The following is a 65804-nucleotide window of genomic DNA, read 5'->3' as shown; positions in this document are numbered from 1 at the left end:
GGTTAATCTAATCTTTATGGCTTGCCTGTGTGTGAGAGGGAGGTGAACACCGAGTCTACAGTTACCCAAGGCCTCCTAATCACCTGCTACAATAGTAAATCTAATTTTTAAGATTTCCTTCTGTGTGAGGGAAGTGCATGGAGAAGCAATAGGAGCATCACTAGTTCTTGGAAAGATGAAGTGTCAAGTTGCTAGAAGGTTACAGGAGATAGCTTACGGTAGAAAAGTGTTCTTTCTGAGATTAGAGCCTGCCCTCTGCTAGGATCAGCCAGCCTGTGGTTGTAGTAGAGGGCAGGCTGTATTCTCAGGGATGAACAGGCTACCGCCACCTCTGTCCTCTGCTTGGACTTCTCTGCCTGCCTGCTCTTCTGTCCTCTGTCACCTAGGTATACACGTGTTGCTGTCTTAACAATGTGCTTTATATCTTTCTATAAAAAGGTATTCCATAATCAAATACTCATTATCAAACGTTAGATACATAGAAGAAAACAGCACTGTTAACATTTTAAAGTTTTCTCTTGAGGGTCACTTTTTCCATAATTTGTTTTGAGTATATCATACCTGTTTCTTTAAATGTCCTGTATACGTGCAGTCATTTTGTCTCCTGTGTAGTGGAGTGAGAAAACTTATTTTTGTTAGAATAATTCCTCAGAGGACAGCGTGGTTGCTTAAAAGACTGCATGAGAAAGATGTCTTCTCAAGGGCACGATCTGGAGTGAGACCAAGATAGAAAAGGATCAGCATGCGTAGGATACCATGATGATTCATCAGTGAAATAAGTCTGCAGAAGCAACTCAGTCCAAGATAAGGGGAAAATACATGCACATCCCTCCATGCCACTTCACTACTCTCCCCTGCAGAGTAATCCTGGAAAGACTGAGACCCTGATGGATCTCCCACAATCTATGGGAAGGATATTGAGTAAGGTTTATTTGAGTCTCAGAAGACAGGGTGATTCCTTTGGACATCTAGGTTACATCAGATAGCATACCCTTGGCAGTAAAATGTAATCCTTCCCCTCAGTTTATTAATAATTATATCACACTGAAAGATAATAGCAAAAGTAACAAAATGGTCATTAGGTATGGATGACTCATTTGTTAAAATTGTATTAGGATTTTTTCAGAAAAAGAATGGTTATCTAGATTCAGCAATTACCAATTTGTGGTCAGTATTGTTTCCTCTAGACCTCCTGCCCTCTGCGTTTATTTGGGAACAAGTTGCAGACATCATAGCGTTTCTTTCTTAAATATTTAATTTTGTAATTCTGCAAGTGAAAGTGTTGATCACTCAGTCGTGTCTGACTCTTTGTGACCCCGTGGGCTATAGCCCACCAGGCTCCTCTGTCCATGGGATCGCCCAGGCAGAATACTGGAGTGAGTTGCCATTTAACTTTCCAGGGGATCTTCCTGACCAGGGATTGAACCAGGTCTCCTGCATTGTAGGCAGATTCTTTACTGTCTGAGCCACCAGGGAAGCCCCTTATCTACAAGATAAGGACTTAAATAGCAATGCCATTGTACCTAAGCTGTCCCTGATCCCAAAGTTATCAAATATCCAGTCTACCAATTTCCAATTGTTTCATAATTTCCCCCCTCTGGATTAAGATCTAAGTAAAGTTCTTACTTTATGTACACCTACTTTTGAAATGTCTTTTATGACTCCTAATCCGTGGGCCCTCCTATTTCTTTCACTTTGTTTTTAAGCTGTGCTATGTGGCTTGTGGGATCTTAGTTCCTCAAAAAGGAGTCAAACCTGACTGCCAGCAGCGGAAGTGAGGAATCCTGACCACTGGACCAGCAGGGAATATCCTCTTTTTTCCTTCCCCTTGCACATCATCTGTTGAAGAAACTGAGTTTTTTGTCCTATACATGTTTTCACAGTCTAGATTTTTTGATTATATTCCCAAGGTGTAGTTAATATTTGTCTGTTTACTGTAAATTGGTAGTTAGACTTGAGGCTTCATCAGACTGAGGTTTGATTAGTTTGGACAAGACTGATTCATAGCTGATGTTTGTATTAATTATCTATTGTTGTATAACAAATTGCCCCTAAAATGTAGCAGTTTAAAACAAACCTTTATAACTGCACAGTGTCTGTTGGTTGGGTATTTGGGAATGACTCAGCTGAGTGGGTATGGCTCAGGTTCTCTCATGGGGTTGCAGTGAAGATATGAGCTGATGCTCCTGTCATCTGAAGGAACTGCTTCCAAGGTGGCTTACATATGTGACTGACGCATTTTTTTGTTGTTTAGTTGCTCAGTCTTGTCCGACTCTTTTTGACCCCATGAAGGGCAGCACACCAGGTTTCCCTGTCCTTCACTATCTCCTGGAGTTTGCTCAAACTCATGTCCACTGAGTCAATAATGCCATCCAACCATCTCATCCTCTGTCGCCCCTTCTCCTCCTACCCTCAGTCTTTCCTAGCATTAGGGTCTTTTCCAATGAGTCCGCTCTTTGCATCAGGTGGGCAAAGTATTGGAACTTCAGCTTCAGCATCAGCCCTTCCAGTGAATTTTCAGGGTTGATTTCCTTTAGGATTGACTAGTTGGATTTCCTTGTTGTCTCCAGCACTACAATTCGAAAGCACCAATTCTTTGGCACTCAGCCTTCTTTATGGTTCAACTCTCACATCTATACGTGGTGCTGGCCTTTTGGGAGGAGGTCTTTGTTTCCTACTGCATGGATCTCTCTTTAGAGCTACTGTTTGCCCCAGAGTAATTGATCCAGGAGAACAAGGTAGAGGCTTTTGTGATTTGTTTTGGAAGCTGCACTTTATCATTGTGCAATATTTTCTTAGTTACTCAGTCACCCTTATTCATTGTTGGAGGGGACTACACAAGAATTTGCATACCAAGAAGTAAGGATAATTGGGGGCTGTCTTAGAGATTGGCTACCACCCTGTTTATCCATTGAGAGGTATACGATGTCTTCTTATCTATCTTTGTGATATTAGCAACCTCTGATGTTGTGTTGTCTAAGTTCACTAATTCATTAGATATTGTAAAATGGTTCTATTCTATCATTCCTTTTTCATGTACTAGCTCTAATACTTCTAAAAGAGAAAAGAGCATGAGAAGGCAAGGGAAATGCGCCTCTCTGTACTACTTGGTTACCAGTAGTTCAGTCTCCATAGAAAGGTCAGGATAAATGCTTGATTCTTTCCCTTTATCAGTTTTCAAAGTACAATTAGTTTCCTAGTATCACTGGCTGATTAGACTTTAAACAAGTATTATGAGCTCATGAATTTGAATATATTTGATGTATACACTGAAGTTACTGTCTTATTAATGATCATACAGTCTACAGGCAGTCTGAATGTTTAAGTCTGGAAGCTATGGATGTTACATTAAATGCCAAAAGGGATTTTATAGGTGGATCTTGTGTTGGGAAGATTATCCTGTATTGTCCAAATGGTTGCAGTAAAATCACACGGTCCTTGTAAGAGGGAGACAGGAGATCAGAGGAGAAGGTGATGTGATGATGGAAGCAGAGATGATGCAGTGCTGAATTTTGAAGATGGAGGAACGAAAGGATTGCAGCTCACAAGCTGAAAAAGGCAAGTTAATGAATTGTTCCCCTGGAGAGCCCAGAAGAACTAGGTATGTTGACTCCTTGCTTTTAGTCCATTGAAACTGATTTGGGAGGGTAGCGTTGAAACGTGTATATTATCATATGTGAAACAGAATGCTGGTCTGTCGCCCCTTCTCCTCCTACCCTCAGTCTTTCCTAGCATTAGGGTCTTTTCCAATGAGTCAGCTCTTTGCATCAGGTGGGCAAAGTATTGGAGCTTCAGCTTCAGCATCAACCCTTCCAAATGAGACAGGGTACTCAGGGATGGTGCACTGGGATGACCCTGGGGGATGGGATGGGGACAGAGGTGGGAGGGGGGTTCTGGATGGGGAACACATGTGTGCCCATGGCTGATTCATGTTGATGTATGGCAAAACCCACTACAATATTGTAATTAGCCTCCAATTAAAATAAATAAATTAATTAAAAACTTATTTGGACTCCAACCTTCAGAGTTGTAAGAGATTTTTTTTTTTTTTCTGGCTGTTCCAGGCAGCTTTAGGATCTTAGTTCTCCAACTGGGGTTCAAACCTGGGCCCTCAGCAGTGAAAGTACAGAATCCTAACCACTGAACCACCATGGAATCTCCTATTTGTATTTTTTTTGGAGGGGTTTTCCTCTAGTTGCAGGGACATGGGGTTGCTCTTGTTGCAGAACACCGGCTCTGGAGCACATGGGCTGATAGCTGCGGCTCCCCGGCTCTGGAGCACAGGCTCAGCAGTTGTGGCACACCAGCTTAGTCACCCTGGTATGTGGGATCTTTCCAGATCAGGGATCAAACCCACGTCTTCTGCACTAGCAGGCAGATCCTTCACCAGTAATCCACCACAAAAGCCCCCGTTTGTATTGTTTTTAAGGCATTAAATTTGTGGCTATTTGTTACAACAGCAATAGGAAACCATTCTTTGGTCAATGGGACTGTCATCAGATTGGTTATCTAATACAGTAAGACGTTCTAGGTATATGATCTTCTTATACCTTTTCTGCCTCAGACCTGAAACAGTGCTTTCTCTAGGTTCTTTATTCCTTTTAGTGGAACTAAGATCATACCTGGTGTGTCCAAAAAAAAAATTGGTTAAGATGGTAATTTTTATGTGCTTTTTCCATAATATAAAAATGTATTTTGAAAGTGGGGGGAAGAAAGAGGACACACCCATGCAGGCTTCTAGTCATCTCAAAACACACTAAAAGGAACAAAGACTCTAGTGTTAACTGTATTTGCCTTGTTGTGCAATAGAGCTCTAGAACTTTTCATCTTGCCAACTTGAAAGAATACCAACTGAGCAACTCCCCATTTCACTAGCCCAACCCCTACCCCATGAATTTTTGCCTTTAAAAAAACAAACGGTAAAGTAGGACCATTCTTCAGTAAAAAAAAACCTTTTACAAATATTATTATTTTCCTCTAAACTTGTAAATTTGAAGGCTCTGACTTTATGCTATTTTTGGCTACTAAGCCACATGCCATTGTCTTTTAAAGGATTTCAGGTAGCAAAGCATCTAAAGGGTTAGCTGTTTTTCTAGAGCAGAGTGAGAGTTTTGGAATGAAATACATTCCACACCCAAAATGATGACTATTTCAAGGTATTCCCTGTACCTGTAGTTGGCTAAAGTGAGGGCATTCTCAAGCATGGTGGGACCCATGCCCATAATGCAAGACTCTGGCTAGTGTCCTGTGTCTGAGGTCTCATCCAGCCAGTCTCTACCCTTTGGCTCAACCTGCTGCCGAGCAAAAACACTGTGCATGAACACTGTTCAGTTCAGAGCTGAAGGTCTTGCTCTCTGGGCCGTAAGAATTGATGTATAAAGATCTTGCGAGAGGGAATTCCCTGGCTGTCTAGGACTTCATGCTTCCAAGCCAAGCAGCACAGTCATAAAGAAAGAAAGAATAGGAGGGTGTGCTTAGGGTTTAAAGGAAAAAAGAAAAAGAACTTGTGGGAGAGAATAGCAATACAGAGGGATAAAGAGTGCTGGGCTTTTGAGTTTCTAAAGAAGACGGGTTTTGTTACTATTGACCAGGAAATACCTCGTTTTGTTTTTAAAGCTCTGTGCTCTCATTTGTATCGCACAGTCAAAGAGTACATTCTAAATAATTTTCCTCTCCTCTTGCAGGAAGTACTCAAATATTACACACACACATTTGCAAACACACATTCAAAAGAGGAAACAGTTGGATAGGAACTCAAAAATCATGTGACTGATGACTAAGTTACATTTTTTTCCCTTTACTAAAAATAAAGGGGAAGAGTCTGAAGATTAGTTACAGATTCTCCTTACATTTTTAAAGTTTTGGAGAGACTGAATCATGTTTCCATTTGTGCTTTTTTCCGCCTTGTTTTCTTCCATATTTACTGAACCTAGGGAGAAACGTTGGGTCTGCAACTCCTCTGACGCCGCCGTTTGGTACGACTACTGTGGTAAGTACGAAGGCAAAAACAGGTCAACCATTCCAAGGGTGTTTTCACAGGAACCTTCCTCTGCTGTCACCAGGACACAGGAAACGACCGTGTGTTCCAGCTCTCGGGGAGGCTGCTGGCAGCAAAAGGGATATCTGGTTCCTGCCCTCTGTGGATTTTCTCCATCCATCATAGACCTCATGAGTCTCTGAACTGTGTTTCTCTTGACTTCCAAGCACTTCTGTCCTTTCCTGTGGTCAGCTATCTTTACCTTGAACCCAGTTTCAGATTCTTCCCTGTTCTGGCAGAACATCTGCTTCTGAGATTTTTGTCTCAGCCCGAGACTGACTGGGGGCTTCCCTGGTGGCTCAGATGGTAAAGAATCTGCCTGCAATGCAGGATACTTGGGTTCCATCCCTGGGTTGGGAAGATCCCCTGGAGAAGGGAGTGGCTACCCACTCCAGTATTCTTGCCTGGAGAATTCCATGGGCAGAGGAGTCTGGCAGGCCATAGTCCATAAAATTGCAAAGAGTCAGACACGATTGAGTGACTAACATAAGATTGACTGGTTCGTCTTGAGAAGGTAGAACGTCCTAGCTGCTTCTTCGAATTGGTTCTGTCTCCAGGCTGTGATTTTTTTTTTCCTCCAGCACTGTGTCGGGTGTATAACAGGTGCTCTGTTCAAATGTTTCAGGCTGCTGTGTTAAAGGCTCTTGGTAAAAGCTGCCTAACTGGGTGTAAGGCTGATTCTGTCAGTTACTATCTGTGTGATCTTCAGCAAAGTCTCAGCCTCTCTGTGCTCCAGTTTTTTAATCTGTAAAGTGAAAGTGATTTTCAAACCCATTTTGCAAGGATTATTTTGAGGTAGAATTTTTAGCCCAGAGCCACATAGAAACAATAATATTAATTACTTAAAAAAAGAAATCAGCCACAGTCGAATGCTATTTACTGGTTGGATCACTGTTGTTTGCTTTGTTCTATCTTATTTTGCTTCCCCCCCTTTCTCTACAAATATCTGCTGGTCTGAAAGCACAGCTTTGGAGCTTGACTGCTGTTTTGGTTTGGTGCTTTGCACCAAAGCACCATGGGTTGGTTGGCCTTTTCTATCAACTAGCAATATCAGGAAGTTTTAAAGGGATGCTCCTGAAAATACTGGTTAGTTGAAATTCTCATGGGAAAAAAGGATTTATGGTCTAATCATTTGGGGGAGATTTACAAATGTACTTTGAGTTCTGAGAAGTTCTGCAATAAAGAAACCTATTTAATCTCCCAATGTTCAGTTTTATTTTCTCTAATTTTTTGAGTGTGCCAAATACACTCTGGCAAATATTAATATAAAGTTACTCCTGGGGATTGAGAAGTAACCCCAGATGTGGGAACAAAGCCTAAGTGTGTGACCGGTCTCAGACTGATGGCTTTTTTCCTGTTTGTGATTGTACTGAATTCCTGCTCAACTTATCCCTGAAAATTCCCCATCCCGGAAGGTCAGTTCAACTCCTGTGTCCCAGGACCTCCTCAGTGCACTCAGTCCTCTTCTCTCTGCTTTGGTGCTGAGAGAACCAAAGAGAGAACATTCTCTCTGCTCCACACACACTCATTATACCACCTTTTCTGTGCTGTGTTTCATACAGCCTTTATTTATGTAACACTTTATATTATCTATTTAGCTTTTTTAAAAAAATATTTTTTGATGTAGACCGTTTTTTAAAGCCTTTATTGAATTTATTACAATATTGCTTCTGTTTGTTATGTTTGGGTTTTTTGGCCTCAAGGCACATGGGATCTTAGCTTCCTGACCAGGGATTTAACCTGCACTCCCTGCATTGGAAGGTGAAGTCTTAACCACTGGACAGCCAGGAAAGTCCCAATTTATTTAACTTTTAATCTTCTAGTAACACCAACTCAATTTGTCTTTTAATTTGATTTTTTTGAGAAAGGATCTTCTTTTCTTAAAAAAAAATATTTTATTTGTTTGGCTGAGGCGGGTCTTAGTTGTGGCACTCAGGGTCTTTGATCTTTGTTGTAGCACGTAGGTTCTTTTCAGTTGCAGCATGTGGAATCTCGTTTCCTGATCAGGGATCAAACCCAGGTCCCATGCATTGGCAGCTTGGTGTCTTAGCCACTGAACCACCAGGGAAGTCCCTTGAGGAGGGATCTTACCTGCTTCTCTACAACGCTGAGAAATTTTGTGGTCTTTTTCTGCTGCCCCACGGATGTAGGGATCACCGGGAGCAGGTTGGGGTAAGAGCTACAGCAAGACTCCTGGCTGCTGGGCCTCTCTGACCCCCCTCCCCCGACATCAACTTTTCCTTGCGTTCGAGAATCCATCCTGGCCAAGATGGAAGCACATCATGTGTTGGGAGCATTGATCCCTCCAGTGTTATTGTCAGGGTGTTGGTGACAATAACTCAGTCCTTTCTGTGAGAGTGATTCCCTTTTGGCCGAACTACTGGGCATACATGTTATACCTGTTTGCCAGGGCTGCTGTAACTAAATAGCACAGACTGTGTGGCTTAAACAGCAGAAATCTATTTCTCACCGTTCTCGAGGCGGGAAATCCAAGTTCAAGGTTTAGTTTCATTCTGAGGACTCTCTCCTTGGCTTATAAATAACTGTCTTCTTACCATGTGTTCATATGACCTTTGGTCTGTGTGCACTCATTCCTGGGGACTCCCTGTATGTCTAAATCTCCTCTTCTTCTAAGGTTACTGATGATATTGGATTAGAGCCTACTCTAATGGCTTCATTTTAATTTAATCACCTCTTAAAGGCACTGTCTCCAAAGACAGTTGAAGAAGGAAATGGCAACCCACTCCAGTAATCTTGCCTGGGAAATTTCATGGACAGAGAAGCCTGGTGGGCTGCACTCCATGGAGTTGCAAAAGAGTCAGATTCAACTTAGCGATTAAACAACAACCAAAGACAGTCACATTCTGAGGTTCTAAGGATTAAAATGTCAACATATGAATTTAGGGAGAACACAGTTCAGCCCGTAACATACAGAAATGGCAATAATTGGCTGTTTTATTCTCCAACTCTGGAAAAGGCAGAAAACATGGCTGTGCGAGTCAGTCCACACAGTCCTGGACATGCACTGTCCTGTAGCCTAGAGTTGTCAGACTCAGTTGTAACGTGTTTTTGGCTGTAGGTCATCCTGAAATTTAAGGAATTCATGGATTATCTAATTTAGCCAGTACTCCCTGAGCATCTGGCATGTGCTTATTCTAGACATTGAGGATAATGTAGAAGTGAACAACAAAAGTCCCAGACCTCCTGGAGTTTTGACCAGTGAAATATTCAGCATGTCAGATGGTGGTGACTGCTATGAGAAAAGAGTAAGGTGAGGGAGGGGATAGAGAGTGCAAAGATGGGAGTAGGGGTTGCATTTTAAATTAGGATGGCCAAAGAGGGCCTCACTGAGAAGGTGACATGTAGCCAGGACAGGAATAGTAAAGGGAGCGAGCCACAACCATATCCAGGGGAAGGGGTGGGGGAAAGAGCAAGCCCAGTGGCCTAGAGGTGGTGAAGAAGGAATAGCAAGGAGTCCAGCGTGGCTGCCATGGAGTGAGTGCTGAGGAAGTAGTAGGAGATGATATCATAGAAGGAAATGGGAAAGGAATGATAGCTTTGTAAGTCAGGAGATGACTTTACCTTTTACTGTGAACAAAGCTTGGTCTGTCTCACGGATTGGTAATCTATAAAATGGCAAAGGTGGAAGCAGACAACCTGTGGGGAGACTTGCAATAGTCCAAGTGAATGAGAGATTGGTGACTCAGGCCAGAGCGGGAGCAGTGGAGGTGATGAGGTGGGGTTGGTGCTGGAAGTCCCCTACATTCGAACCTTCAAACTGCAAACTTTCAGAGATGTGAACATGTGTTCCATCAACATCAGGCATGAGTGAAATTGCAGCTTGCCCTCCATCTCCTGTTGCTGACATTCCTTCAGCTCTAGTGTCTCCCACCTCCTCTCCTTCCTCAGTAACTCTTCTTGCCTGTTCACTCAGTGCCAGCTCCTATATGCCAGCTGTTGTACTGTACTACTGTACTTTTCAAGGTACTATACTATAAGATTAAAAATGTTTCATTTTTGTTTGCTTTTTATGTATTATTTGTGTGAAAAGTATTACAAACCTACTACAGTACAGTACTATATCACCAATCATGTTAATTGGGTACCTAGGCTAACTTTGTTGGACCTAACAGCAAATTGGACTTATGAATGCACTCTTGGAACAGAACTTGTTCATATGTAGGGGATTACTGTGTTCTGAAGATGGAGCCACTGGACTTGCTGACTGATTGGATGTGCGGCTGCTGCATGGTCCTCCCAGCTAAGTGTGTGTATCTTGGCATCTGGTCTTCCCCCTCTTCCCCCCAGCTCCCAACTCCAAGCAGGCCAGCCTCTTGACTGACCTTTATTTATATTTCTACTATTCTCTAACCTGAAATATTCTTCTCTATCTTTCTGTTCTTTGGAAAACTTTGAGGTCCATTAAAATTCCTACCTACCTTACAGAGACTAGTCAAGTAAGTTGAATTTAATTGTTTATTAATGTCTTTAATAGGCATTATGTTTAGTTATTTTAGTTATTATGCTGAGGAATGCTGAGAGTGCATGTTAAGTTATAGCTGGTATGGAACTTCTCTGGTGATCCAGTGACTAAGACTCAGGGGGCCTGGGTTTCCTTGCTGGTCAGGGAAATAGATCCCACATGCCACAACTAAAGATCCCATATGCTGCTACTAAGACTTGGTGCAGGCAAATAAATATTAAAAAAACAAAAACAAAAACAATATAGCTGGCATCCTCAAGGAACTCCTGACTTTTGTGTTACTTACCGGTGTTAGTGTAATAGAGGGCTTCCCCTGTTGGCTCATCGGTAAAGAATCCGCCTGCATTGGAGGAGTCACAGAAGATTGTGGGTTCGGTCCCTGGGTTGGGAAGATCCCCTGGAGGAGGGCATGGCAACCCACTCCAGTATTCTTGCTTGGGGAATCCCATGGACAGTGGAGCCTAGTGGGCTACAGTCCACGGGGTCACAAAGAGTTGGACACGACTGAATTCACATACGCACACACACACACACACACACACACACACACACACACACAATAATAGAGCACTGTTGTGTGCAGCCCTTAGTATGTGGCCGGTTGGCCTTGGTGGTTACTTGCCTCACCCGCCTCTGAGCGGACCGTTAGTGGTCCTGCTCAGCCATTGGTCGGTGCTGCAGTGGCCCCGCCTCCAAGTGACCAACTATCGACCAGTGACCGTTAGTGGTCCATTCAGCCAACGGGCGGAGAAGGCAATGGCACCCCACTCTAGTACTCTTGCCTGGAAAATTCCATGGGCGGAGGAGCCTGGTAGGCTGCAGTCCCTGGGGTCGCTAGGAGTTGGACACGGCTGAGCGACTTCACTTTCACTTTTCCCTTTCATGCCTTGGAGAAGGAAATGGCAACCCACTCCAGTGTTCTTGCCTGGAGAATCCCAGGGACGGGGGAGCCTGGTGGGCTGCCGTCTATGGGGTCGCACAGAGTCGGACACGACTGAAGTGACTTAGCAGCAGTAGCAGCAGCCAACGAGCGGCAGAGTGGCGGTTGTCTGGCTGAGTCTGAGGTAAGAGACTGATCCCAGCCTTTTCCCCTCTCCCTTGGGGGCCCTCTAGCCCACGCAGCCTTGGGCCAGAGTGAGAGCTGGGACCCAGGAACAGGCTGGTGGCTGTGTCCTGCCAGGCTCCGGAGTCCTCACCAAGGCCGTGCACTGGCCAGGCCTAGGCCTTGAAGCAGCGATGAACCTCTCCTGCATCCCCATCTCTGTGACCTTGTGGCAGCAGCCGTCTGCCTGGGATGCAGTCTGGGGAACTTGCCCTCTATGTTTGGGCGGCCTGAGGGCAGATTGGATTTTGGGCGTTTGCCTCCCTCAGTGATGACGGCTGGGCAGCATCTGGGGACCTGGCCCTGAGGGAGCCTGCAGCTGAGATTTGCCTCCTCTCAGCCAGGACTGGACTTCAGTGGGGTAGAAGTTGTCTGGGGATCTGGCCTTTCTTGTCAGGACAGAGGATCACATTCATTTGATGGAAGTTTATAGGAACATGGTTACCTGACCTCAAGAGCAAAGGCTCTGCACCAAGACCTTTGCAACAACTACCCACAACCTTACTTCTCTTTTCTTAGAAAAGGGCTTTCCTGAGAGCTTTCAGGGAATTGGGGTTTTTAAAGGCATGAGCCACCTGTCTCCTTGCATAGTCCTGCAGTAAACTTTTTTCTGCCCCAGACTCCGTTTTTGTATTTAGTTCAGTTCAGTCCAGTCGCTCAGTCGTGTCTGCCTATTTGCGACCCCATGGACTGCAGCATACGAGGCCTCCCTGTCCATCATCAACTCCCAGAGTTTACTCAAACTCGTGTCCATTGAGTTGGTGATACCATCCAAACATCTCATCCTCTGTTGTCCCCTTCTCCTCCTGCCTTCAATCTTTCCCAGCAGCAGGGTCTTTTCAAATGAGTCAGCTCTTTGCATCAAGTGGCCAAAGTATTGGAGTTTCAGCTTCAACATCAGTCCTTCCAATGAACACTCAGGACTGTTTTTGTATTATTTGGCCTCATTGTGCATTGGGTGCATGGACTTGCATTTCAGTAACAGTAGGAAGGTTAACTATACATATCACCAGGATTCATCTATTATTCTACAGACTCAGCATTCCACTGGGAAGTCTAATAGCCATTTGGAGCTAGGACTTTTCATTTATACTCTTTTCCACATTTGTTTCTTCCAAAATCTTCCACATGACATTATCCACCTAATTCCTTAGCCCCCAAAGCAGGGGTATCCCTAATTAGCTCTTTCCCTTAACTTTCACATTTATCAATGATTCCATTTTCATTTTCCCCAGAACATATTTTAAAGCCAACTACTGTTTTTTTCTACTGTGCTGCTTGGCTTGTGGAATCTTAGTTCCTCAACCAGGGATTGAATCCTGGCCACAGTAGTAAAAATACTGAGTTCTAACCACTGGTGCGTGTATGTGTTTAGCCGCTGGCCTGTCAGGGAATTCCCCAACTACCTTTTTTATAAATTTAATTTTTACTTTATATTGGAATATAATTGATGTACAATGCTTTGCTAGGTACAGCAAAGTAGTTTGGTTATACATATACAAATATTGATTCCTTTTCAATTTCTTTTCCCATATAGGTTATCACAGAATATTAAGTAGAATCCCCTGTATACAGCAGGCCCTGTTGATTATCTGTTTTATTTATAGAGTGTGTATATGTTAATCCCAAACTCCTAATTTATCCTTCCTTCCTACCTTTCCCATTTGGTAATCATAAATTTGTTTTTGCAGTGTGTGAGTCTGTTTCTACTTTTTAAGTAAGTTCATTTGTATCGTTTTTTTAAATATTCCATATATAAGGGATATGGTATGATATTTGCCTTTCTCTGTCTGACTTACTTCACTTAGTGTAATAAATCTCTGAAGTCCATCCATGTTGCTGCAAATGGCATCGTCTCCTTCTTTCTTATGGCTGAGTCATAGTCCATTGTATTTATGTACCACATCTTCTTCATCCGTTCCTCTGTCAGTGGTCATTTAGGTTGCTTCCATGTCGTGGCCACTGTAAATGATTAAAGCCAACCGTTTTTCACTGTCCACTGCTCACCACTTATGCCATCCTCATCTCTTTTCTCTGGCCTCTGCAACATCCTCTTAAACCGGCCTCTCTCCATTTTAATTCCCTCCCCCATACAATCAGTTCTCACCATGGAGACCAGAGAGATCTTTTGAAAATATAAATAAGTTACATAAGACTATTTTGATTGCTTAAAACCCCCAGTGGCTTGTCACTACAGTTAGAAGAAATCCCAACTTTATACCAAGGCCTCTAAGACCCTTCAAGATGGCCCTGCCTACCTGTCTGATTCCTATGATTCCCACCCCCTATTATTTTCCATTTACATTGACCTATATTATTATTATGATCATTATTTGTATTACCAACATAAGCATAAAACTTACAATTAAATACATTCACATTGCTTTGCAACTATCACCAATTTTCAGAATTTTCATCATTCTAAAGAGAAACTCTGTACCCATTAAAAAGTAACTCCCCATTTCTTCCTCCCCTTAGTCCCTGATAACCTCTGCTCTACTTTCTGTCTCTGTGAATTTGCCTATTATATGTATCTCATGAAACATTATTTGTATATATATGCATGTATGTTTATTTTTGTGGTTTGAACATATCAAAGTCATTGCCACCTCTGAATCTGCATTCCTGATCACAACGTCCACAGAGTTGGTTGCTTCCTGTCACTCACTTAAAGGATACTGTAGTTGAGGTATCTCTCCCCACTGCCACTCCCCCAACTTCTCTGTCCCTGCTCAGTCTCTCTCAGGGCCCTGTTAGATTTCTTTACTAGAGTGTGCATTTATCATTTGTTCATTGTTTCTGTAGTGCCTAGAGCAATATTTGGTGCTAAGAAGTGAATAAGCACACATTTATTATTTACAGTGAGCTATGTGCCAGAGGCAAAATGAATAGAGCCTTCTCTCAAGGCTTGCACTATTTTTACAAAGAAGAATGATGTGTGAGCAAATAACTGTAGTAAACATTTTGAATGACCATTCAAGGATGATCAAGTACTGTGAATGACAGTGTGTTTGTGGCTGTTGGGCTGGGAAGATGTGGAGGAGTCAAGGAAGGTTTAACAGGATTGTTGATATTTGAGTACATACTGAAGGTATGTGGAGGAGTTTACAGACTGATGAGGACAAGGTCATGCCTGTCAGAAGGAACTGCATATTTATGTAATGGAAATCCTGTTAAAGGAGTAAAATGAACTGCTCTGATAGTTCAACTCCAACCAATGCTTTCTCTCGTGATCTCCAGTAGTACTTACTGCCGACACTCAGAGTGGCACTGATTTAATTTCCTGTGCTAACTGCAGTTGCCTGGAATGTTAAGAAGGGTTCTAAGGCAGAGCTCAGGGGAAAAGTGCTACAATGGATTAGCAATGCTGATACATTTGCAGGGGAACCTGGAGGCTCTTATTCTATGCTGGACCTGGTCATTACTTTCTATATTTATTAAACCAAATGTAGAATTCTACCATAAAGATGGTGACTTTAAAGTAATGAAACTATTTTACATTAGTTCCCAAACCTTTGCAAATAAATGAATCACTTATTATATACTGTTATGTGCTTTTTTTTTTGAGTCTTACATCTAATTTTTTTAAAATGTATGGTGGTCTTGTCGTTCTAGAAAAATCTTAGGCTTCCTGATGTAAAGATTAAGCTTACACTTCTATACTCCACCCTGCCTTGTTGTGCTGGCTCAATATTGAGCACCTATAGAGGTATTCTGACCATTTGTCTGATTGGATTGACTTGATGGTTTCATCATGATCAGACCAGCTTCAGACATTAGGAACCTTAACTGAAAGTGGAGAATTGCCCTTACGACAATTGGTCCTGGTGATTCACTGCTTTAACTTGTTCCCAGCTTTACTCCAGGGTCTTGATTGACTTGCTCTGATGGTTTTCTACAAGCTTATCACTGAGAAAGAAGAGACACATTGCACTGTGCTTGGCAATGCATGTGAAAGTGCCCATGTTTCAATACCATGTCAACCTTTTCAATGGTAAGAAAGTGAATAAGTATACTAATTATGCAAACCTTCAAAAATCTAGGTGGAAAAGAAGACAATAAGGCACATAAGTCAATCAGTTAAGAGTTAACCACTATGAACAATTTATTATTTTGATAAATATTCTTTTAGGTGTATAATAACATGTTAAAAACAGTAAAAATGGAATCATATTGGGTATATTGTTGGGTAACCAGCAGCTTTAAAACCTGATAGTATGCCACAAACATCTATATCATTAAATATCCTAAAAATTTATTTAAATGACTTTGAAAGTGAAAAGTGAAAGTGTTAGTCACTTAGTCTTGTCCGACTCTTTGTGACCCCATGGACTGTAGTCCACCAGGCTCTTCTGTCCATGGAATTCTCCAGTCAAGAATACTGGAGGGGGTGGCCATTTCCTTCTCCAGGGGATCTTCGCAACCCAGGGATCAAACCCGGGTCTTCTGTATTGCAGGTGGATTTTTTACCATTTGAGTCACCAGAGGTTTAATGACTTTACATTAATTCAATAAATAGATGGACAGTATTTATTCAGTTGGGTTTCTCTGGTAGCTCAACAGTAAAGAACCAGGCTGCCAAAGCAGGAGATGTGGGTTTGATCCCTGGATTGGCAAGATCCCCTGGAGAAGGAAATGGTAATCCATCCAGTATTCTTGCCTGGGAAATCCCATGGACAGAAGAGCCTGGTAGGCTACAGTCCATGGGGTCGCAAAAGAATCGGACATGACTTAGTGACTGAGAATTAATATTTATTCACTTGAGCATTTTTTAAAATGCTTTTTTAAAAACTTGAGATATAATTGATATATAACATATAATTGATATATAACATTATAACAGTTTCACGTATACGATGTGATTTGATATCTGTATATACTGTGACATGAGCACCATGATAAATTTAGTTAGCATCCGTCACTTCACATAGTTGGCCTTCCCAGTTGGTGCTAGTGGTAAAGAACCCATCTGCCAATTCAGGAGACATAAGAGACACATGGGTTGGGAAGATCCCCTGGAGGAGGGCATGGCAACCCACTCCAGTATTCTTGTCTGGAGAATCCCCTGGACAGAGGAGCCAGTGGGCTATAGTTCATAGGATCGCAAAGAGTTGGGCATGACCGAAGTGACTTAGCACGCACACCTCACATAGGTTACCAAATCTTTTTTCTTATGCTGAAAACTTTTAAGATCTACCTTTTTTTTGAAATTCCATGGCAGTCCAGTGTTCAGGACTCAGCACTTTCATTGTGGTGACCCAGGTTCATCCTCTGGTTGGGGCACCAAGAATCTGAAAGCCACAAGCATGTTCCTCCCACAAGCCCCCAAAAGATCTATTTTCTTAGTAACCTTTAAATATGCAAAATAGTATTATTAACTATAGTCACCATGCTGTACATTATATCCCCATTACTTACTTATTTTATTACTGAAGTTTGTACCTTTTGACCCCTTCCACTCATTTCTCCCACCTTCCACCCCCTGCTTCTGGCAACCACCAGTCTGTTTTCTGAGTTTGTTTTAGTGTGTTTTCTGTGTTTGTTTGTTTTTCAGATTCCACATAAAAGTGAAGTCATATAGTGTTTGTCTTTCTTTGTCTAATTTAGCATAATGCCCTCAAATTTCATCTATGTTGTTGCAGATTTGGGGTGTTTTTCTTTGGTCATAATTGTCCCAGGAATGAGCATCTTTCATCAAGTATTTGTCAACATCCATGATTTGGTGAAATGACTGTTAATATAGCTCATTCTGTGAGAATTTTATTGCAGGGAAAGTCAATTCATTGAATGAGAGATGTTAACATTAATTTTTAAGGGTTACATTTAGGGGCAAATTAAATAAAACTGGTTTAGTCTCTTTCTCCTCCTCCTCGGTGCTTTTATAAGCTCTTCTTGAAATTTCTTATTTAGGAAGATTTGTTTATTAACTCATTCACTCATTCATGTATTCAATCACTTAACATTTACTAGAACTCTACTTGATGTGTATTTTCTATTTTTAACCAGTGGAACATACAAAAAGAAGAGTAGAGAAAAGAAGAGCAATGTAGAAAAGAACAGGTTAAAAAGTGTGAAAATGGAACAAGTAATTTTATGAAAATACATTTTGAGGCGTTCACTCATTTCCACACAATTTAAAGTAATTCACTACCTTCAAACTACATCTTAACAATATAAGGGCAAATATAAGGGCTTCCCAGGTGGCTCAGAGGTTAAAGCGTTGACCCTGGGTCAGGAAGATCCCCTGGAGAAGGAAATGGCAACCCACTCCAGTACTCTTGCCTGGAGAATCCCATGGAGGGAGGAGCCTGGTAGGCTACAGTCCATGGGGTCCCAAAGAGTCGGACACGACTGAGTGATTTCACTTTCACTATAAGGGCACTAAAACACTAATCTATTTACATTATAGGGAGTTTTTTTTTTTTTGTATTTGTACAGAATTTTAAATTTTATTTTACTGTGGTAGGAACACTTTACCTGGGATCTACCCTCTTAAATTTTTGAGTGTACATTATTGTTGACTGTGGGCATGAAGTTGTAGAGCAGATCTCTAGAGCTTAGTCACTTGCTTGACTGAAACTCTATGCCTGTGATTAGTTACTCCCCATTTCTCCTTCCCCTCAGACCCTGGCAACTACTAGCCACTCTCTGATTCTATGAATTTGACTGTTTTAGAGACATGGAATTATGCAGTATTTGTCCTTATGTGACTGGCTTATTTCCTTTCGCATAATGTCCTCGACATTATGTCGAGGTTCATTCATATTGTAGCATATTGCAAAATTTCCTTTTTTTAAAAAGATTAAATAGTATCCCATTGTATGTATATACCACATTTTCTTTATGCATACATCTGTCGATGAACATTTAGGTTGTTACCATACCTTGGATATTGTGAATAGTGTTACAATGAATGTAGAAATGCTAATGTCTCTTCAAGATCCTGATTTCAGTTATTTTGGATAAGTACTCATTGGAAAAGACTCTGATGCTGGGAGGAATTGGGAGCAGGAGGAGATGGGGACAACAGAGGATGAGATGGCTGGATGGCATCACTGACTCGATGGACATGAGTTTGGGTAAACTCCGGGAGTTGGTGATGGACAGGGAGGTCTGGCGTGCTGCGATTCATGGGGTTGCAAAGAGTCAGACACGACTGAGTGACTGAACAGAGCTGAACTGACTCAGAAGTAGGTTTCCTGGATCACATGGTAGTAATATTTTTAATTTTTTCTGAGGAATCTCCATATTGTTTTTTATAGCAGTTGTATCATTTTGCATTCCTGCAAGCAATGTGCAGATATTCCAGTTTCTCCACATCCTTTTCAACTCTTGTCATCTTTCTTTTCTTTTATTGATAGTAGCCAATCTGACTACTATCAAAACAAGAAAAGAGGTGCGAGGTGACATCTCTTTCTGGTTTCATGATTTGCATTTTCCTGATGCTTAGTGACAAGCATTTTTTCATATACCTATTGGTCATTTGCATATTTTCTTTGAAGAAATGTACATTCAAGTCCTTAGCTCATTTTAAAATCAGATGTTAGTTTCAATACAATTGAATTTTTGGAATTCCTTGTATATTTTGGAGATCCACACTTTATCAGATATATGGTTTGCAAGTATTTTCTCCCACTCCATAGGGTGCCTTTTTACTCTGTTGATTGTTTCCTTTTCTGTACAGAAGATTTTTGGTTTGATATAGTCCCACTTGTTTATTTATATTTTTGCAGCCTTTGTTTTGGTGTCATATCCATTAAATCATTGTAAAATCCAATGTTATGAAGTTTTTCCCATTTTCTTCTAGGGTTTTTATAGTTTTGAATCTTATGTTTAAATCTTTAATCTCCTTTGAACTGGCTCTTGTTTGTGGTATAAGGTAAAGGTCCAGTTTCATTCTTTTGCATGTTTTCCCAGCACCATTTGTTGAAGAGACTTTCCTTTAAATATTGTACATTTTTGGCATCCTTGTCAAAGATTTGTTTGCAGAATACATGTGGATTTATTTCTGGGTTCTCTGATAAGTTCCACTGGTCTATATGGCCATATTTTTTACACTATCATACTATTTTGATTACTATAGCTTTGCTATATAGTTTGAAATCAGAAAATGTGATGCTTCCAGATTTGTTCCTCAAATTTAACATCCTTATGGTGCCATACATATGAATTTTAGAGTTGTTTTTTCTATTTCTGTAAAAAAATGTCATTGAGATTTTGATAGAAATGTATTGATTCTGTAGATTGCTTTGCATAAAATGGACATTCTAATAGCATTACTTCTTCTAAACAAGGAAGTGAAGTGAAAGTTGCTCAGTCATGCCTAACTCTTTGCCACCCCATGGACTGTAGCCGGTCAGCTCCTCTGCCATGGAATTCCCCAGGTCAAAATCCTGGAGTGGGTAGTCATTCCCTTCTCCAGGGGACCTTCCCAACCCAGGGACTGAACCCAGGTCTCTGCACTGCAGGCAGATTCTTTACCAGCTGAGCCACAAGGGAAGCTCAATGAACATAAGATTTTTTTAAATTTGTTTGTGCCTTGTTTAATTTCTTTCATCAATGTTTTGTAGTTTTCAACACACAAGTCTTTTACCTTCTTAAGTAAGTTTAATCCTAGATATTTTATAATCTTGGTGATAGTGTAAATGGGATTGTTTTCCTAATTTCCTTTTTGTATAGTTCATTATTAGTGTATAGAAATGCAACTGATATTTTGTATTTTGATATTGTATCCTGTAACTTTACTGAATTTTTTTCATTAGTGCTGACAATTTTTAATGGAATCTTTAGGATTTTCTATGTATAAAATTTGCCATCTGCAAACAGAAAATTTTACTTTTTCCTTTCTGGTGTGGATGCCTTTTATTTTTCTTATGTAATTCATCTGGCTAGGATTTGCAGTACTGTTGAGAGTGAATATCCCTGTCTTGTTCCTGATCTTAGAGGAAAAACTCTCAATTTTTCATTGTTGGGTATGATATTAGCTATGAACTTTCCATATATAGTCTTCATTATGTTGAGGCCATTTCCTCTAATTAAAGTTTGTTGGGAGTTTTTATCACGAAAAGGTGTTGAATTTTGTTGTCTATTGAGATGGTCATGTGGTTTTTATTCTTCAATCTATTAATGTGGCATATCGTTTAATTGATTTTTGTATGTTGGACTATCCTTTGCATCCCAGGTAAAAATGCCTTTTAGTCATGGTGTGTGATCCTCTTAATGTGCTATTGAATTCAATTTGCTAGTATTTTGTGAGGATTTTTGCACGTAAATTCATCAGGGATATTGGTTTAAAGTTTTCTTTTCTTGTGGTGTCTTTGTCTGGCTTTACAATGCTAACCTTATAAAATGAGTTTGGAAATGTGCCTTCTCCTTCATTTTTAGGGGGACAGTTTGAGAATTGGTGTTAATTCTGACCTAAATGTTTGGTAGAATTCTCCTGTGGAGACATCTGGCCCTGGACTTTTCTTTGGGAAATTTGCAGTTGCTGATTCAGTCTCCTTCCTAGTTCTAAGACTATTCAGACTTTCTTTATTTAGTCCTCTGGGGATCTCCTTGGGAAATTTGGGGCTCTAAATGCATAAACCATCTATTCCCTTCTGAGTGAAGTTGAGGGGTAGGGTATCTCTTCCTCATTATGCTAAGCCAGGAGCAGTGTCTCTGGTGAGAGATGTCTTGAACCTCACTACTGACTTGGTGAGTCTTGTTTTACATTCTCTGGGATGCAGGAAACTGTTGGTTGGTTTCTGATTTCTCACAAAGGGAAATTGTCTATAAATTGTTGCTGTATTGGTGTGTTTGTAGGGGGAAGGAAGACTTTATCTGCCACCTGGCTGACTTCACTCTTCTGGGGAGGATGATATTTTTAACTACTCTCAATTTTGCTCATTATAAAATTTTAATGGAAAAGGTAGTTTTGGGGGGGGACACTTATATTCAGAATACTTATTATAAATGACTTAAATTATTTTAATTTTATTGACATTTTCTTTATTTCATTTAGATAACTTGAAATTTCCTATTTCAATACGTTCTGAGCCCTGTATAACATTGAAGGGAAGCCGTGGAACACTCTATCTCTACTACATTCCAAGTAAGTCCAAAATTTTGTTCTTGTAGATCAATTAAAAGGGCTCCATAAATATCAGTGATAAATGATGAAGTTCTAAATGTATGTGCATTAGTTTTCTATTGCTATGTAACAAATTATCATAATCGTAATGGCTTAAAACAATACATATTCTTTATCTCACAGTCTTTGTGTGTCGGTAGTCTGGCCATGGCTTAGCTGTGTCAGCTTTAGAAGGTCTCCCCCAAGGCTGCAGTCACGATGTTGGCCAGGGTTTCTTCTGAAGGCTCAACTAGGAAAGAACCCACTTCTAAGCTCAGGTGGTTGTTGACAGTGTTCAGTTTCTGTCTGGCTGTTGGCCAGCTTTCAGTTCCTTGCTCTCTGGGCCTTTGCAACATAGCTTCTTGTGTCCTTGAAATTAACAAGGGGGACAGTTAGCTAACAAGATAGAAGTCACAGTCTTATACAGCCCAATGATGAAAGTGCCACCCTATTATCTTTGCTATTTTCTATTTTTTAGAATCAAGTCACTAGGCTTGCTCACACTCATGCAGAGGGATTATATATAATGGCATGGTAAAAATGGAAACAATTTGAAACTTCTAACCATCTACTACCTATATCCTTTGTCAGTTATTAGCTATTCAGCTGATAAGTAAAGTTGGGTTTTCATGAGTCAAAGATTTGTATATGAGCAATCCAGGACTTCTTTTTTCCCTAAACGTGAACTTTAAAAAAAAAATATGGTGATGATGATATGAAAAGAAGCAATGCTTTTTGCTTCGTTTTGTGTTATTTCTTCTTTTTCCTCTTTATGATTTTATTTGCTATCATCTTAGTAAAAGTTAATTGGATGATGGTGATAGCATTGGGCTGGATCTAAGGCTCCATGAAAATACACAAAACTTTCTTCCTGGGACTTCTCTGGTGGTCCAGAGGTTAAGAATCTGCCTGCCAACGCAGGAGACACGGGTGTGATCTCTGGTTGGTCAGGCAAGATCCCACAAGCCACCGTGAAACTAAGTCTGTGCACCACAACTACTGACTCTGTGCTCTAGAGCTTGTGAACCCATATGCCTCTAGGGCCCATACTCTGCCACAAGAGAAGCCACTGCAATGAGAAGCCACTGCAATGAGAAGCCCCTGCTTGCCACAACTAGAGGAAGACCACGTGCAGCAGTGAAGACACAGCATAGCCAAAAAATCCCCCCAAACCAACTTCATCCTTTCCTACCAGTCAGTTGTGGCCTGTAAAGATCCCAGGAAACTTCGGTTGTAATCATTGTCATTGTCATTATTGTTTTTCATCATCACCATTATCATTTACATCCCAGCTTATATTTGGAGTTTATACTTTATATAAATAAGCTTAAGAAACATTTATTCCTGAGTTTAGTTCTCCAGCTTATAGGAAAAAGGGTAGTTGAGAATCCAGAAATGATAGACAATAAACTTATGTCTTAATTTTCCTGCATCTAATCATTTAACCTGTATCCTGACACTTTGTTTCTGTATTATTCATTTAAAAATACTGAGTAATTGTGTAGTTTATTTCAAATATTATGGTATGTACTGTAAATTCATTGATAAATAAGACATTCTCTTGACCTTTAAGAATCTCTCAGTGCAATAGGAGAGACAGAGCTGTAGATAATATATTACCATAAATGAAATGATAGCAGTAAGGCTTAGTGGTAGCACAGAGGAAAGAATAATGAACTGTTTGCTCTACTTTCTTAGCCAAGGGTGAAAGCAATAATCTAAACTTATTTTTTTACTGAAGTGTAGTTGATTTACAATATTATAGTAATTTCAGGTGTACAACATAGTGTTTCAGTACTTTTATAAATTATAATTCATTTAAAGTTATTACAAAGTAATAGCTATATTTCCCTGTGCTGTATGGTATATCCTTGTTGCTTATTTTACACATGGTAGCATGTATCCCTTAATCCCCTAACATAATCTAAATTTTTGCCCAATGAAAGCCCTACAATTTCTTCCTCTTTTTCTCAGGTTTTGTTTTCTGGCCTTTGTGGTATTTGTGTGTGTTTGCAAAAGTGATTATTTACATAATGAATGACCTCATTTTCAAGTAAGCCCATTGCCCTTAGACACAGGAAACAGACCTTCCAGATCCAAGTAATAATAATACAACACAGTTTTACTTAGGGTTCTCTGAAACTCAGATACCAAGAAAGAGTTAGACATACAAGGGATTTTTTGCAGGGTGTCGGGGTTGGGGAGGGAAATTCTTATGAACAGTAAAGGAAAGAGGAAGCCAGAGCAGGCAAGGAGAAGATTCAGATTGAGGTATTGGGTTGGCCTAATAGTTTTGAAATGAGAGAGAAGAAAGGAGAATTTGGTAAGATGATCATCAGATTAAAATGAATCCCTGAGACACCCTCAGCAAGGTAAGTGGGGAGCCTTCTGTGTGTCACACGTTTCCCATGACAGGCAGGAGTGGACTGGTTCTAGTGTTACCGTCGTTACAGGAGCAGACTGTGAGCATCTGGTCTCTGAATGAAAGTGCGGTAGCTGGAGGCTCTCTGCCTGCTGCCCTCCTCCTCATAGATTCTTTGGAAGGGAGTTTTGAGCAGTACACCTCCAAGGCCACCACAAATACTTTAATCATTTAGTAGATATGACATTTATGTGTCATTATATTAATTCAGTAATTAAAGTATTATTTAGTCATATTTTTTATAATGCTTTCCTTTTATGACCCGGGTTTCCCTAGAATATACTAGAACATCTGTGTGAAATTGTGGGCCATATTAATAGAAATCAACCATATTTTTGTGGCCCTATCTCTGCTTAAATTCAGTAAGAGCTATAACTGTAATCTTGAACCAAAAATAGGTTAGGAATGGAAATCACTTATTTTAAGACTTCATAGCCTTGCTAATAGAATTGTGTGCCACTATTAACTAATTGACAAATACAGCTGGATCATACACCTTCCTCAAAGTTATTTCCAGAAGTTCCCAAAGTTGTCATAGGTGAGCTCAAAAACAGTCCTCTTTACCGAAGCCCCAAGAGCCACCATGTCCCAGTCTCCCACTCCAATATCCATATTGATATCCCTGACCTGCTGAGGCACGCAAGTGATACTTCACTTCAACCATTGTTCACAGTGACCACAGTGAACTCTAACATGACCACAGTGATGTCTAAGGGCAAGACACTTCTCAAGATGTAAAGTATTGAGATGTCAAAGTAACACTTCCTTTTTTGGAACGACTGAAGCCTAGAATCAGCGTGTTCCACACAGAAATGGAAGAAGGTTCTTTGTTCTGCATCATCATTGGATGCCATGCTACCATGTGCCTTTTTCTCAAGACATCCCCCATGAAAACAGGTCTTCAACTTCCATACACATTCCTGCTTTGAGAGAGGTTCAGGTCCAAGTCCACTGAGTGAACCATGAGGGCCACTATTTGAAACAGACTGTATGATGTTCTCCTTCTCTACATTTAACCCAGAAAGTAGAGAAATGGAGACAAACAAGGAAGTTTGCTGGTACTGTAGGCTCAGAGTAATGAGGACCTGCATTAAGATAGTGGTCCTGGGTTGGGAAGATCCCCTGGAGAAGGAAATGGCAATCCACTCCTGCACTCTTGCCTGGAAAATGCCATGGACGGAGGAGCCTGATAGGCTACAGTCTATGGGGTCGCAAAGAGTCGGACACAACTGAGCAATAATTAATTAATTAATTAATTAATGGGGATGAAAGGAGGCCAGTAGAATTTGCCAGGGAGGCCAGGAGAATTTACCAGAATTAAGAATTCTAGTGCTGATTTGGTAATGAAGATGAGGAAATCAATTTGAGATCTATTGGGGGTGGTAATAAGTGACATTTGAGTAGAGATACTGAATGAGGACAGAGGACAGGTGCTCAAAAGAAAAGTTGAAACCAAACACAGTGATTTAGAAGTTATTACCCTTTGTGGTATTTAAAGCTGGGGAGAGTGTGCAGTGTGAAATTAAGAAGCACTGAAGTTAGAACCCTAAGAAAAATGAGTCAATGGCAGCACCAACACCAAAGGAAGAACAGTGTTTTGAGAAAGGAGGTGACAGTTCTGTTAAGCATAGTCAAGTTCAAGGTAAAGATAGAATTTTTTTTTTTTTTTTACTGCGACTGCAATGAGTCATGGTGACCTTATTAGGAAAATATTTTCCACAAAGGAGTGGTTACGATACTTGTTTTCATTATAAAAGAGATTGTACATCTTGTCCAGTTGGGCCAACTGAATAACTTAGAAGAGATGAGCCAAATGCATTTCTTCCTGGAATTTTCCATGTTCATTGTTAATAAGGAGATTCTTAAGGAAATAATAAAAAGTTGATCTATTTAAGTTGTAATCAACAGGTTCAATTTTATCCTCCAAGAAATCGGTAATCAAAACTACTAAAATGTGGGCATGAATTGATTATGATTATTGTTATTTCCTCTCCCTTCCCTTTCTTTTGAATCTCCTAGTGGAACTGTGACAACAATTGGAAATTTTGTATTTTTAGTTTGATCGTTTTCTCGAAAGTATAGATTCTTCTATTGTTTGGCATAGCACAGATAATTCTCACTGTGGAACATTCTATTTGATTACAATCGACTAGTGGGCCTCTCAGAACTACAGTTTTCTCATCTACAAAACAGGATAATGATATCTATATTACAAGTAGTTATGATGATTAAGTGAAATAATGTAGGAAAAGCACAAGGCATATTTTAAGTATACAGTCAATGTTGGTTATTAAACATTTATTAAAAAATACCTTATTTGAAGGGCTAATGAATTTTTTTCTCTTTAAGGAAGAGATATAAGGAGCTTATACTTCAATATCTATCTATCTACTAAGCACATGAATTTCCCATTGCGCAAAGAAGTTATTTGCCGAGGATATGATGATGATTTTTCCTTTTGCAGAGCTCTGAAGGGAGGTAAGCATTCAATTCACATTACTATCAGAACAGAATATAATGTCTTATGAGAGTGCTGTGAAAATTAAAAACTCTAAAAATGTGAAGTTCCTTTTTCTAATAATAATTCTTCATTTCCACCCAATGTTTTTCTTTTAACAGCTTAAACAACATTTTACAATTAAGTTATTGGATTATTATTAAGATGACACTTATTTGGGTGTGTTTGAAGAGATATTGAAATTTTTACCTTATTTAGCTAAACATTGTATGTTAACCCTTTGTTATGGCTCTTGTTTTCTAAACATTGCATTTATTATTTTTCATAAAAACACAGTAGCTTTTTCTATGCAGTTACATTGATTCCTTCAATGTCTTTTCTCCCTCTTTTCCACCTGGAGTTATTCACAGAATCATAAAATTTCAAAGTTTAGGACCTTAAAGATCACTTATTGCAAACCTATGAATTTTTCCATAATAATTTTTAAGGTAGTATTTTAAATAGTTAAAAAATTCTATATATTATATTTTCACATTACTAAAAGTTGGAAAGCATAAACAATTAGAAAAGTCTACCCCAGGTTAGGGAACTAAGATCCCACAACACAGCAGCATGCCCCCTTCCCCAAACAAAATGTTTTTAAGTGAATCAATCTCTTGCTACACAAATGAAGCTTTAAGATAGCTTAACCATCTCTCCTCATCTCTAACTTGTCTGCCACCCCCAACCCACATACAGATTGTGAAACTGGCATTGTTATGAGTCTGGGTTCAGAGTATAAAGACCTGAGCCAGTGTCCCAGCTTTTCCGCTGACCAGCAATGTGGCCTTGGGTGTTATTTAACTTCTCTCAACCTCACTTCCCTCCTCTGAGAAATGGGGACAAGGAAACCAATTTTATGTGGCTTTAAGGATAAAATTAGGAATCTGTGTTTAAAAAAAATTTTAGTAGCGTGCTCAGTGTAAGAATTCAAGAATTATGGTGATTAAGTGTGCATTTTTGTTCCTGACTTTATAGTCCTGTCATTTTTGTAAGCGAGGAAACCAATGTCTGCAGTGGTTCAGCAATGTGTCCTTGGTCTTCTGGAGATCTGGTAATGGAGTAGCCTCTAAGAACTGCTCTTCCACTGGACCATACTTTCTTTCTCTCTGAAAGAAATCCCTGGGAATTCTCTGGTGGTTGTGTGGTCAGCGCTCTGCACTTCTACTGCAGGTAGTGTGCATTTGATCCCTGGTCAAGGAACCAAGTTTCCACAAGCTGCATGACATGGCCAAAACCCACCCCCCACCCACCCCCCAAAAAACACCAAAAAAGCAACAATGACAACAAAAAAGCGAAAGATATTCTCTTGGCAGATTACTGTTTAAAAAGTGTCCTTTTCTCTCATACAACAGTTTTACAGTTACTTAATCTCTGTGGGATTATGTTGACATTTATATGAATTTTCAAAGTCTCACTTTTTTATGATTGAAAATGTATCAGACTCAACCCAGACTGCCTGCTTCTTCCCACTTGCCCTCCCTTCCTTCCACAAACATCTGCTGAACTTAATCTGAGCAAATCATGATTTCAGTTGGTGTCCATCCGTAGGTTCTCTTTCTTCGGGTCACCTTGTTCTGGGAAAGATAGTCATGGTAACAAATGTTACAATGAAATGTCATAAATGCTAATAGATTAGATGCTCTTAGTTTTAATTGCATAGTTATCAACTTACTGTGACAGGAGAACTCAAGAGGCTTCAGAGACTATTTTATTAGAGTCTTAAATCTAAGAACCCTAGAGAGTAAGGAGAAAGGACATTCCCTGAGAAGAAACAGCATACGCAAACTTGTCTAGCCAGGAAAGAATATAGTTTATTTGGAGAGTAGCTTTTTCAAAAAAGTTTTTATTTAATTATTTGGCTGCACTGGGTCTTAGTTGTGGCATGTGGGATCAACTTCCCTGACCAGGGATCAAACCCAGGGCCCCTGAATTGGAGTCTTAGCCACTGGACCACCAGGGAAGTCCCTGGAGAGTAGCTTTTTTGTAGCTCGAGCAGAATGTATCTGTGGGAAATTGGAGATGAGCCTAGAAAAGGGGCCAGGGTAGTGTAAACCATGGGTTAAATACCAGTCTGAATCTTGTTGTTAGTGGGTAGGGGTGACCCAACAAGGTTTCCATTTTTGCAGATAACTAGTGTCCCTGTGGAACTGTTACCCACGATAAGAGGCTAGGCAGGAAATTTGGCAAATCTTCACTGGGGCCCCTGCTGCAGCCAGGGGAAGTGAAAATAAGTAACAAATTTCTTTGCTCACTCTCTGAGGAGGGGCCAGCTGGTTCCTTATATGAACTGAGAGTAGGAAGATACCCTGGAGAAAGAAATGGTTACCCACTCCAGTATTCTTACTTGGAGAATTCCATGGACAAGAGGAGCCTGGGGGGGCTACAGTCCATTGGGTAGCAAAGAGATAGACATGACTGAGCACCTAACACACCAGGATAGGACAGAGGAGTTACTTAGGTAGTTTGCCTACTCCTTTGGTGGTGTTGAGCGCAGGGGACAAAAGTGCAATACCCTATTTTTGCTCCCAACATCCTGTTTTTGCTCCTGGCTCTTCAGAAATGGCAGTTGGGTTTTTTGGCCTTTTTGTATCCTATTGTGCATAATTTGCCCCAACTGCGCATGCTTGCAATTGGTTTTAGTCCGTTATAGTTTCTTTCTGTTTTGTTGCTAGAGGAGACATTTGTCCAGGTGTAGATACTATAGCAAAGGTTCCCAGGTCCCAGCCTGTCTCAGAAGGAGGTGGGTTTTGGCTGAGGTAAGAAACTTGGATGGAAGGAAATGCAGCTGGGAGGCTGTGTCAGGGACCATGAGGGAGGCCCTGGGAGTAAAGAGAAGGAGATGAAAGAGAGTATTTTGGGAGACAGGAATGGTGGGACTGCTGACTGATTTGATGTGGCAGGTAAACATCAAATAAACCAAGAACTGCTCCAGGGTGTTGATTGGATGGATAGACGTGCCATGATTGGAAATGATGTGTGTAAAAGGAAGGGACAGATTTTTAAAGAGAGAGATAGTGGGTTCTGGTTTGGCATGTTGGGCTCAAGGTAATTTGGGAACATTCAGATAAAGAAACTCACTTGGCAGCTAAGTACATGAGCCTAGAGATCAGGACATTCTGATTTAAGAAGCATTGATGCTATCAACAGACCTTCGAAATTTCGCAAATCAAATGAGTAAGGAACATACTCAATGACTTGTTGTTGTTACAAAGGTCATACATTTTTAGGATGTGATACTTAGAGAATATGGGCAAGTGAATAAACTGTGGAAAATTCTTAAAGAGATGGGAATACCAGACCACCTGACCTGCCTCTTCAGAAATCTGTATTCAGGTCAGGAAGCAACAGTCAGAACTGGACATGGAATGACAGACTGGTTCTAAATAGGAAAAGGAGTACGTCAAGGCTGTATATTGTCACCCTGCTTATTTAACTTATATGCAGAGTACATCAAGAAAACACTGGGCTGGAGGAAGCACAGGCTGGAATCAAGATTGCTGGGAGAAATATCAATAATCTCAGATATGCAGATGATACCACCCTTATGGCAGAAAGTGAAGAGGAACTAAAAAGCCTCTTGATGAAAGTGAAAGAGGAGAGTGAAAAGGTTGGCTTAAAGCTCGACATTCAGAAAACTAAGATCATGGCATCCGGTCCCATCACTTCATGGCAAATAGATGGGGAAACAGTGGAAACAGTGGCTGACTTTATTTTTCTGGGCTCCAAAATCACTGCAGACAGTGATTGCAGCCATGAAATTAAAAGACGCTTACTCCTTGGAAGGAAAGTTATGACCAGCCTAGACAGCATATTAAAAAGCAGAGACATTGCCAACAAAGGTCCGTCTAGTCAAGGCTATGATTTTTCCAGTGGTCACGTATGGATGTGAGAGCTGGACTGTGAAGAAAGCTGAGCGCCGAAGAATTGATGGTTTTGAACTGTGGTGCTGGAGAAGGCTCTTGCTAGTCCCTTGGATGAGAGGAGTTCCAACCAGTCCATCCTAAAGGAGATCAGTCCTGGGTGTTCACTGGAAGGACTGATGTTAAAGCCGAAACTCCAATACTTTGGCCACCTGATGCAAAGAGCTGACTCATTTGAAAAGACCCTGATGCTGGGAAAGATTGAGGGCAGGAGAGAAGGGGATGACAGAGGATGAGATGGTTGGATGGCATCACTGACTCAATGGACGTGGGTTTGTGCGGACTCCACGAGTTGGTGATGGCCAGGGAGGCTTGGTGTGCTGCGGTTCACGGGGTTGCAAAGAGTCGGACACGATTGAACAACTGATCTGAACTGAACTGGAAATAAAAATTACACATAATCTTTCCACTTCTTACACATAAATACACACACACACCCCTTCATTTCTTTAAAAAACACATTTTTGAATAAATAAATGGATATTTCAAAGGCATTTTAAATTTAATGTCTGTTAGCCCTGTTTTTAGGATTTCGCTAGGGTTTCTGTAACAAAGTACCAAGAATTGGATGGCTTAGAACAACAGATTATGGTCTAACAGCTCTGGAAGCTAGAAGTCAGAGACCGAGGTGTTGGCAGGATTGTGCTTCCCCTGAAGCCTCTTGGTTAGGAAGTATCTGCTCCAGGCCTCCCTCCTAGCTCAGAGGGCCCGAGGAGATTCTTGCCTTGTAGATGACCATCTTTCCCCTGTATCTCCTTGTGTGGTCTTCCCTCTATACATGTTGGTCTGCATGTCCAAATTACCCCTTTTTATAAGGACACTGCTGCTGCTGCTGCTAAGTCACTTCAGTCGTGTCCAACTCTGTGCGACCCCAGAGATGGCAGCCCACCAGGCTCCCCTGTCCCTGGGATTCTCCAGGCAAGAACACTGGAGTGGGTGGCCATTTCCTTCTCCAATGCATGAAAGTGAAAAGTGAAAGTGAAGTCTCTCAGTCGTATCTGACTCTTTGCGACCCCATGGACTGCAGCCTACCAGGCTCCTCTGTCCATGGGATTTTCCAGGCAAGAGTACTGGAGTGGGCTGCCATTGCCTTCTCCGTATAAGGACACAGTCATATTCAATTAGGACCCACCTTAATTACCTCATCTTAACTTGACCATCTGCAAAAATCCTATTTCCAAATAAGTCTGTGTTCAAGGTACTGGGGGTTTAGATTTGAATATCTGTTGAGGGGACACTTTGCAACCCATAACACCATCTGAGGCTTGGGTCCTATGTGCTGCATAGTTGCAGGGAAACCGGGACTGGACCACCAGTGAGCTAGGTGGATACCTTTTGGGAAGAGCAGAGAAGAGTCTAAGCTGAGGTTCTGTCTTCCTTTTCTCTGACTCTGCCTTGTTTCTGTCTTGGCTTCTTCAAGAGGCTTCACATTACCTCCCTATAAGAGGAGAATGGGAGATATGTCTTTCTTGGAAAGAAAAACAGTTGAAAAAGAGGGCTGCCCCACAGAAGAGGTTAGAGCTCCTTCTTCTCACCTGACCTGGTAGACATTCAGGCAAATTTCCCAAGTAGAAATTTGGGAGTTACTTTTTTTTGGCTGCACCATGCAGCATGCAGATTCTTAGTTCCCTGACCAGGGATCAAACCCATGCCCCCTGCAGTGGAAGCACGGGGTCTTAACCATCAGAAAAGTCCCTTGGGAGCTACTCTTGATTTCTTCTTCAAACTGTAGTCCCATCCATCACTCTCTCTTACAAAGTTGGCAGTGTTCACTTCACAAGCAGGGCCGTATACTCAGGAGGCCTTCACATTTGGGCTTTACTATTCTGGGATCGCAGTCTTGAGATTCTTAGCCATTTTATCTTTGAGTGTGTGTTTTGTATACAAAGTGTGATGGGACAGTGGTATATGTGCCCACCTACCCCGGACAGGTTCTTGGTTTCCTGCTGTTCACTGCCCTGTTAGCACCCTGGTCCCTTCTTGGCATCCCCCATCTTGTCCCATCTGGTGGCACCTGTTACCCTCTACCCCTGGTGGAGGCCTGGAGCTGGGAGGGTCAGGGTCAGGCACGGTGTCCTGCAGTGTCTGGGGTGAGGTATGCAGTGACCATCCCACCTGGACTGGCCGCACCATGGCACTGTTTAGTGGGTGACTAGATGAGGACCAGACAGTCTCCCCTACAGCAGGTAACTTATGGAGGTATTTTATGGAGGTTGCAAAGCCTTTGAGGGTCATGTGTGGGTCTGCAGGCTTGTGGTAGAGAAAGATGCCTGATTTGGCTTCCCTGCCCTCCTCTGGAGGAGAAGGCAATGGCACCCCACTCCAGTACTCTTGCCTGGAAAATCCCATGGACAGAGGAGCCTGGTAGGCTGCAGTCCATCGGGTCGCAAAGAGTCAGATACGACTGAGAGATTTCACTTTCACTTTTCACTTTCATGCACTGGAGAAGGAAATGGCAATCCACTCCAGTGTTCTTGCCTGGAGAATCCCAGGGACGGGGGAGCCTGATGGGTTGCCGTCTATGGGGTCACACAGGGTCGGACACGACTGAACCGACTTAGCAGCAGCAGCAGCCCTCCTCTGGAGAATGAGGCATCTGGCAGCAGCAGGGGGATCCTGTCAACTAGTTGTCAGGCCCACAGTTTGCACAGGTTTCCCCTACTCTCACGCCATCTCCCATCATTATGGAGCAGCCCCTGGGTGTCTGCGAACTTCTACACTTAGCTTGTGACTGGTGCAGAGAACATTGCCTCAGATTCTTCTATGCCTGGAGGACCTTCTCAACCTCCTTCTGAATTTTCTGAGTCTGGCTTGTAACAGTTTCTTCTGACCAGCTTCAGGCACTTTCTGGGGATGACCCATGAAATACAAATTGTGAAACTTCAGTGATTCTGCCTTGGAGTTAAATGCTCTGATATTTGTGTTTACAATTGACATTATACAATATAATGAGGAATGGTAAAATTCATGCTAATAATTTAAAATTTTGTTTTATTTTGAATAGATTAAATAGCAAATTAAAACTATGGCAGTAACTGTAGTTAGCACTGCTCTGTGGTTTCTTTGTAAGTTGCTAAGAGAGTAGATCCTGAAAGCTCTTATCACAAGGGAAAAAAGACTATTTTTGGTTTTATGAGGTGATGAATTACTGTGGTAATTATTTAGCGCGGTGTGTAACTTAAGTTGTTATGCTCTACACCATAAACTTCTGTGCTGTGTCAATTACATCTCAGTAAAACTGAAAGAAAAAAAGATTAAAAAACTATCATGGCAAATTTAGAGGGAGAAAGACAGACTGTGAAAGAGGGGAAAAAGTTTATATTTTAGTATCTTTAATGGATGTTTCCCCAGCTTTCTAAATAAGTGCCCCCTCCCATTTTCCTTCTTTTTAAAAAATATGTTTAGTTGGTTATTTGGCTGTGCTGGGTCTGTTGTGGCCTGTAGAATCTAGTTGCCTGATCAGGGATCAAATCAAACCTGGGCCCTCTACACTGGGAGTGGAGTCTTAGCCCCTAGACCATCAGGGAAGTCCCTGGGTCCCTATTTTCAGTTTGTGCTTAGCCTTGCAAATTATGTAACTGGTCTTAGAGCCAAGTATGCAGGGACCAGGTAGTACCAAGAGCTGGAAATTCTGAAGTGACCAAAGCACAGCCCCTGTCCTCATGGAGTTTGTAGAGCAGTGGAGGAAATAAGATGGTCACTAAGTCATGAAAGAAGATAAAGATGAAAATGAAATAAGGTTCATTTTATAGTACGTGCTCTCAAGGAAAGCAGCAGGATAACTAGGTAGAGCGTGATGAAGGAGGTTACCTGGGGTGGAGGTCATGAGGGGTCTTTACCTCCTGTCTCTTCACCGTTATCACTGCCTCCTGGGCTCTGACTGGTCTCCCTGACTTTCAGTGTCCCCTTAAATCCAGCTACTGCACAGTCATGTGACTCAACTCTCTGAACAAAATCTGACTAATTCACACCCTTGGTTGTTTCCCCATCACCACCATTCTCTTCCCGTGGAGTCTGAGTCAATTTGTGCTAACTTCTTCAATTTTACTTCTTCGCACTCTTGCTGCTTCTTTGCTTTAATGACACTGAGCCCCTTTCAGGCATACCTGTAAACTATCAGAATATTGATTTTCACCTTCCTGCCTTTGCTCCTCTTTTTCCAACCACCTGGAATATACCCCCTACTTACCTTCCCATCTTTTATGTCAGTTCAGTTGTCATAATAACATTAACACCAATGAGAATATTAATAACATCATTGATAATATTAATAACATCATCATTATTATTCACAAGATGGGGGTTGTAGAAAGGAGTAACATTTAATATGATAATAACATTTGAATGTTAATAATATTTAATGAGACATTGTTCTGAGCACTTACATGTATTAACTTCTATAGCTCTTCGTCTACAAAGAATGTCACGTGCCATATCAGTAAACAGAGGATATTGTGGCCATTAAGCCATCAGCCACTGCAGCTGCTCCCACCCCTTCCCTCTAAAGTAGACTGTGAGGGGATTGAGGATGGAGAGAACAAGATACTGGCCCATGATACTGGCCCTCAGATCTAGGGCATATCTGAGGTACATATCAGAGGAAAGATTCGATGAGCATCTTCCCATACATAGAAAAGTGCTAAATTCATGAACCTGAGATGTTCTTTAATAGGAACATCTAGATTTTCTTTAATAGGAATCTTTTGATGTTCCAACTACCTCAGCTATTTTTTTTTTTGCAAGAATTCCTATGTATTCTGGCTCCTCTCTTATCTCTTTGGAGCAGTCCCTCTGAGCTATCTGAGAGGCTGTGTTTTGGGCTTAAGTCCTCAGTATGTCTACCGTATAAGATATAGTTCTCAACTATAGGTTGTGCATTTTTTTCACTCGACACCCTCAGTAATCTTATGAAATAGACATTATTATCCATTGTCATTTCGCTGAGGCACAGACAAGTTAAGTGACTTGCCCAAGGTCATATACTGAATAAGTAGAGGAGCTGGGATTAAAATTCAAGCAGGTCAGGCCCCAGAAGTATCACTCTTAGTCAAAAACTATCCTGCCTTCATCCTTACTGCATCTTTTCATTGCACAGTGAATTTGTACTGGTTTATTTGCATGTCTGTGTTCCAGGAGACTTTAACTCTTTGAGGGGAAGGATGGTATTGTACTAATCTTGTCTCCCCAGTCCCTGGTGCAGAGTAGGCTTTCAATAAATATTTGTTGAACGATTAAATTTGAATTTGATTAATCTTAAATGAAAGATCCTGAGATCATTAAGATATGGTCACTTTACTGAATTCAAGAGCCAATTTTCTCAAGGTATGAGCACCCCTAATAAGAATACTCCCAGAAGCAAATAAATAAATCCTTACTTGGGAAAAAGAAGGTATAGATGCAGACATTATTCAATCATTTGCTATTAAGGATTGTCTTTAGCCAACTCAGAGAACAGTAATCATTATAGTTTGTATTTGGCTATTTTTATTACTTTAAAAAGGATTTTTGGGGCTTTCCTGATGGCTCAGTGGTAAAGAATCTGCCTGCCAATGCAGGAGATACAGGTTCAGTTGTTGGTCCCAGAAGATCCCACATGCTTCAGAGCAACTAAACCTGTGCCCCAAAACTATTGAGCCTATGTTCTAGAACCCATGTGCCACAGCTGCTAAGCCTGTGTGTGAATTACCGAAGCCTGCATGCTCTAGGGCCCATGCTCTACAATAAGAGAAACCACTGAAATGAGAAGCCCATGCACCACAGCTGGAGAGTAGCCCCTGCTTTACTGCAACTTGAGAAAAGCCTGTGCAGGAATGAAGACCCAGCACAGCCAAAGATAAAAACAAATAAATAAAAAAATTTTAAAAGATTTTTGGTCACTATTGCTTTTGTTAGAGATTCAAAGCATTTTTCTTTCTATCCCTGCTCTTTAAGTTCACTCCTTTGTTGTTTCTGACTGGATCAGTGGTTTTCCCCGAATTTCTGTTTCCCACAGCTTCTGTGGGGCCAGGCCCATGGCTATGCATTTCAACAGTGACTGCTTTCCTAGGCTTCTCAGCGGTGGGGTTGAAAGGAGCTTTGATATCCTGGCTGTCTCCCAAAACTCTCCTCCACCTTTAGGAAGATTTTTCTTTATCATTTCCTGCTGAGAAGCAGCAACAATAAACATGCACACATGTAACGTGGGATGAAGCATATTAGCGCTAGCTTGTTCATCATTCATTCATTCATTATTGAGACCAGTGGGCCTTACAAGTTTGTGTCCACTAGGGAATGAGATACAGGCTGATACTGAGAGGGGCTCAGGGTGGCAGAGGAAGCCACAGGGCAATCATAGACAGGGGATAAGATTCGTTATTTCTCTACAATTTTTCTTGGATTACTTTTGCCAGTAGTAAAATTATAAAAGGTACATATCATACTGTGTGTGTGTGCCAAGTAGCTTCAGTCATGTCCGACTCTTTGCAGCCTTATGGACTGTAGCCCACCAGGCTGTTCTGTCCATGGGATTCTCCAGGCAAGAATATTGGAGTGGGTTGCCATGCTCTCCTCCAGGGGATCTTCCTGACCCAAGGATTGAACCTGTGTCTCTTACATCTCCTGCATGCATGTCATACTACAAAAAAACAAAATTACCTAACATTGGCCAATAACTTTTTGCATTTTGGTTGCAGAGACTGTGAACACAACAATACAATTCTCCTTCAAGGGAATACGATTTTCTAAGGTATTGTTCAAGTTGTTTTGTACTTCTTTAATCTTTTGTTGTAACAGATGTGTTAAGAATTTGAAAAAAGCAATCCACAACTTCTAAAAATATTGATTCAAGATTAAGATGTTCAAGATTTTTTTTAACTTTTTTTTATTTTGTATATTTTGCTATTTATTCTTTCTGTAGAATATGGAAAAATAGAAAACTTACACCAAAGGAAACCCTTTTTTTAAAAATTAATTTTATTTAATTTTGGCTATGCTGGGTCTTTGTTGCTATGCAGGCTTTTCTCTAGTTGCAATGAGCGGGGGCTACTGTCTAGTCATAGTGTGTAGGCTTCTCATTTTGGTGGCTTCTCTTGTTGTGGAATATGGGCCCTAAAGCAGGTTTCAGTAGTTGACACCTGTGGGCTTGGGAGCTGTGGCACACGGGTTTAATTGTTCCATGGCATGTGGGATCTTCCTGGACCAAGGATCAAACCCATGTCTCTGGCACTGGCAGGTGGATTCTTTACCACTGTGCCACAAGGAAAGTCCAAGAAAAGTCTTTTTAAATTCCGACACACGTTGCTAAAAGTAATGCAAATGCTCATTGTTAATATGATGAAAATCTTTGGGTACAAGCATTATTGTGACCATTGTGTGTAACTCAGTAACTGCCTCCATGAGTAATAATGATGGGCAATTTTAGATATTTGCATTACAAGTGCAATGAAACTTTGTACATTTCACTTTTGGTTAACTATTTTAAAATAAACATTAATAATACATATTTTGTTTCAAATTATCAATATTTCTAATGTTTGAAAATTTTGTAGGCTAGTCTAGAAAACTGAGGAAGTATTAAGTAGCTTTCTGCTAGTAAGACAAAATTCTTATAAAAGTCTTACAAGATAGAAGCATCTAACATTTTATATTACTTGTATTTCATTTTAGGGACAATACAACTGTATTACAGAAGCCATCGAGGGGAACACTGAAGAAAAGCTCTTTTGCTTGAACTTTACTATCATACATTACCCTGATTTCAATTAGAATAAATCAAGTATTTGCTTTTATTTTTCGAAAGTTTTATTCTTCACTTAAAATATTTTTTACACTGTGTATTTGTTTGCTAGGTCTGCCATAGCAAATACCACAGACCAGGTGGCCTAAACAAGATTTATTTTGTTCTGGAGGCTAGAAATCTGAGATCCAATTGTCAGCCGATTGGGTTCCTTTTGAGGCCTCTCTCCTTGGCTTGTAGATGGCCTTTGTCTCCCTATGTCCTCACGTCATCTTCCCTCTGGGCATGTAACCCTAATCTCTTATAAGGACGCCAGCCACTGGCTTAAGGCCTATCCGAGTGACATCATTTTACCTTAACTGTCTCCAAATCTAGTCACCTTCAGAGGTACTGGGGTTAGGGCTTCAGCATGTGAATTATGAGAATTCACAATTCAGCCTGTAGCACACAGGTAATAAAAGTAATCTCTCCAGTTGCTCCTCTTCTCTCAATTTTCTGCATCTGCTTTGGAACAAGTTGCCAGCATTGGTTGCCTGGACTCCTCTGCTGCCTCCTGACTAACCACCCTACACCTGGTCAGGTATCTCAGGTAAGTTATCCTTCACAGAGGCACTTTCAATAATACTTGCAAAATACAGCTCATCATGCACCTGGAAGAAAACAAAAACAAGCTCCTCCTAAGGTTTTTGATCCCATTTGGGATAAAGTTGGAATCTTTTGGAGGGTCTGCTAGTCCCTACCCACCTTTTCCCTCCTCAGCCCCTTTTCCCACCACCCTTCCCTTGCTCTCTGTGTTCCAGAATGTGCCATACTCCCTCCTACTCCAGAGCCTTCACCCACACAGTTCCCTCTGCTTCAGTTACATGCATCTACTCTACCTGACCCTTATCCCTTATCAGTAATAGGGGTGGATCTTCATTGGCTCAAATGCTACTTTCTCAGGGAATTCTCATCAGGTAGCGTGCAGCACACCTATTACACTTTTGATACTGGGCAGGGGCAGTCCTGAGTAAAACTGCACAGAAACTGTGTCACATGGAGCCAGGCTTTCAGTCTCCTGTGGCTGTCTTGGTCCCCCAGATCCCTTTCCCATCTCATCCAGGCAGGGGCCGGCTTACTTTGTGATACGCTTTTGTTGACCTAGGTTACTTCCTTCCAGTTCTTAACACTCCTTTTGTTATCACGGGCGGGGTAGTCAGCTCCGTTTTGCTTACCACTCTTGACTAGCACCTAGCATAGTACTTAAGCTTGAATTTGCTCTGAATCCATGTTTGTTGAATGGTTAAACAAACATTTTCTTCTTATAAAATATTCAAATAATACATTATCTATAGAACAGTATTCACACAGTCAGTTAACAAAAATTTATTGAGCACCTGCTATATGTCAGGCTGGATGCTGGGGGTACAGCATTTAACAACCTAGATAAGAAATATTCCAGTTCTTATTGAGTTTATATTTTTGTGGGAAGAGACTGGCAACTAAGTTACTTTAGAAGCAAACATGGTGTGCTAAGCACCGTGAACAACAATAAAGCAGGGAAGAGGGTAGGGATGGACGTGGGGAGGTGATATGGTTTTACTTTCAGATAGGGTGGTCAGGAAAGGCCCCACCAAGAAGATGATATTTGAAAGAGATGAGGGAGCAGCCCATGTGGCTTTCTAGAAGTAAAGTCTTTGTAGTTGAGAGAACAGCTGATTTCAAGGGCCCAGGGTTGGAGTGTGTTCTTCCTTGAGGAACAAATGAAGGGTGTGTGGGGAGATGCCGTCAGAGCGGTGTGTGTGTTGGTGGTGGTAGGCATGTGCTGTGGAGTTTGATGGGCCATTCTTAGGACTTTGACTGTTGCTCTGAATGAGATGGAAAGTTCCTGGAGGTTTCTTTGAGAGAGAATGACATTGGTTCACATTTTGAAAAGGCAGCTGTCTACTTAGATGTGGGAAAAAACAGGAAGCTTTTTGCGACCATCTAAGTAGGGAAGGAAGGAGGAGGAAGTTGAGAGGATTTTGAGTAATCTATGTGAAAGGTGATGGAGGAAGTGATGATAAATGATCTAAGCTGGATATATTCTGAAAGTTGAGACAGCTCCAAAAATACTTCTGCTGATGAGTTGGATGGTAGAGTATGAAACAAAGAGAGGAGTCAGGGATGATTCCAAATAGGATAGAGTTGCCATTACTTGAGATGGGGAAGCCAGGGAGGAGCATGTTTTAGGGGAGAAAAATCAAGAACTTTGTTTTGGACATGTTGATATGTCTATTAATCCAAGTGGAGACTTTGGGAAGGCAGTGGATAAATGAATTTGAAGTTCAGGAGAGAGTTGGAGATGGAGATGGACATTTGGAAGTTGCCAACATGTAGAGAGAAGGGTTGACAGAGAAAATAAGAGGTCCAAGGATCGAGCCTTGGGGTTCTCCCTCATTGGGGTTGGAGGTGAGGTGTAGCAGAAGTCAGCAGAAGAGAGGGAGTGGCCATGGAAGTAAGAGAAAACCTGGAATGCTAGCCTGTTGGAAGTCAGGTGAAGAAGCTCTTTCAATGATTTTGATCTGCTCATCTGTTAAATAAGATGAAGACTGAGTGCTGACTTTTGGATTTTGCAGAGTGGGGGTCTGTGATTTGATAATGTCACCAATAGAGAGTCCCCAAACATTGACTCCAATCTTGTGCCATTTAAATCTGGGGGTCATTATCAAGCTCTTTCTCTCTCTCTCCTTCTTCTTCTTCTTCTTCTTTTTTTTTTTTTGCCTTTTCATACTGTTAAAACTCAACATTCAAAAAACTAAGATCATGGCATCTGGTCCTATCACCTCATGGCAAATAGATGGGAAAACAATGGAAACAGTGACAGACATTGTTTAGGCTCCAAAATCACTGCAGATGGTAACTGCAGCCATGAAACTAAAAGATGCTTGCTCCTTGGAAGAAAAGCTATGACCAACCTAGACAGCATATTAAAAAGCAGAGACATTACTTTGCTGACAAAGGTCCATCTAGTCAAAGCTATGGTTTTTCCAGTGGTCATGTATGGATGTGAGAGTTGGACTATGAAGAAAGCTGAGCCCTGAAGAATTGATGCTTTTGAACTGTGGTGTTGGAGAAGACTCTTGAGACTCCCTTGGACTACAAGGAAATCCAGTGAGTCCATCCTAAAGGAAATCAATCCTGAATATTCATTGGAAGGACTGATGCTGAGCTGAAGCTGAAGCTGCAATACTTGGGCTGCCTGATGCAAAGAAGTGACTCATTGGAAAAGACCCTGATGCTGGGAAACATTGAAGGCAGGAGGAGAAGGGGATGACAGAGGATGAGATAGTTGGATGGCACTGGTTGGTCGGACTCATATCCGACTTGTTGGACATGAGTTTGAGTAAGCCTTGGGAGTTGGTGATGGACAGGGAAGCCTGGTGTGCTGCAGTCCATGGGGTCGCAAAGAGTTGGACATGACTGAGGGACTGAACTGAACTGATTATGCTCTCTGGTGCCCTGTGTAATCCCCAGTCACCAAGGTTTGAGGTAGGAGGGCAGGTCTTTACCTACCTCTATTTCATCCCTTAAGGGGAGGGGCTTGGGGATGAGGGTCACAGCACAGCTTCCTCTAAAAACACTTCCACAAATCTTCCCCTTTAAGATCGTTCCTTGCCAGAAAGATTCCTTGACCTTTTTAATACTTGAGGTAAATTCTTTGCATCCTTGATGTAAATACTTTTTATGTACTTCATGTGTGATAGCTCTTTCTGTGACTCTTCAACTCTTGAGAGGATTCCAGAGCTGCGAAATGGGTTATCAGATATTCCCCACTCCCCGATGCTGCCTGGTGTATGCTATAGTCCTGGCTCCATGGATCCTGATTTGCTAGATCAGCTAGTGTGGGGTGATCTCCAGGGAATTATTGGTCCATTTGGGCACTTGACTAAAGTTGGCTCAGTCAGACTACAGGGAAGAACTAAAATTCCTCGTCTGTCTCAGTGGATATAAACCAGGGGGATGTTGCCTCCATTTGTGCTGACAATCATCTGATGACCATAAGGGGAACCTGACTTTGGATGAAGCCAATACTTTGGACAGAAGAATAGAGAATTAGGAAGGACCTGAAACTCTGCAGACACTTGAGTCGTTGGATTAACTAAGCCAGACCCAGCCTACCTCTGAATAGTCCTGCTGTTGGTTTAGTGAGTTGGAATCAGAACTCTATTACTTGCAGCTGAAACCATTCTAGTTGATTTATAGCTACATGGTCTGACTCATTCTGGAAGTCAGCCTAATTTCAGTTTTTATCCCTCCCTTTGTTCCCTTCTGGCTTTCTCCATTGTTTTATTTTTTAATTTTATTTTTAGAATTAATTTTTAAAAACTGAGGTGGCACTGACTTATAACATTATATATTTCATGTGTTCAACATTATATGTCTGCTTCTGTATACCCTACAGTCTGCTCTTAACCAAAGATTTAGTTTCCATCTGTGTGAATATGGATAACCCGCTTTACCATTTAACCCTCCCCACCTCTCCCCTTCTGGTAACCACTACTCTGTTCTCTGTATCTACAGTTTGTTTTCATTTTTCTCATGGCTTTAATCCTTCCATTGGTGACACTGTGTGGCAACTTAACCTATTATGCATAGCGGGCACAATGCCTAGGCCTTCAAAAATGTTTTAAAATTTTAATTTCCCTTAAAATAAGAATTTTAAAAATGGGTATAATAACAATGAATATATAATAATGAATCTAGTCCAGGCTATATTCATCTTTATGCCAAGGCAGTTTTAAAATATAGTTTTTAATACATGTATTTTTTATGCAGAATGGGGGCCCGTGAAAACAAAAGCACTAGGATCCAAGAAAGTCACAATGTGGCTCTGGTGTGTGGTTACTACATTCTCTGCTTTGGGGACTTTTGCTAATATTAGAAGGTTGCTAGGTGAATCGACTTCTTCAGTATTTAGTTAATGCCTCCTGTTTTCCAGGCACTGTGCTTGGCTTGAAAGATACACATGGACATCTGTGTCTTTTTTCCTGTCTTGCATACAGGGTCGTCATTGCCATCTTTCTAAATTCCATAATATGTGTTAGTATACTGTATTGGTGTTTTTCTTTCTGGCTTACTTCACTCTGTATAATCGGCTCCAGTTTCATCCATCTCATCAGAACTGATTCAAATGAATTCTTTTTAACGGCTGAGTAATACTCCATTGTGTATATGTACCACAGCTTTCTTATCCATTCATCTGCTGATGGACATCTAGGTTGTTTCCATGTCCTGGCTATTATAAACAGTGCTGCGATGAACATTGGGGTACATGTGTCTCTTTCAATTCTGGTTTCCTCGGTGTGTATGCCCAGAAGTGGGATTGCTGGGTCATAAGGTTGAATCGCCAGTCTATGTCTGACGCAGGATACAGTATGCTTGGGGCTGGTGCATGGGGGTGACCCAGAGAGATGTTATGGGAGGGAGGTGGGAGGGAGGTTCATGTTTGGGAACGCATGTAAGAATTAAAGATTTTAAAATTAAAAAAATAAAAAAAAATTATGTCTCAGAAAGTAATCAAATAAACTTGAAATTAAAAAAAAATAAAGATACACATGGAAACAAAACAAATAAGAATGGTTCTTCTCGTCACAGTTTTTGATCTAGTAGGAAAATCTTACAACAGAACAAGTGACCATTGTAAAATATGATGCGGGGGTCATTGCTGGAGGGGAAGTATAGGGTGATAGGGCAAGGAACAAGAGGAGAACTGAATCTAGTCGAGGGGATAGGAAAAGGTCTCCTGGAGGCAGTGACTTGGAGGCTGAGAGTTGGAAGTTGTTTGAAATTAAAGTGCTATATTCCAGGCATAGGAAAGAGAAGTGACAGGGTTTAGAAGTGAGGGAGATTCAGCATATTCAAGATGTTGAGAATGTTTAATGATATGACCAGCTAATAGTTCCTGATGCTTATCATGCCAGATGGTGGCCACTTTTATAGACATTTTGCAGGTAAAAAAGCATTAATCCTCACAGCAATCTAAGAGATAGTTATTAGTATTATCCCCATTTTACAAATGGGAAAGATAGAGAAGCAGCACAGAAATTAGTGTAACTTATGCAAGGTTGTATACCTAGTAAGTGGCAGAACTGGGGTTGCGTCCTGACAGTCTGGTTCCAGGTTTAGGTTTCTCATCTTCTTTTCAGGTGCAGCTGGGAGGTAAAAGGTAAAAAAGAGAATTGTTGGAGGTGAGGCAGGAGAAAGCACTGCACTGCTGGGCTGTCATACTCCTGACCCCCATCCCTGAGCAGGAGCCCTGCTCCTTCATGACCTCCATGTTTGTCTCACCACATCCATCACATCTTCTCTCCTGGGCCATTGCAATCACCCTCTTAATTGACATCTACTCTTCTACTCTTGTCTCTCATTCCCCAAACCCTCCAATGGACCATCTAGTCATCCTTCGAATGAAACCCTTCCATATGGCCCATAAGACCTGACATCATCTTGTCTCCAAGTCCACCCTTCCAACTTCATGGCCTACTTCTTTCGGCATCTTTCATTTAATTCTGGCCATATGATTTCTTTTCTTTTTCTCCAAAATGTTTAACACATTTAAATCTCAGATCTTTTCAATCATCCTCCCTTGAGCATGGAATGTCTACCAAATAGTCACATAATTTATTCATTTTTTCATTCAATTTTCTGCTCAAATTTAACTTCTTCAGAGATGCTTTTCCTGATCAGTCTATATTATATTGAACTCACTTTCTGCTACCTTCTCTAGATTACACAGCATATAATATCTATTTATTCACTAGTTTATCTAATTTATTTACTAGTTTATTTACTAGTTTATCTGATTCTGCCACTAAAATATACTCACTGAGGGCAGGAATTTTGTTTTGGTTATTGTTCTATGCTCTGGGCTTATAGAACCTAATAATGCAGGAGCAATTCTATCTTGCTTCATTCTCTCCTAGGCTAAGACAGACACAGAAGGTGTCAGATAGGAAGCAGCATCTTTCAAGCTCTGTGAAAGTCACATGCTAATAACTGTGCAGCTGACAACTAGGAGCCTGCGTTTCTGATACTGTTATGGAGTTGGATGTCATAGCAGCTCTAGACTGCCCACTCCTGTCTTCTGGTTTTGAAGACCTTAGTTGGGTTCCTCTTACATGTAGCCAGGCTTCCCTGGTGGCTCAGCTGGTGAAGAATCTGCCTGCAATGCAGGAAACCTGGGTTGGGAAGATCCCCTGGAGAAGGGAATGGCTACTTCACTCCAGTATTCTGGCCTGGAGAATTCCATGGCCATGGAATAGTCCATGGGGTCACAAAGCGGACACAACTGAATGACTTTCACTTTCACTTACATGTAGCCAAACCCAAACACAGTCTTAACATATGCAGCAACTGCTTATTATAAGGGCATAAGGAGAAGAATTCAAAGACCACTGAGTTGTCAAGCTTGTGTGATGAGGGAGAATCACAGTGCCCCAAACATAAATAGGACAGTCTAAGAGAGGAGCTAATTTTAATGGACTGGTAAGGGATAATATATATAAAATCCCTTACTAGTCCATTGCATATTTATTTTATATATATATATATATATATAAATATATAAAATCATTAGCTGTCTTTCAGTTTAAGTTATGGATGCTGGGGAGTCACCTTGATTTTACAGCTCATTTACAAACCTCTCTTGCAGCATGGATGATAACTTTGGAGAGAAATGTCCAGCTAATTGGATTGTAATGTCTTGGTAAGGACACCATGTTCTGGGAGCACAATTCTTTGTTTTACAGGTGAAATAACCCTTCAATTTCTTCAGTAAATCAGACTTCATCAATATTAGTTGGGATCCAAGTTTGGCTCCTGGGGCAAAGACCCTATGTAACAGTGACTTTAGTCAGATAGAAGCTTATTTCTCTCTCATCTAGGACCGATGTAGCACCCTGATGACCCAGGAACCATCCAGCTGGCACTGGATGGTCTGAATGGTCTAAACAGCTATTCACTATATCTGTGAACCAGATAGCACCTTTCTAGTAGCAATGTCATTTAAAAGACAATTTTGTAAGGTCATCAGACATCACTTTTTTTGCTATTTCATTGCTCATAAAAAGTAAATGACTTGTAAGAACATTGCTTAGATATTGACTTTTTATTCTTTCTCTTGGAGTCATTTAGGATTTTCAGTATAATTGTTCTTTGAATTTCTTCATTGTGTTTTATACTATCCTAATTGGCTTAGCTGGGCTTCCCAGGTGGCTTAGTGGTAAGGAATCCACCTGCCAATGCAGGAGAGGCAGGTTTGATCCCTGGGTTGGGAAGATCCATGTGATAATGAAATGGCAACCTACTCAAATATTCTTGCCTGGGAAATCTCATGGACAGAGGAGCCTGGTAGGCTACAGTCCACGGGGTCACAAAAGAGTCGGACATAACTTAGCTGCTAAACAACAACAAGCTGGCTTAGTTGGTCTCAGATTTCAATTTGTCCTATATGTCCCATGATTAATAAAAGTTTATGAGGCTGAACTTTTCCCTGCCCTTGAACTATTTTATGAGCTTGTATTTCTCCTACTAATCTTCTCCCTTGCCCCCTTCAACTGATTGGTTTCATTTTCCAATGAATTCCTCAATTGAGTTTTATAAGAATTGTTCCTGGGGATTTCCACGTTGCCTGTGAAAGAGTAAATTTCATTTGTAAAGTTATAAAGTAATCTGAAGCTATTACATTGTGCTAGCTTTCTGATGTTATTTTAAAAGATGCTCTTGGTTCTTCTTAATTTTCATCTCTTCTCCAGTGCATAAATGTAATTGTTTTTAGAAACTTCTTGATCTACAAACATAATTCAAGGAAATACTGAAAATGACAATTCTTTTATTTTGATTAATTTATGACGCATCGTAACTTTTAGGGTGTTGTCTTAAAAAATAATCACAACCTAAAATTTAAGAGATATGTTTTATTTGGTGGGAATTTTTAGGACTTTAAGTGTGGGGGAATTAAAATCCTAAAAGCATCTCAAGTAACCCTGAGTGAAATGCTCAGAGGAAGTGAGGGGAGGAGCCAGGTTATATGGAAGTTTTGCAACAAAGGGCAAGTAGTCTGAACATTGAAAGATTATTGTTAATTAAAGAAAACCATATATTCCAGGGATTCCCTGGTGGCTCAGATGGTAAAGAATCTGCCTGCAATGCGGGAGATCAGGGTTCGATCCCTGGGTCGGGAAGATCCCCTGAAGAAGGAAATGGCAACCCACTCCAGTATTCTTGCCTGGAAAATCCCATGGACAGGCAAGCCTGCTAAGCCACAGTCCATGAGGTCGCAAAGAGTTGGACACGATTGAGCGACTTCGCTTTCATTTCATTTCATATATCCCAGTTTAAAAAATATAGTGCTTTTCTAAGTATGGCAAGAGGCAAGCTTCTGGGCTTACCAAAATCATTTCTTTCATACGCATTTCAGCTATCCTGGGGCTAGTATCCTGTGCTCCCTTTGGAACTCCCTTGGGTTCACTGTTGGGGGTGGCTGCAATCTGATGGCTGTTAGACTGCAGATATTTTTCTCCTTCCTGAGTGCTCTTAGGCTCATATTGGAGGGCTGAAATCGCTGATGACTCTGACATTCTCATTTACTGATATGGCAGGAAATATTTCATTTCTCAATGGAAAGTCTCACAGTTTGTGGAAGTAACCTTTCCCTCACTGTTGATTTCCTTTAGGATTAAGAAAAGACCATGATCATAATGGTTAATTTGTATGGCCCTGAGCACCTGAGGTTAGGAGATTTACATGGATTGCTTTGCCTCATTTCAAATAAGCCAGAAGGCCCAGGTTAACAAAAGCCAGAGAGGCTTAGATGGTGGTTACCTTACGCAAGGTTGATCTCTTGAGGTAGGTCAGAAGATTCAGGTCAGTCTCACAAGTCCTCCTGCAGAGCTGCATTAATATAAACCTCTCCTGATATTACTTTAAGATGAGCCTAGTTAGAAGGTTTTAGATGACCTATTTGCTATATTTAATTTAAATTGTTCTTCATAAGGAATTGTCAAATTTCAAAAAACAACAGGTGGAATGTTCTGTGAAATGATTCTATAATTGAAAGATAGTAATTCTTTTTACAGTTAGAATTTCTCTTTAGAGTAAAAAAAAACAAAAAAAAAATGTAAGCCTCTTTATTGCAAAATATTGTGTATCATTGTAATAGTTTCACAGTTCATAAATGCAAAAAGCAAGTGAAATTTCTCTTTTTGTTTCTTTCTCTTCACTGCTTCCCTAAAACTATTTTTACAGTTTAGTGGGTAACATTTTAGACTTTAGTTTTATATGTATATTACTGTATGCAAACTATTTTTATATTGTTGTTCAGTTGCTAAGTCATGTCCTACTCTTTGTGACCCTATGGACTGCAGCATGCCGGGATTCCCTGTCCTTCAGTTTTCTCATGGAGTTTGCTCAAATTCATGTCCATTGCATCAGTGATGCTATCTAACCATCTCATCCTCTGTCATCCTTGTCTCCTCCTGCCCTCAATCTTTCTCAGCATCAGGGTCTTTTCAGTGAGTCAGCTCTTCGCATCAGGTGGCCAAAATTTTGGAGCTTCAACTTCAGCATCAGTACTTCCAATGAATATTCAGGCTTATATACATATATATATATATATATGTACAAACATTCAGGCTTCCCTTGTGGCTCAGCTGGTAAAGAATCCGCCTGCAATGCAGGATATCTGGGTTCAACCCTTGGGTTGGGATCTCCAGATCCCCTAGAGAAGGGAAAGGCTACGCACTCCAGTATTCTGACTTATAGAATTCCATGGACTGTGTAGTCAGTCCATGGGGTCACAAAGAGTCGGACATGACTGAGCAACTTTCACTAAATAAACATGCACATTTTAAAATATGAGATTACTTACATATGTTTTTCAATTTGAATCTGGAAATATTTCCAAGTCAGTGTATATAGAGAGCTACCTCATTATTTTTAATGGTTGCACAAGTTTCTATTGTTTGGATGTATCATAATCTAGTTACCCATTTCCCTAGAGATTCAATAGTATAGGACATAGCATAGATGTATATAGCAGGAGCAGCAGACCATAGTGGTAAACCCTATACAAATTATAATCTCATTTAATTCTCATAGAATCCCAAGAGGTAGATTGTCTTCATTTTATAGGTGAGTAAACTGTGTTTAGTGAAGTTAAGTAACTTGCCTAGGGTTGCACAGTAAATGGAAGATCCAGGATTTAATCTCTGTATTGTAAATCTCGCAAATCTGTGTTGTGTTGCCTATCATTTTGGTAGGTTTATGAATATTTTAGATTTTTTTGTTTTGTATTTTTCTGCACATAGTTTTCTATAATAAGTATGTATTGTTACCATACGTAAATTTAGATAGCCAGTGGAAATTTACTGTATGATGCAGGTGATGTCAGCGAGGCAGCAGTGAGTAACAGAATAAAACGAGTTCTTAATTCTCAGCTTAGAAATTGGACCTGGGCAGCCTGGATGAGAACCAGATATCCTAACCACCAGACCAGCAAGGGCTAGAGGCTAGAAATTATTTTTCCCTGGATCTCTGCCCCCAGTGAAGAGTGCATTTATCACAGAAGTAGAAACTGTAAATGCAGGTGCAAAGTTTATTATTAGAGATGTAGCACAACAACAAGTGGAAAAGCATACAAAGAAATGGTTTGTTTAGCTAAGATAAAAGCAAGGCAGAGATGCACACCCAGAGAGAAAGAGTGTGGGCATCTCCCCGAGTGAGGAGGAGTACAGTGAAGAAGCGGCTAAGTCATTCATGCGAGGTCAGTTCTTCTGGGTCTTTGGCTTCCTTCAGGCCAATTATCTGGTTTCTTTTTCCACATCTGACCTACCCTGGGACCCTCCCCTGGTTGTACATGCACCTTTCAGCCAGGATGGATCTCAAAGTAAAGGCTTCTGGGAGGAGCAAGGCTCATTATGTCCTGGTGTTATCCCTTGACTTTTTGACCCACAAGGAGCCTTTCTGCGCATGTGTAGTGTCTCCCTTGTCCCCAAAGGGGAGGAGATCTCTTAATCCTTTACTCAAACAGCATTTTGCCCCTCTTTGTCCTTGCCATGACTATTACATTAAGGTGTTTACAAGAGACAAACACTGGCTATTTACCTGGTTTTTGTTGTTACTTCCATTTCAGAGGGCAAACAGGAGGCTGATTGTAAATGCCTTAACTAGAGCCCACCTATCTCTTGTCTCAAGAAACGCTAACAGTTGTAAGTATCCAGGGTGAAGCCCATTTCTTTGTGCCCCATGAAATGTAAACAGGAGGCCAGTTGTATGTATCTACTACATCACAGGGAGCTCTGTGATAATTTAGAGGGGTAGGATGGGGTGGGAGGTAGAAGAGAGGCTAAAGAAGAAGGGGACATACATACACCTATGGCCAATTCATGTTGATATATGGCAGAAACCAACACAATATTATAAAGCAATTATCCTCCAATTAAATAAAAATTAAAAAGTATGTATTGATGTTTATATTCAGATGAAAATGACATTAAAAAGACTGTTCCATTAAGAAGCACCTAAGCCCACTGATTTATTTTAAATTTAAGGAACACTTAGGCACTCCCAGTCAAAAGCAGTGAAAATTAGAAACAATATTGCAATCATTATGGATAATGCTTGCAGTAAATCATGGCACTGTTTATATAGATTATACAGCATTTTAAAAGAATGAGATTGATGTAGATATAGATGTACTAATATGGATAAATCTCCAAGAAATATTAATGAGTTAAGTTAAGCTGCAAAATTTATCCTGAAATTATATGGTATATTAACAGTTCCTGAGTAGCCAAAATAATTTTGAAATAGAACAAAACTGGAGGACTCCACACTTCCTTATTTCTAAATGATTTAAAAGCTAGAGTAATAAAAACAGTGTGGTACTGGCATAAAGATGGATAAATCAACCAGTAGAACAGAATAAAGAGCCCAGAAATAAATCTTTGTCTATACAGTCAAATGACCTTCAATGAGGATGCCAAAACTACTTAAAGAGGAAAGGACAGGATGTCCACATGTAAAAGAATGAAACTAGATCCATACCTTATACCATAGACAAAAATTTAAAATGGATTAAAGAACTATATGCAAAATCTAGAACTATAAACTCCCAGAAGAAAACATAGAAGCAAAACTTCATTACTTTGGACTTGGCAATGATTTTTCGGATAAGATGCCAAACACATAAGCAACAAAAGAAATAACAGAAAAATGGGATAATCTTAAAAACCTCTGTGCACCAAAAGACACAGTCAATAGGCTGAAAAGGTATCCTATGAATGGGAGGGACTATTTGCAAATAATATTTCTGACAAGGGGTTAATATTCAGAATATGTAAAGTACTGTTGTTGCTGTTGTTGGTTAGTCACTCAGTTGTATCTGACTGTGCAACCCCATGGAGTGTAGCCCACTAGGCTCCTCAGTCCATGGAATTCTCCAGGGAAGAATACTAGAGTGGATTGCCATTTCCTTCTCCAGGGAATCTTCCCGACCCATGCACTGAAAATGCATCTCCTGCATTGCAGGTGGATTCTTTACCACTGAGCTACCTGGGAAACCCATATAAAGTACTCCCTCCTACAATTCAGCAACGAAAACTCCATCAATCTGATTTAAAAATGGGCAAAGGATTTGAATATTTCCCTAAAGATGACATACAAATAGCCACAAGCATATGAAAAGATGGTCAACATCATTACATCAGAGAATGTAAGTCAAAACCACAATGAGATAACACCTCACACCCACTAGGATGGCTACTACCAAAAAAAAATGTGTTATTTGTGAAATTATTTGTGAATGTGAAGAAACTGGAATCCTATTGCATTCTTCATGGAATTATAAAATGGTAACAACTACTATGGAAAAAAGTAAAGACGTTCCTAAAAAATTAAATATAGAACTATCATATAATCCAGCAATCCTGCTTCTGGGTATGTATCCAAAAGAAATGAAAGCAGAGTCTCAAAGAGAATATTTGCGCACCTATATTCAGAGCAACATTATTCATAATAGTCAAGAGGTGAAAGCAACGCAAATGTTCAGTGGATGAATGGAGAAGCAAAATGTGGTATGTACATACAAAGAAATGTGATTCAACTTTAAAAAGGAAGGAAATCCTGCCAGGTGCTATAACGTGAATGAACCTTGAGACATGCTATGTGAAATAAACCCATCACAAAAAGACAAATGCTATATGATTCCATTTATATGATGTATCTAAAGTAACTAAAATCCAGGGAATTGGTGGTTACCAGTAATTTGGCAAAGGGAAAAAGAGAATTGTTTAATGTGTATATTTTCAGTTGTGTAAGATGAAAAAGTTCTGAAGAACTGTTTCACAACAATGTGAATATACCCAACTGTACACTTAAAAGTGTTTAAGATGATAAGTTTTATGTTTTGTGTCTTATACCACAATAAAAATTTTTAACCAAAACATTAAAAATTTTGTGGCTTATAAATATATATGCGAATGCAAAAATAGTAAAACTAGTATTTATTTAGTACACTGTAATTTAAAACATTGGAAACAGTGTTAGTATTCTACTTCTTTGTAAAAGATGTTTAAGCTGCAGACAGACATATACAGTATGATACATTAAAAAAAGTAAAAGAAAAAAACCTACCAAGTATACAGTATGCTTTTACAGGGACATATATTTATTTGTTTAAGTTTTTATTAAATTTGTTGCAATATCACTTCTGTTTTATGTTTTGGTTTTTTGGTTGCAAGGCATATGGAATATTATTTCTCCAACCAGGGACTGAACCCACATCCCCTGCATTGGAAGGTGAAATCTTATTCACTGGACCACCAGGAAAGTCCCAGGGATGTATATTTATACAGAGAGACATTAGATAAACAGGAAGGATATACATCAAATTGATCACAGTAATCATTGTTGGGCAAAAGAAAATGGGTCCAGATTGTGGGTGATGGTTCAGTTCAGTTGCTCAGTTGTGTCCAACTCTTTGCGACCCCATGGACTGCAGCACACCAGACTTCCCTGTCCATCACCAACTCTTGGAGCTTGTTCAAACTCATGTCCATTGAGTTGGTGATTCCATCCAACCTTCTCATCCTCTGTCATCCCCTTCTCCTCCTGCCTCAAAATCTTTCCCAACATCAGGGTCTTTTCCAATGAGTCAGTTCTTCACATCAGGTGGAGCTTCAGCTTTAGCATCAGTCCTTTCAATGAATATTCAGGACTGATTTCCTTTAGGATTGACTGGTTGGATCTCCTTGCAGTCCAAGGGACTCTCAAGGGTCTTCTCCAAAACCACAGTTCAAAAACATAATTCTTTGGTGCTCAGCTTTCTTTATGGTTCAACTCTCACATCCATACTTGACTACTGGAAAAACCATAGCTTTGACTAAATAGACCTTTGTTGGCAAAGTAATGTCTCTGCTTTTTAATATGTTGTCTAGGTTGGTCATAACTTTTCTTCCAAGGAACGAGTGTCTTTTACTTTCATGGCTGCAGTCACCATCTGAAGTGATTTTGGAGCCTAAGAAAAGAAAGTCTGTCACTGTTTCCCCGTCTATTTGCTATGAGGTGATGGGACCAGATACCATGATCTTCGTTTTTTGAATGTTGAGTTTTAAGCCAGCTTTTTCACTCTCCTCTTTCACCTTCATCAAGAGGCTCTTTAGTTCCTCTTTGCTTTCTGCCGTAAGGGTGGTGTCATCTGCATATCTGAGGTTATTGATATTTCTCCCGGCAATCTAGATTCCAGCTTGTGCTTCATGCAGTCCAGGATTTCACATGATGTACTCTGCATATAAGTTAAATAAGCAGGGTGACAATATACAACCTTGATGTACTCCTTTCCCAATTTAGAACCTGTCCATTGTTCCATGTCCAGTCCTAACTGTTGTTTCTTGACCTGCATACAGATTTCTCAGGAGGCAGGTAAGGTGGTCTGGCATTTCCATCTCTTTAAGAATGTTTCACAGTTTGTTGTGATCCACATAAAAGGGTGCTTCAAGTTTTTTGAATCAATTCATGAATTACATATGTTAAAAAGCCTATAAAGATATAAAACAATGTTCATGCTCACTTATAAGGAAAACTGAAGTTAAAACTGTTGCAGAAAGGGGGACTCCTTCCAGGGCCCGAAACTGGGCTCTTATCCAACATTCAGAAATGAATTGTCCACAGAGACACATGTGCTGACAAAGCAAGAGATTTTATTGGGAAAGGGTGCCAGGGCAGAGAGCAGTAGGTTAAGGGAACCCAGGAGAACTGTTGTTAGGGTAGGCACACTGATTGAAACCGCCCACCCTGTCCAGGCACTATAGTAACCACTTGCATGAGTTGTTTTAAGGCAGGAGATCCTGGTAAGGAACACAGAACTAATAAGCCACTACCAACCGGAAGAGTTCAGGAAGGGTCAAAAGGAGATAGTACATGTCCAACCACCTCCCAGAATCCTTCTTGCTGACATCCATCTTGGCTGATCAAGGCATGCACCACCAGGAAGACCTCTGAGTCTGAATGAATGGCTAAAGACAACCTGGAAACTAATTCCATCACCATAAAACCCAAGACTGCGAGCCATGTGGCAGAGCAGTTCTGGTTTCCCTTACCCTACTGCTCTCTGCCCCGGTGCCCTTTCCCAATAAAATCCCTTGCTTTGTCAGCACATGTGTCTTCTTGGACAGTTCATTTCCTAGTCTTAGACAAGAGCCCAGTTTCGGGCCTGGGAGGGGTCTCCGTTCCTACAATAAAACTGTATTGAGATACTATTTCTCCCTTTTTTAGGTTGGCAAAGATTCAAAAGCTTGATGATATATTCTGTTAGTGAGGCTAGGAGGAAACATTGCTGCTGGGAAGGCAAATGATACCAGGCTTACAAAAGGGAATTGGTCAATAACTAACAAACCCAGCAGGGGCTTCCCTCGTGGCTCAGTGGTAAAGAATCAACCTGCCGATGCAAGAGATGTAGGTTCGATCCCTGGGTCAGGAAGATCCTCTGGAGGAGGAAATGGCAACCCACTCTAGTATTCTTACCTGGGAAATCCTAAAGACAGAGGAACCTGGCAGGCTACAGTCCATGGGGTTGAAAAGAGTCAGATATGACTTAGCAACGGAGCACAGGAGAAACACACCCAGCCATCTACTTCTGGAAATTCAATATAAACATGTCTCCAATAATACAAGAATAAATGCACAAGATGATTCGTTGCAGCATTTTTTGTAATTGGAAAATATTGGAAACAATCTCAGTAACCAAACATAGAAGACTGGTTGAATAAACGTTGGTATATACACATGACGGAATTCTATGAGAGGGATTTCTATGAACTGAAAGGAAGGGATTCGAAAGCAAGTTGCAACTGAGCTCGTATGCCACAACTACTGAGCTTGTGTGCTGCAATTGCTAAAGCCCAGGCCCCTAGGGCCAGTGCTCCACAAGAGAAGCTACTGCAATGAGAAGCCTGTAACAAAGAGTAGCCCCCACTCACCACAGCTAGAGGAAATCCAGGTGCAGCAAGGAAGACCCAGGGCAACCGAAAGTTCAAAAAGAAGCAAGTTCCTAAGCATATGTAGAGTATGTTTGATGGACAGGAAAACCTAAAACATGATTTACCCTCTTGAAGAACTGTATAGTTTCTAATTTTAACTTGAGTATTAAATGTTCTTATGCATAGAGAGTTTATACAATATGGATCAAAATTAGAGATGAACCCAAACCCTCACTTTCCGTTTTAAAGTAAAGTTTTATTCATAGAGAATAGCAGAAGGTTAAGAATGTAAGAGAAAATTTTCAAGCTGACAATCCACTGAGTGCAAGATAGCTGAAACACAGGAGACAGATGCCATTTCTTCTTTTTTGTTAAAAGTAAGTTAATGTGGTTAATTCATGACTGCTTAAATGGCGTAATTTGCAAAGAGGGGGAAAAAGTGGTCATCTTTGCATTTTTAAAGGGGAATTACAAGGCAATGGGGTTTCCCTGGTAGCTCAGCAGTAAAGAATCCGCCTGCCAAGGCAGAGTTGCATAAGTCTATGAGTGTCTCAGCTTTGGATTGCCCCTGCACAAGCTCTTAGATGCTTGTTGCCCTCTACCCAGACACACCTCTTTATCTTTCTAAGAAGAGTACTGTCTGGTGATCTTTGTTCCCTAATAATTGCTATCAGGAATAGACATGATTCTCCATTCATTCAAAATATCTGTCCTGAGTTCCATTCAGTGCCAAGTGCTGTGCATGGAGAATAAAAATAGAAAACACTTCCCTGGCTGCCATGCCTTCACAGGTCTTGTCAGTTCAGAAATTAGAGAGGATAAAAAGTGAATCAAGCAAAGATCAAATGCGAAAGAGTGGCTTGATGCACTAACACTACCTAAAAATAAAAATCCCTCGGGGAACAACAGGTGAAAATGAAAACAAATAAAAACACAAAGGCTACAAAAAATGCCGATGACAAGGATAAAGAGAATGTTCCTTTCTATTTGTAGCACAGTGACTCAAAATTAAACAGACACTTGCATTTCTAGGTCTATTATTCAGAACATGTTATCCAAGTGTGAATAAATTAATGAGAAGCTTTAAAAGCCTTTAGCTCATATGCTTGGGTCCCAGCAAAAAACTTGACACATTTGAATTAGGGTAATTTAGTAAAGAAACAGTTTACAGAGGCCCAGGTGTGGGGAGACCATGGAGATTAGTGCAGGACTCAAGGGCTAGAAGAAGATGGGCTCTGTTACAGCTCTAGGTCAAGGGTAGGGGACCAGGGACAGGAACTGAGGGGGAGAGTTCTGTCTGATGGAAGCTGAGATTCCCCTACATCCTTTCTGCAGCGAGACTAGCCAGAAGTAAACCCACATGGAGAGGCTGCACCCTGCTACCTCCCTCAGATCCCAGTGGGGCTCCCTGATGGCTGAACACAGAGGAACCAAAAGGCGAGGAAGCAAGCTCCTTACAGGTCAGCTCCCAGGGCACAGAGGAGGGTGGAGAAGGGAGAGGTGAGCGGAAGATGTCCAGAACAACCCCATGATAGGAACTTGAATGTCAGCGTTGACAAAGACAGGGATCACCTTCCCAGCCAACGTCTGACAAAATCCTATTAATAGAATGGGTCATTTCATGGTTACTGAATTTGGATGACACACCTTGCCAGAACATCTACCGGAACTTCTGCCATGTATTAGGGGCACAATTCCCTAGTCAGTAAGGCAGTGTGATTTAAAGAAAAAGGATGCACAGACTCCATTTAACAGTCATGAATTAACCACATCAACTTGCATCACTTTTTTATCCTAATTTCTGAACCAACAAGCCTGTGAAGATGTGGCAGCCAAGGAAGTGTTTTCTATTTGTATCTTCCATGAACATGTGAGAAAAACCACTTCCATACTAACAGTAGACAGGAAGCTCTCCTGAATGTATTTTTGGTACAAGACCAGGAAACCCTTACTAAGAAAGTCAGGCTGTGTCGGACTCTTTCCTCTGTTCATGGCATTCTCCAGGCAAGAATATTGGAGTGGGTAGCCATTCCCTTCTCCAGGCCATACTAACAGTAGACAGGAAGCTCTCCTGAATGTATTTTTGGTACAAGACCAGGAAACCCTTACTAAGAAAGTCAGGCTGTGTCGGACTCTTTCCTCTGTTCATGGCATTCTCCAGGCAAGAATATTGGAGTGGGTAGCCATTCCCTTCTCCAGGGGATCTTCTCAGCCCAGATATGGAACCCAGGTCTCCTGCATTGCTAGCAGATTCTTTTACCACCTGAACCATCAGGGAAGCCTGTTATTAAAGAAGGCTTTGCTAAATCGTGAAGAGCAAGTTACAAATTTGCCTTCATAACCCTTAACTTTTTCTTTCAGCAATCCTCTGTCTCCTTTCCTACATGGCTGTTTGTGTGTTTGTTGTGTATTAGAAATTCACGGACTTTTGGGGTTGGTAAGCATGTTTCCTGACCCATTCATCCTCTGGGGATTTTCTATGTGAAAAGATTTTGTTCTAATTTAATGGAAGAACCAGTTTCCTCCCCCAGTTTCCATCCTTAAGGAGCCCCCTGGAATGACAGCACAGAATCAGAGGGTTCAAACAACATCATTTGGCTTCTTTTTTTGAGATAAGCACTGTTTTTTTTTTTTTTAAATTTTAATGAGTATCCACTGACTATGACCATGCATTCTATTTTTATTTTTTATGTTTTAAGTTTATTTTTTATGTTTTAAGTTTTTATATTGTAGTATAGTTGATTTACTATGTGATGCCAATTTCTTCTATATAGCAAAGTGACTCAGTTATACATATGTATATTCTTTTTCATATTCTTTTCCATTATGGTTCGTCACGGAATATTGAATATAGTTCCCTGTGCTATATAGTAGGATCCTACTGTTTATCCATCCTGTGTATGATAGTTTGCTGCTGCTAATCCCTAACTGCCAATGCTTCCCTCCCATCTCCCCACCCCTCTGGCAGGTTTGTTCTCTCTCTCTATAAATCTATTTTTGTTTTGTAGATACATTGATTTGTATTGTATTTTAGATTCCACCTGTAAGTGATATCATATGGTATCTGTCTTTCTCTTTCTGACTTACTTTGCTTAGTATGATAATCTCTAGGTCCATCCATGTTGATGCAAATGGCATTATTTTGTTCTTTCTATAGCTGAGTAGTATTCCATTGTATATATTTAACACAGCTTCTTTATCCATTTACCTGCCAATAGACATTTAGGTTGTTCCCATGTCTTGGCCGTTGTGAATAGTGCTGCTCTGAACATAGAGAGGGGTACATGTATGTTTTTGAATTATAGTTTTGCCTGGATATATGCTCAGGAGTGGGACTGCTGGATCATATGGTAGCTCTGTTTTTAGTTTTCTGAGGAACCTCTATACTGATTTCCACTGTGGCTGTACCAACTTACATTCTCACCAACAGTGTAGGAGGCTTCCCTTTTCTCCTCCCCCACTCCAGCATTTGTTATTTGTAGACATTTTAATGATGGCCATTCTGACTGGTGTGAGGTGGTATCTCATTGAAGTTTTGATTTTGACCATGCATTTAAAAATACTCACTATTGCTTATATATCATGACTTAAATAAGCCTAGATGTGTTAGTTGTATTTTACCATTTGACCTCCACAGCCGAAGAGGCAAGTCAAACAGTCTGCCCTCACAAGTGCTTCTGGCCCCATAGCTTATGCGTGAGCACAGAGCTGACCAGGCGCCTTTCTCCACTAGAAATAGTAGAGAGACTCAGTGTTGTGACTGAAGGATGGACGATCTCAGTGGATCAAATTGCTGGCCTCGTTTTGAAAGCCGGGTAAAGCATCGTGCTGGGTAACACAATCTTTGTGCACAAGACACAAGAGGAAAGCTTTCTGCTACCTGAGTCTAACGACAGAGAACTGGGAAATAAACTTTGGGAGTACTGGTCAGGCCTGGCTGTGCATCCTGGCTCAGCCACTAACTGTGTGACAAATGCCTCCATTTTCAACTCTGAAATACAGCTGATAATAATATTGACCAGCTTAGGTGGTGGTGACGACTAACAAAGCAGTGCATGTAAAGGGCCCTTGTTTGAGATGCAATCTCCCCACAAATGATGGCTGTGAGGATGGCTCTGATAATCAAGATGATTCAGTCAACCAATATATTGATTGAGTCAGAGTCAAGTCCATTTTAAATCTCAGGCATCTGTCCCATTTGCTCCCTTTCTTCTATTCTCATGCTGCTACTTAGACCAAGCTTAAATATCTCTCTCTGCTTAACTGGTCTTTCTGCTTCTAGACTTGACCCCTCTTACCTGCCCGTTACTCTGCAGCCTCAGGTTTTTTGTTCTTATGCCCTTCCTACTTACTGCATTTTTCAATGTAGTTCTAATTCTCCATCTGTCTTACCCACTTTTCTAGCTCTTTTTTCTTTCTCCCTCCCTTCCCTCCTTCTTGCTTGTGAAATACAGCACACATGCAGGAAAATGTATAAAATTTGTACACAGTTTAAGGAATGCTCATAAATTACTCTCTAGGTTAAGAAATTCAGTGCTGTTGCTTTCCAGCACCCTCCACAGTTCCATGTGCCCTTCCCTGGTTACAAAACCCACCCTCTCTCCAAGAAGGAACCACTATCCTGATTTCTGTAATAATGTTTTTGCTTTTCTTTCTAGCTTTGCCACCTATGTATGAATCACTAGACCATATACCTCACACTATTGAATCCAGTATTTGAGAATATCTGAAGTGGACATGTGCTTATAATGATGCCCTGGCAAGGTTTAATTGGCAGCACTTTTTTTTTCTTTCCTAGAAGAAATATAAAATATAAATACAAAAGTATAAAGTAATGGTGTGTACTACCATCAGTGGCACCTTAGATTTGATGTAGACTAATTTTGCTTATTTTTGAACCATATGATTGAAATTATACAGTGTGTGTTCTTTTTCATTTTTGTAATTTTTTATTGGAATAATATAGTTGCTTTACAATGTTGTGTTAGTTTCTACTGTACAACATTGTGAATCAGTCACATACATATACGTATAACCCCTCCCTCTAAAGCCTCCCTCCCACCCTCCCATTCCACCCCTCTAGGCCATCATAGAACACACCACGAGCTCCCTTGTATGTGTTCTTTTACCTCTGTCTGTTCTTGGATCAGCAGGATGTTTCTGAGACCCCTTCACTTCGTTGCTGCCAGCAACTGTAACTTGTTCATGCTGGATACTACAGACAACATTGCCATGTGTGTGTGCCCTGGGCTCGCAGGGGTTGCAGCACTAGGCAAAGGCACCATAATTTCCCTCTCAACTACTGCAATTTTTTTTTTCTCCATTTTTGGCTGTGCCAAACTACTTATAAGGATCTTAGTTCCCCAACCAGAGACTGAACTTGGGCAACGGCAGCAAAAGTACTGAGTCCTAACCATTGGACTGCCAGGGAATTCCCTCAACTGTTAACATATCACCCAAACACCAAGACTAACTTTAATCCCAACTAGAGCAATGTGCTTGAAACCCAAATCTGATCATCTTATTCTCCTGCTTAGAACATTTTAATGACTTCCAGCTGTTCTTAGGCTAAAGATCAATATCTCTGATACAGCTCTCAAGCCCTATAAAACCCAGTATCAGCTATTGCCATCATTCTTACCCATTTTTTTTTCTCAAGGCTCTGCAGCTACAGTGGTCTTCTTTCAGTGTCTTAAGCCTTGCCCAGGTCACTCTTACCACCCCACCCCAGCTGGTTAAATCCACCCATCCATCAACCTAAGCTCTCACCTCAACTCTTCAGATAAACCCATCTTCTCAGACCCTGCATAGGTCCTGGCTGTGTCTCCTCCGAGAACTCTCTTTTATTTATTTTTTAGTTTCTTTTTTATTGGCCGAACTGTACTGGCACATGGGATCTTTGTTCCCCAAACAGGGATTAAACTCATGCATGCTGCAGTGGAGGCGCAGAGTCCTAACCACTGGACCACCAGGGAAGTCTCTTCTTTCTAGAACACATATTTGTTCGGATCAAGATCTGCTGCTGAAACAGAGATTCTGAAGACTTTAACATGATAGAAGTTTATTCTTTGCTTACAATACAGCGTGTGCCTATGTGGCCCAGGACTTGCCTAGATGCTCCATGTTCTCGGGATCCCAGGGTCTTTCTAGCTCCTTGCGTTGATGTCTCTAGAATGTTAGCTACCAGCCTGCTCTAAGATGATGCACCACCATCTCACATTCTAGCCACTGGAAGGGAGGTGAAGGCCGGGAGGGTACAATCACTCTTTTTAAGCGCATGACTCAGGAGTTGCCCTTGTTACTTTTCCTTACTTCTCACTGATCAGAACTTGGTCATGTGGCCACACCTAGGTGTAAGGATGGCTGGGGAAAGTAGCCTTTATTTTGGCTGCCATATGCTTTGGTGATGAACCTGGAGATCTGTTCCTATAGATGGAGTGAATGGATATGGGGACACCTAGTGGTCCCCATGGCATAACACCCAACCCTGACTTCAATGCTACGTTAATTACTTACCAGATTGTAATCTCTAGAAGAGCATGGACCATATATATTTTTGTTCACTATTGTACTTCTATCCCTGTGTTTGATATATAGTAAGGTCTTAATAAATATTTGTTGAATGCCTGCATGAATGAAGAGATTGGGTTTCTGACTCCCTCTTGCTATTTCCGGTGTCACATCTGACACTCCAGCCAGATCAAACCACTTGTAATTTCCTTAGTTCATTCTCTACTTAAAAAAAAAAATTTTTTTTTGCTAATCTAGTAAGTAAAAGTATTCATCTCACTGTTGAAATTTCTCTGATTTTTGAGATTACATGCATTTTTATGTATTTCCATTTATACTTCCTGTTTTGAGATTTGAAATGACAAATTCTAACAATATCCTTTGAAGTGCACTAAGAGTTTAACACAGTAGATTTTAGTCAAAGTTAGGCAGCAGATTCAGGCACTCTCTTGATGAGGAGTAAAATGTAAAGCTTTCATGCAAGTCTATCTGAATGCTATTTCTCAAATCTGAGTTTTCCACAAGAGTTGAGTAGCAAAGAGTTAAAGGTTACATTTCCCATTTAGAATCTGGAAAGTTGGTGTGATGTTATGATTTATAATAAGAAATCTATGAATATATCTGGTCTTCCTCTCATTTCTGGCACAGAGCTCCTAAAACCCTTGGCATTTCCAAGTGTAAAGAGCAATTAAAAGAAATAAATCACTGCAGATGGTGACTTCAGCCATGAAATTAAAAGACACTTGCTCCTTGGAAGGAAAGCTATGACAAACCTAGACAGTGCATTAAAAAATCAGAGACATCACTTTTCTGACAAAGGTCCGTCTAGTCAAAGCTATGGGTTTTTTCCCACTAGTCATGTAGGGATGTGAGAGCTGAACCATAAAGAAGGCTGAGCACTGAAGAATTGAGGCCTTTGAACTGTGGTGTTGGAAAAGACTCTTGAGAGTCCCTTGGACTGCAAGGAGATCACACCAATCAATCCTAAAGGAAATCAACCTTGAATATTCATTAAAAGGACTGATGCTGAAACTGAAGCTCCAATACTTTGCTCACCTCATGCAAACAGCCAACTCACTGGGAAAGACCATGATGCTGGGAAAGATTGAAGGCAAGAGGAGAGGGTGACAGAGGATCAGATGGTTAGATAGCATCACTGACTCAATGGACTTGAATGTGAGCAAATTCTGGGAGATAGTGAAGGAGAGGGAAGCCTGGTGTGCTGCAGTTCATGGGGTTGCAGTCAGACATGAACAACACAACAAGAGCAATTAAGGTGTCTTGATACTCATAAAAAGCCCCTTTCAACCACACCTGAGCTTATGTTAATGAAGTGCCTTTTGGAAAGGAGGGGAGAAGGGGGCTGGAGGTTGGCCAAGGTCCAGTGGCCAGTGACTTAATCATGTTCTAAAGGAGCTCAGTCCTGGGTGTTCATTGGAAGGACTGATGCTAAAGCTGAAACTCGAATACTTTGGCCACCTCATGCGAAGAGTTGACTCATTGGAAAAGACTCTGATGCTGGGAGGGGTTGGGGGCAGGAGGAGAAGGGGACGACAAAGGATGAGAAGGCTGGATGGCATCACCAACTCGATGGACGTGAGTTTGGGTGAACTCTGGGAGTTGGTGATGGACAGGGAGGCCTGGCGTGCTGCGATTCATGGGGTAGCAAAGAGTCGGACACGACTGAGCGACTGAACTGAACTGAACTGAACTGAAGTAATGAAACCATATAAAAATGCCAAAGGAAGGGCTCCAGAGAGCTTTTAGGTTTTTGAACCAGAACTCATCTACATTTCAGGTTCCAAACTCTGTAGGGGCAGAAGCTCCTGGATTGGTGACCTCACCCTATGTAATCTCTTCATCTGGCTGTTCATTCATATACATTAATATCCTTTGTAAAAACCATTAATATCCTTTGTAATCTAGTAGGTAGACTGGCTTCCTGAGTTTTGTGGGGTACTCTAGCAAGTTAATCCAAACTGAGGAGGAGGTTGTGGGAACTTCTGATTTACAGCCATTGATCAGAAGCACAGGTAACAAGCTAGATTTACAAGTGGCCTATGAAATGGGAGCAGTCTGGTTGGACTTGGCTACTAACCTGTGGAATCTGATGCTGTCTCCAGGCAGATAGTGTTAGAACTGAATTAAATTTGTGGGCTACTTTGTCTGTGTCCTCTGAGAATTAAATTAGTTTCTGATGGTGTGGAAGAAACACACATATTGGGGATGGTATTTTAAACTGCTATTTGGAGGAATATCCATGTGTTTCAGCAGTCAGTAAAAATAAATGTTGTACTGATCACTGAATAAGTCTAAGACATGGTGTGAATGACAGCCAACTCACCCATAATCACCTATCCCCACACCACCCAATAATAGATACAGATGTTTTACTTTTCATCTATTAAGAAATAATAAAAGTATTAACAATATAAAATGCTATATTTAATATGGACACAGTGAATGAAGCTATATGAAAAAAATGGAAATAATCAAGAGTGGCGGGATTTAGATTTTATTACTATTATTTTAACTTTTTTTTTGGCTGGGCTGCTCAGCATGTGGGATCTTAGTTTCCTGATAAGGGTTCCAACTGGCGCTCCCTGCACTGGAAGCATGGAGTCTTCACCACTGGACTGCCAGGGAGGTCCTTATTTTAACATTTAAAAAATATTGTTGCCATTTTATTACTAATAAAATATGAATTTCATTCCTAATTAATTAATTACTAATGAAATCATAGCACCATTACCATCACCAAAACATCACCACCACCATTAATTCTATTAGCAATGTCCTTTTAAAAATACACAAGACCTGGGAAATCCCCTGAGGTCCAGCGGTTAGGACTCGGCACTTTCATTGTCAGGGCCTGAGTTCAAGCCATGGTCAGAATTCAATCTGTGGTCAGGGAACTAAGATCCCACAAGCCATGTGGCACGGCCAAAAAAATCACACACACATACAAGACTTATAAGGTATTATGGGTAACAGAGAGAAGAAGAGAGGTTGTTCTAAACATGAGTACAAATGTGGCTGATGTGCGGAAGACACATTTTCCTGTATAAGATTTAATTATAATTCTGAAGGCCAAGAGAGGAAGCAATAATTTCATGTAAGGGAAGTGACAGGCTTCTCTTTGCTTAGTGTTCAGGAGCAGGTCTGATATTGACATTACTGCTGATGAGAACAGCATGCTTTCAGACAAAAAGTAGGAGCCAGGCTTCTATGTGCAGATACCTAGTACAACATCAGCACGCAGGAACTCAGCAGTTTGCTCCCTCTGTAAGTTGGGCACCACAGAGAGTGACCTCTTAATAAACTGTTCAGTGGCTTTTCAGAAACGTGCCTGACTGTAGATGACCCAGTGAGCCTGTATTTCCCACTAGTCATGTAGTTTAGGAAGCTTCTCTTTCATAATGTCAAAATCTTTAGCAGGGTTCAATTTTGCTCACTTCTCCATTCAAATAACTGAGTTTTGAAGTTCAACTACTGACTGAGTAAAGTTTA

At 40.7% G+C, this 65804-nt stretch overlaps 1 protein-coding gene across 1 annotated transcript; it reads left to right on the top strand.

The window, feature by feature from the left end:
* LY96 (lymphocyte antigen 96) lies at positions 5760-38341 on the top strand. Its single transcript, XM_005689073.3, has 5 exons — positions 5760-5989; positions 21626-21715; positions 26505-26633; positions 37247-37299; positions 38220-38341. The coding sequence occupies exons 1-5, from the start codon at positions 5878-5880 to the stop codon at positions 38316-38318; spliced, it is 483 nt and encodes a 160-aa protein (XP_005689130.1). The 5' UTR covers positions 5760-5877; the 3' UTR covers positions 38319-38341.

Source organism: Capra hircus, chromosome 14 (genome assembly GCF_001704415.2).
Source record: "Capra hircus breed San Clemente chromosome 14, ASM170441v1, whole genome shotgun sequence".
Lineage (NCBI taxonomy): Eukaryota > Metazoa > Chordata > Mammalia > Artiodactyla > Bovidae > Capra > Capra hircus.
Note: the sequence above shows the minus strand (reverse complement) of the source record. Positions and strands in the feature narration are given on the sequence as shown.

What these genes read in the sequence shown, in the direction of transcription:
- LY96 (XM_005689073.3), top strand. Translation starts at nt 5,878, where the DNA reads ATGTTTCCATTTGTGCTTTTTTCCGCCTTGTTTTCTTCCATATTTACT. An exon ending in CGTTTGGTACGACTACTGTG is followed by an intron (nt 5,990 to 21,625) that starts GTAAGTACGAAG and finishes TATTTCATTTAG; the next exon opens with ATAACTTGAAATTTCCTATT. An exon ending in AGGGAATACGATTTTCTAAG is followed by an intron (nt 37,300 to 38,219) that starts GTATTGTTCAAG and finishes ATTTCATTTTAG; the next exon opens with GGACAATACAACTGTATTAC.